The sequence below is a fragment of the Myotis myotis genome, unplaced genomic scaffold, assembly GCF_014108235.1.
Source record: "Myotis myotis isolate mMyoMyo1 unplaced genomic scaffold, mMyoMyo1.p scaffold_m19_p_7, whole genome shotgun sequence".
NCBI lineage: Eukaryota > Metazoa > Chordata > Mammalia > Chiroptera > Vespertilionidae > Myotis > Myotis myotis.
Window position 1 is genome coordinate 28,047,216 of NW_023416379.1, and position 72,089 is coordinate 28,119,304.

The window sequence follows — 72,089 nt, forward strand, 5'->3', positions numbered from 1 at the left end:
GTCTGCTACATCCTCCCAGGAGTGGAAGTCTCTTCACACTCAAGTTTTATTTTTTCCTCTTTGCCTTCATAAGAATTTTAGCAACACTTTAGGAGAGGTTAAGAATTACCACACAGTGGCCATTTAAAAATAGTGACAGAAAAATTATTATTACTTAGAATTATGCTTTCTTGTAACATTTTCCTCTGTTTTAAGACATTGCATATGATATCAACATACTAAGTCTCTGAGTATGCTGTGAACCTACTTTAACAAAAAAAAAAAAAAAAAAAAGGAAGCTGTCCTTCTCTGGAGCTAATGAAAACCCTATACATACTTTAAACATTATTTTCAAGACCATGAAAAACAATAGCTGTAATGCACAAAATAGATGCAATGTACAAAATGACACATATTTACACGTGTCAGCCTCATTTTGTTCCACTGGTCATTAATTTCTACGTAAATACTTTACTGTATTTATCACTGTAGTTTTATAGGCAATCTGAAATTATGTCCTTCAACTTAGTTCTTTATAGATTTTGATTCTGATTTGTAGGCTATTTGTATTTCCAAATATATTTAGAATGAACTTGTCAATTTCTATTAAAAAGTTGACTGTGATTTTGCAATTTGATAGTACTGAGTCTACAGATACTGGTAAATGAGCGTTGACATTACAATAAAAATGAGCCTTTCAATCCATGCAAATGGTATGATTCTTCATTTATTTAGTTTCAGTTTGTCCCAGGAGGATTTTTTTTGTAATTTTCAGAATACAGGTTTTTCACACATTTTGTCAAATTTATTCCTTTGCCTGTAAATCTTCCTCTTTAATCTTTAGGGTTTTATTTAGTTTTCGTTTGTTTCTTTGTTTTATTTTCAGTAGCTAGAAACTAGTAAAAATTCCTGCCTTGTTCCTGATATTCCTGAAAAAAATGTTTAGTCTTTAAGCATTGGGAATGTGTTTGCTGTGTTTTCTAGAAGCCATTTTTTAAGTTAAGGACATTTCCTTCCATTTCAGGTTTTCTGAACATTTTTATCATAAGTTGAATTCTGAAAGATATAATTGGACCTACAGCACAGCCCTTCTCTGTTACCCCTTTCAATATTTGCATTTCCCTTCTCCCATAGTGTAAGCACAGTTTCTCATGAGCATCAATATACTTACTCATATCCTTAATTTTAAAAGAGATACAAGAAAAATAGAAGTATTGCAATTCAATATTACTAATAACACACTTACTAAGCAAAGGTAAATTTTTCTTTGCAGTTCTTTATCCATTTGAGGGTGTATCGTCAAAGAAACATGTTCAAACTTTCCATGTTAACTATTTTTCTTCTATGCAGATATGCTATAAATTTTCTCTAATTTACTATTATAATTTACATTGTAAACACTTTGGTATGTGATGAAGTCACTATGAAGTCATTCTAATAATTCAAGATTTAGTGTCAAGGATACATGTTTGTCTTTTAACTTTCTGCCAAATTATTCACTATCAGTAATGAAGAAAATATGGGGCCTTAAAACTTTGCCATCTCTTCCTGTGGGTAAACACAAATCTCTGCTGTTACAAATTCAGAGTGTGTGCACGAGAACAATGGCTTCTATTCCTATACTTGAAAAAAAAAATGGAGTTTTCTATTTTCTAGTGAAAAAGGTAGGCAAGCTAGTCCCAGTTTAAACATTTACATTTGAATTTGCATCTCCAGACTTTGATTTCCATGACTGGGGTTAAAGTAGACTTATTGATATGGACATAATACAAAAGATCCATTTTTTGTGGCAAGAACATGATATTTATATACAGTATGTCATTTTAATGTTGTATATAGTTCTGTAAATAGCTGTGTTCTATGCAGTTTTCCAAATGCCAGAAAATATCACTGTGGTAGCCCTGGTTTCCAAATGCATAAACAAACTTGTACCCAGATGCAGAAACATTAAATGCCATTAACAAAGTTCTCTCTAATCTAAAAGGATAGTGGGAAATGCGTTTCTGAAGAGAATGGCTGGTTTTTAATCTGTAGTGGAAATAAATCTCTCACTAAAATTTGAGGATACATTATCATGATACTGTGTAGGGAGCAATGAAAGTAGATGAGTTGGCAATCAAATTTCATGCTTCAGGGCTTGAACTGTTTTTATAGGGGTTATAATGGGATCTTTTGAAATAAGTGAAGAAATTTTTCTTGCCTTAAAATGTGTAGAGTAATCTATGTAGATCATGGTCCAATCTGGAGTTTCAAACGTACAGTTAACAAAGCTATTCAAAAAGTGAATTCAACAAAGTTTAATCTGTCTCTTAGTTTCCCTCAAGTGACATAGAATAGTATGACATGAAACTTTTTGGACACAAAAGGAGTCCATGAAATTATTCAACTGGCATTCTTCCCCATCTCAGAGGGAATAGCATCTTACTCTTTTCTGTACTTGTAACCAAAAGAAACATCTTTATTCACACAATAAAGCTCACCTTCTGCTCTCCAGTTCATAAATCACAGCTCTATACAGAATCCATAGAAGGCATAGATGGCAAAAAAAAAAGAAGCCGGTAAAAAACTTGTGATATATACATATACCCTGAACTGGGGTGTTTCTGTCCCAGGAATAGCTAACTTTCTTTCCCTTTAGGAAAACATATACGTTTGTTTATAGTTTAGTGGTCCCTTTAAATTGCTTCTTGTGTGGAAATTAATGAAAATTTTTAAAATCTTCTATTTCTATTTGCTTTGATATCTCTACTATAATTTACTGTAATAGTGTTATATGCTCACTTTTATTTTCATGAAATCACCTGCAAAGATTACCATACTCTGATATCTTAACATCCAAAGTGCCCTCTTCCGTAAATAATATCAACATTTTATACTTAAGCAAGTAGGATCACTGAAGGGAAAAAATACTTTTTAGAAGGTATCTGTTAATTAGAAGAAATGTGTAAGAGGAATTTTATAAAGTGCTGTGTATTAAATAAATGTTCATTTTTATTTTATGGCCCCTGGTATATTAGGCATTCAATATATATTTCCTGGTAATAAAAAACATAATCAATTGTTAAGGTTCATGTTAGAAAAATTGAGAAGTAATAATCAGTAAGTTATTTACCCAAGGCCACATTAATGTAGTAATTCATGCTACTTACCAGTATATTGAAATTGGAATTGTTCACTGAAGCTTAACATACAATTCATCAAAATTAGAAAGTTACCTGGCCACAGTAAGAAACAGTTCAGATGATTGTTAAGTCACCCATAACTCATTTTGTATTTGTTCTGATTAATATATCCTAATGAGCCTAGAAGGCTATTCCGAGAATAAAACCTATTTCAAGAATTGCCTAGCGTTAATTTTATGGATTGTGAGTTCATAAGTCCTAGACCTTAGAAGTCATATCTTAGTTCTGATATATTTAAAAGAAATAAAACAAAAATAAAAATCATAAACATTATAAAAATTAATTCACATCTTGCTAAATTAAATAAACGTTGCCTGTGTTAAACTCATACTAGTTAAGAAAAGTGTTTTATAACACAAATTTAATGGTAATGGAGATAGCCATAAAATGTATACTATTTTTTGCTTTTTATCTTCACCATAGCATTGCATATATATAAAAATACACCTAAATCTGTATTTTTTTTTAAAAAAAAAGTTTTGTCCAAAAGGTATAAATCACTACTTTGAAAACATTATCATCTATAGTTCTTACTTTGAGATATCACATTTTATCAGGTATGTGGCTTTTTAAAGATACTAGCCCGCACATAACCAGCCATGATTTTAGTATCTACTATTGACATATACAAATGATAAGATAAAATTCCTTTGCCGAAACCGGTTTGGCTCAGTGGATAGAGCCTTGGCCTGCGGACTGAAAGGTCCCAGGTTCAATTCCGGTCAAGGGCATGTACCTGGGTTGCGGGCATATCCCCAGTGGGGGATGTGCAGGAGGCAGCTGATCGATGTTTCTCTCTCATCGATGTTTCTAACTCTCTATCTCTCTCCCTTCCTCTCTGTAAAAAATCAATAAAATATATTTTTTAAAAAAATTCCTATAACATTGTTTTAAAAAGGTTGCTAGTAATTTACTTTCCTTTTTCTCTTCTTTTTCTTCTTCTCTTCTTCCTTCATTTCTTTAAGCATTATAATACCAAGGTATTAAGAAAATTAATATTTCAAAGGAAATGACATTTAAATGGGTTTTCTAAAATAATAAATATTGATTACTTATTTTCTAGTGAATATAATATATCCTGCAGTGACATTAAAATAATTCAAAGAGAATACAAGAATAAAAATGTCTTAAATAATTTTATGTAGAGAATTTCATACATATATAGGTATGGAAAAAGTGTATATACACTTTGAATAATTATTAATTCCAATGTGTTAAATCTTTAAAAAAGAAACATCAATTAAGCTATCAGAAAAAAGTGTGTATACATTTTTTGTGATACCCTGTATATATTTCATATATATAATATGGATAATACTCTAATAAGACTTCCTTAACTTTAAATAAAAACAAAATGCATAATTAAAAGTTTTCATTTTAAAACAAATACAGTATTTTATTTCATATTTCATATAGAGCGTATATGATTAGGTTGAACCATTTGGGAATTGGCAGTATTCTATTTTTCAAAAATATATTTTTATTGAATTTACTGGAGTTACATTGATTAATTAAATTGGTTTCAACTGTTCAATTCTGTAATCAACAATCTGTATATTGTACTGTGCATTCTCTATCCATAGCCTCTCTTTCCTTCACCATTTATCCCCCTTTACCCTCTTCTGCCTGTCCCCAACCCCTTCCCTCTGTTGTCTACATCCATAAGGTTTTTGTTTTGTTTTTTGCTTAATCCCTTCACCTTTTGCAACCAGTGCCCAACCCCTCTCCAGACAGCTATCAGTCTGTTCTCTGTATCTATTAGTCTGATTGTATTTTGTTTGTTTACTTTGTTCATTAGATTCCATTAAATCATATGGTATTTGTCTTTCTCAGGCAGGCTTATTTCACTTAGCATAATACCCTCTCAGTCCACCCACACTGTTGTAAAAGGTAAGATTTCCTTCTTTTTTTAGGGCTGAGTAGGACTCCATTGGTAAATGTAGCTTTGTTTATCCACTCATCAACTGATGGACACTTGGGTTCTTTCCAAATCTTGGTTATTGTAAAAAGTTCTGCAATGAGCTATTATTTTTTTCAAATCAGTGTTTCAGGTTTCTTATAATAAATTCCCAGAAGTGGAATTGCTGGATCATAAGGCAGTTCCATTTTTTTATTTTTTGAGGTCATTCCATACTGTTTTGCATAGTGGGTGTAGCAATCTGCATTCTCACCAACAGTGCACGAGGGTTCCCTTTTCTCCACATCCTTGCCAATACTTGTATGTTGATTTATTGATGATAGCCATTCTGACAGGTGTGAGGTGATATCTCATTATGGTTTTAATTTGTATTCATCTGAATAGTGATGTTGAGTATCTTTTCGTATGTCCTCTTTGGAGAAGTGTCTATTCAGGCCCTTTGTCCATATTTAAATTGGATTGTGTTTTTTTGGTTTTGAGATCTTTATAAATTTTGAATATTAATCCCTTATAAGATGTATCATTGGCAAATATGAGCTCCCATTAAGTGAGCTGTCTTTTCACTTTTTGATGGTTTCCTTTACTATGCAAAAAATTTAGTTTGATGTAGTCCCATTTGTTTATTTTTTCTTTTGTTTCCTTTGCCTGAGGAGACATATCAGAAAAAATACCACCAAGAGAAATTTCAGATATTTTACTACCTATGTTTTAGTCTGAGTTTTTTATGGTTTTGTGGCTTACATTTAAATCTTTAATCCATTTTGAGTTTATTCTTGTTTATGGTATAAGGAGGTGGTCGAATGGCTGAAAATAAAATCCAACTCTACACTGTCCATTTCAGGTACATTTAATATGTAAAGGGGCAGAAAGATAAAATTAAGAGAACTAAAAATTATATCAAAAAGATGATAGTGCAGTGATGACAACATCAGATAAAGTCGGTATTAAGAAAAAGTTACAGGGAAAGGATGGCTGCTGTGTAGTTGTACAAATTTCAAGTTACACTGAACCAATAAAAATTCTAAATTTTTAAGTAAATATGCAACTGAGAACCTAAGCATAACATACAAAAAGCAAACTAATGATTAGAATAAAAGAAAATGAAACTATCATTCAAATGTTTGTGCAAACTTTTAAAAACATGCATATGAAATTTTAGATAAAATAAGTAATTGCATCAACATTTCTGGGCATAATTCAAAAATATTAATTGCATTTCTATACACTAGAAGCAGTTAGATTGTAAAAGTTAAAAATGATATTTAAATTATTAAAAATACTAAACAATTTTGAATAAACTTTCAAAAGATGTGCTTTTTTTCATTTTTCTTTATACATGTTTTATGTAATAATATATGGAAAAGTTCTAAACAAAAGTTATTAGAAGCTCTCTGTGCCTAAGTGGGGTTTGTCTGATGTAAATTCGCTGCAGTGTGATTTGGATGGGCCATTTCACTGTGGATCCCCCGATGTCACTGTCTACCGGCTGTAGCTCTTTCTTAAAAGATATATTTTTATTGATTTCAGAGAGAAAGGGAGAGGGAGAGAGAGATAGAAACATCAGTGATGAGAGAGAATCATTGATCTGCTGCCTTCTACACCCCTCCCCCCACCAGGGATGGAGACCGCAACCTGGACATGTGCCCTTGACCGGAATCGAACCCTGGACCCTTCAGTCTACAGGCCAACGCTCTATCCACTGAGCCAAACCAGTTAGGGCTACAGGCCTTAGCTCTTGATGTGTTTAGGTTTCCCAAAGAAGACTTTCCCCATTAGAGGTTATAACATTTTAAGCAAATTGCCAAAGTCCTGGGAACTCTATGGATTGAAATATCTGAGGATCTCATGATTCAATATGCAAAGTTCACTTAAAGATTTTGTTATCAGCACTGTGGCCTGGACTGGACTCTGCCTGGTGATTGGCTGTTTTACCCTCTCCTATAAAAAACAACCCTCTAATCTGCTTCTTGAATGTTCTGCTGAGGTGGTATGTGTATCTAACGATTAAGCTGCTTTGAACTGGACTTTCAGTTATTCAGTTTTCAGGCGCATGTTTACTTGCAATTCCACTGGTATCTAATACTGACAATTCCTGATATTTTTCTGGATTATAGAGATTAATGGGTTTTAAAGATTTTGGTATGTTCTAGACCAGGAGGAGTTTCCATATCTATTAGAAGATTTTGCTCTTGTCTAGATGAAACTTTATTTTTTTAAACTATTACCTTTCTTATTTTTAAAATTAAGATCACAAAATGAGTTAGCTATATATTCATTACATATCTTCCTCTTAAGCAATGCTTTCAATCAGCATTAAATATTAAAAGCAAGAAAAATGTTGATGGATTAATGAAATACTAATGCAAGTACATGTACGTGAAAATATATCAAAAATTGTCTTTTTGATTCACATTTCTTTAATCCTCAGTATTTTAATGTCAAGTAAAACTGTTTATAGGTTAGTGGCTCTCAAACTTTTTATTTGAATTTCTCCAATCTATGAAGCAAAGTGAACATATAGGGAATAATGAAATTTTAGCTGAAACTGAGTAGTACAGCACATTTTATTTTTATTTCATACTATATAAATATTTGTTGCCATCTAAAATTATATTTCCACATTTTTCTAATATAATTGGTTTTCCATAATACTATGTCATGTACTGGTATTTCTTTTAGTTTCTAATACTCCAGAACATAAAATTCAGTGAAAGTACTTGTTTCAGAGCTTGTAAAAATATATATGAGAAAATGAAACATTGACTGAATTAACTGAACTGCCCTTTTGAGGTTGTGTTTTTAGTCAATTTAGAAGAACTTTTAAGAATTTTGAAATGGTGGTTCTATTTCTTCTATAATGACAAGACATCTCTAATCATAGCACAGTTTATCATTAAAGATGGGGAAGAGAGAAGAGAGCAGAGAGGGTAAGAAGAGAGAGAGAAAAACATAAACTTTGGAAATTGCTCAAAAATATGAAAACTAAATGCCATTGATAGTATAAAGTTAGACCAACATAGACAAGCAATAAACTCACATTTTTAAGAAACTTTTTTGTTGAAAAACAATGGCCTAATTGTTTAATAATTATCATGGCCATGTGGGAGTGAAGGTCAGACAAGATTCTGACTGCCTGCATATCAGATTTCATTTGATGTTTGTCTGCCGAAGCTTTTTTCTAATCTCCAGGGAACCCTGAAACCTACATAGGAGACATTTGTTACCGTGACCACACTTCATTGAAATAGGAGAACCGAATTCCTGAAATTTCAATGGTCAATAATGTGTGAGCTTCAAACTGCAATATCTTATTTATAAAATTTTTAAAGATACTAAGATGAAAGGCAATGGATAATGAAAACATGAAATGGTACTTTTGCTCTTTGGATAAAGTAGTTAATAATTTCCAAACCTTTGACATTTTTCTTTTAGAGAAGACTGTTTTCTTTAGGCTCTTTGCTCCTTGCTGTTTCACCTTCCTTTTATAAACACACACACACACACACACACACACACACACACACACACACTCACACACGCACGCACACGCGCGTACATACATGCACACACATTCTGGTAATCGTTTGAATTGTCTCTCCATTTAAAAGACGATGTATTCTTAATTATACATAATTTCCATTAAAGTGCTAACTTACTGAACAATGAGAAAGTCCAGTCCCTGATCCTGGACATATTATCACAAGAAAACATAGGTGCAGAAATATGAGAGAACTGTTGAAATTGTCCACGTTTATTTTGAAGATATGACATTAATCAGTCATTTTTCTTCAAAATTATTTTGTTATAAATCTATTTCTTGGAAGGTATTGATACGGACAGTGATTTTAAACTGTGAATTTAGATAGAACTGAAAGGACCAACCAGGATCACTATTTCCCTTATAGAGCACTTGTCATTTGTTCTTTGATCGAATCTGCAAGGTCTAATATAAATACCTTCTGTTATTTACAACTTTCCTAAAACCTTTGCCAAAAAAGAATAACACCTTTCCTCATAGCGTTATAGCACAGTTTTCCAAGCAGTTACTGTGTTTCCATGAATCCTCAATGTAATTGCCAATTTTCAAAATACATAATATATACAATGTATTGACATATCCAAATATTTTAAACAATTTGGGTAAAGTAATAAATGATTCAAAATTCTTCAGAACAATAGAAATTGACATGAAATAAATGAAAGGCCAGTTGTTTTAGGTATTTTGCAGACCATTTATAAAATTAATATTATTTCCTCAGCAGAGTATCCCTCACATGAATAGCACTTTCCACAGTAACTCGAACATAATAAATTCTGATAAATATTATTTAGATGATGGAACATGAGACATTGGAAATTTAATTACTTAAACATTAGACTTTGAAAATATTTCCATAATCAGCCAGAAGGCAGAGGTTTAAACTGTTTCCAATATAACTTTCTAAAAGCTCTCTTAACATATATATTAAATATTTGCTCTAATAAGCGAATAATCAAAACTTTTTATTATTCAAACAATTGTATTTACATAAAATACAATATATTGTAATTTATATCACTCATGACTATTGTAACATCTTTTGACAATAAATGACTGAATAGAACTATTTTGGCATGCAGAATACCTTTACAAATGTCAATTTTTGACTCTAAAATAATCAATAAAAATAAGTCAAAGAAAATATATTGATGACACTAAAAATAAGGGGAATAAGTATAATTATAGAATTTAGATTGTCAGGGATTTTATGTAAGAAATATCTAAATGTATATTTCATATAAGCAAAAGATTGTTTTAATTAATTTGGTATAACGAGACACATTTGTATTTGGACACATTCCACAAGCTCTATGTTTTTCATGTTGAATCCTAGTTTTCCCAGAATCTCCTGGGAAAATGTTTTTTGTTTCACGATTGGGAAATGCTTCAGTGTGCTTTCATACTGAACTTACTCTTGGGGCTTAATTTAACTGAAGTGATAGATGCATAATCAACATTTTTTTGGACTTTATATTACAACTTGTTTTTCCTTTAATTGTGATTAATTTAATTCTAAGGGGATTGTTATTTGATATTTAATGTGATGTTCATATATTGAAGGTAATAAGGTCAAACACTGTCTTTTCAAGACTTTTCTGATCCACTAAATAATGAACATTCAAATGTATGCTCTTCCTTTGGCAGTCACAATGAAATCCCAAAGAAAGTTAAGTAATAAAAAACTGGCCAACTAATTTAAAAAGACAAAACAAAAACAACTAAGCTATTTTGAGTCAATTAACTGCTTCAGTTATCTATATGGTAAACATTTCCTGGTTTGATCACTGTTTCTAGGAAAAGAGATGCAAAACCAGAATGATTAAAATTAAAAACAATACAAAACAGAAAATACCAAGTGTTGACAAAGACATGGATAAATTTTAATACTTACACTCCACTAATGAAATTGCCCATTTTAAACTTTTTTTAGTATGTCAAAAATGGAACTGTACACATTTATTGAACATGTCCATATATAAGCTTTCCAAATATAAGCATATATAAGCTTCCCAAAGGACAAGTTTACTAGTAAGAATGTGTATAGCTACACTATCTTTAATATTTAATATGCCTAAACTGGAACACAACTATTGACATAAAATCAGTAAATAATTTATATGACATTCATTCAATGGAACACTATACAGCAGTGATAATGAATAATTTAAAATTACTACACTATAGTTACACAAAACCTAGATGACACAAATCATATAGTGAGTGAAAGACATAAGAACCCTAGAATTACATACTATGTGACTCCAATTATATAAAATTCAAAGCCAGACAAAGCTAATCTATTAAATTAGATGTTAGGCAGTGGCTACCATTAGGTTAGTGAATAATTACAGGAAAGGAGCAAGATAGGACCTAAGGGATGATTTTGTTTCTTGACTGGATGGTGATTCTCCAGGTGGGCTAAGTGCATGACAATTCATCAAACTATATATTTATAATTTGTGACTTTTAGTTTATACATGAATAAAAGCTATGCACAAAAAGAGAAATTTAAATAAGCCTGATTATAATGAAACATATGTATCACTCTAAAACAAGATAAGCATAGTGATTAAAAATGTGCTAAAATATATGCAGGGTTATGGGTATATTAAAGTATACCCATAAAATACCCTATATCCTAATAAAAACCTAGGTTATTTTATAAATGTTTTCTATAGAAAACAACATTTTGTAATTTAAATCAATCATGAAAGTTTTTTTCTAGCAGTAAATAACAGAAGCTTCCCATTATAATCAATTCACATACAGATTTAGTTGTATTGTTCCAATGTAAATTACACAGCCATGTGTTGCTTAACAAAAGGGATACATTCTGAGAAAAGCCTTATTAGGAGACATTGTCATTGTGTGAACATCACAGAGTGCATTTACAGAAACCTAGATGTTGTAGCCTACTATCTATACTGTATAGCCTAGTTCTTCCAGGATATAAACCTCTGCAGCTTGTTGCTGCATTGAATACTGCAGTAAATTCTAATGCAATGGCAAGCATTTGTGTATTTATATCTAAACTAGTGCCCCAGTGCATGGATTCGTGCACATTCAAAGGAAATTAATTAGAAGGTGGCTGGTGGGGCAGGTCTGGGTGAAACCAGCCGCACACACCCTGGAGCCAACCTCCCACGGTCCCTCCCCAGCCAGCCGTGCCTGGGGCAGCGCTGTGGCTCAAAGGGCATTTGCAGAGTGGGTGGGGTCCCTCTGGCAAGTGGGGCCCCTCAGCCTGGCCTGTGGGGATCGGGTCGAAACTGGCTTTCCGTCATCCCCTGAGGAGTCCCAGATTGCAAGAGGGCAGTTCTCAGGTAACACACCCTGGAATCGGGCTCCCTCCTCTCTGGTTCCAGGGTGCATCACCCGAGAACTGCCACTGCCAAGTCACAGTAGCCAGCAGCTCCTGCATTGAGCATCTGCCCCTGGGTAGTCATTTGCGCATCATAGCTACCAGTCAGTGGTCGGACGGTTGCTTAGCCTTTTATATGTATAGATGTATAGAAAACATCTAAACATAGAAAAGGTATAGTAATGATATGATATAAAACTTTTTTTTTTTTTTTACAATATGGGGCACTTACTGTGAATGGAGCTTGCAAAACTGGAAGTTCTGTGAGTCTGTGAGTGAGTGGTTCCTGAACGCGAAGGACTAAGACATCACTGCATACTACTGTAGATTTTATAAACACTATCCCACAAGCCCTCTTCTTGCTTCCTTCCAATAGGGTCAGACACAGAACATCAAAACTATCAATGCTGCTGCTGGGTGGCCAGAGGGATGTCTGACTGCCAGCTTAGGCCCAATCCCCCTGGGAGCGGGCCTAAGCCAGCAGGTGGTCATCCCCCGAGGGGTCCCAGACTACGAGAGGGCACAGGCCAGGTTGAGGGACCCCCCTAAGTGCACAAATTTTTGTGCACTGGGCCTCTAGTCTTATATAATAAAAGGCTAATATGCAAATAGACTGAATGGCAGAACGACCAGTTGCTGTGACACGCACTGACCACCGGGGGCAGATGCTCAACCCAAGACCTGCCCCCTGGTGATCAGAGCACTCCCACAGGGGGAGGGCTACTCAGCCAAGAGCCGGGTTCACAGCTGGTGAGCGTAGTTGCAGTGGCGGGAGCTTCTCCTGCCTCTGTGGCAGGCAGACATCCCCCAAGGGGTCCTGGACTGTGAGAGGGTGCAGGCCAGGCTGAGGGACCCCCCTCTCCCCCAGTACACGAATGCCATGTACTGGGCTTCTAGTGTTTATTTAACAGTGTCAGAGTTGACTCTGTAAAAGTTTTGGGGGGATTAACATTAGTTAATTTAAAGTTTCAGAATATTTTACAATATGGACAGAACTTGATTTGCAAATACTTATTTTATTAGAACATCAGCTGCCTGCTTATTTAAGAAACAAAAAGTGACCCAGCAGTGCCCATACTTGAATAGACCTAGATTATACTTCCCCAAAGAGGGATAAGGAATAGATACATTGATAATGTCTGTGCAAAACTAAAATCACTAAGAAATAGTTTGTATACAAAACAACAACAGCAACAAATCTTTGGGATAGAGATATTAGGAAACTGGAATTAATTCTAGTTTTTCCTATACAGCTTACAGGTCATAACCAGCTATTCGTTCATTAGTTCAACATATATTTATCAAATATCCATTACATGTTAGGGATTTTTCAGTCTGAGAATTTAAAGTAAATATTATTCATTTCCTTTTTCAGAGACTCATATACATGGGAATAAATAATTAAATGCAAAGCGATAAGAGTGAGAGGTAAGTAGAAAAATCCACAGGTTGCAAGTGAAAAAATAACAATCAGGTGAAGGTCAAAGCACTATTGGGATTCCTTAGAACTAGATCACTTGTCCCATTGTCTTCTGACACAAGGTAGGCATTTAAAGAACAGGCTACTTGAAATAATTTTAGGGAAGAACTTGGAAGAATGTCTATACTACATCCAATGATTGCTCATGCTGTTTCCAAGACTTACAGACTTAATGAGATTTGGTCCATACTTTAAAAAAATCAAATGGCCTAATTCTCATAAAGTTCACAAAAAAGCAAACTATAAACCCAACCTGTGTGTGTGTGTGTGTGTGTGTGTGTGTGTGTGTGTTTACTTTTTTAGTTACACTGCATCCTTTCAACAAATTTGATTAACAGAGTCATTTTCAACATTTGGCTCCAAATTCCAAACCAGGATACAATTTCTATCTGATTTATGAGATATACATCAGGAATCAGTCCACTGTGTTTATAAATTATAATTCACTGGCTATCTTTTCTGCTTCCAATCCCATCAAGAAGTACAGCATTTATCCCATATCTGACCAGTGTCTGTCAGCAAATGAAACTGTTAGTATAATTGGAATGAGAAGCTACAACACAGTGAATGTGCCTTTGAAACAAGATTTCAAGAGTCTTTCTTTTCCCATGTTCTTTATTCTTTGCCTTCTTCCTCTCTGCATTCTTCCAGTCCTTATTTCTTTCTTACAATATTGAGACATACACAGAACATCATTTCAAGAATGGAGAATTTAGTCATGTACCATGTTTGCTCGTAGCTTTAATGTGATGTTCTATGATTCCGTAGACAAACATAAGAACACTGCATTGCACACAAAGCTGTAGTCATATCATCTGTGGCTACAGATGGAAAACAGCCTGCACAAACAGGAGGTATTGCTCACCAGGTGGGTTTCCAGTTTCAATATGTTTGAACAAATCTTTGGGTAGCAAACACAAAGACATTAGCAACTGGGCAATGTTGAAGAGGTGTCAGGAGAAAGTACTCTCAGGTCCAATCCTAAACATGTTTCCTAAAATCCAAGAATTAATTGAAGAATCTTAATACATCAGAGCCACCTATCTATGTAATGAGCTTATTTTCTCAATTACTCCTGTGGCAGCATCACACTGTGAACTGCCCCTCCTCTCTTCTGGGTTTGGTATTACCTGTGAGATGACCAGGAATCCAAAGAAACTAAATACAATCTAAATTAGCTGAATGCTCTCAACCTCTGGAGAATTTTAGAGTCAGGAAAAAATTACTATTTATGCCTGTTCTTATATCTTCTTTGCCTTTAATTTTTTTTTTCAATTACAGTTCACATTCAATATTATTTTGTGTTGTTTCCGTTGTACAGCACAGTGGTTAGACAATCATATACTAGTACTTCACAAAGTGTCCCCCTCCCAATATTTTCAGTACCCACCCATCACCATTCATAGTTATTATGACATTACTGACTATATTCCCTATGCTGTACTTTACGTCCCCATGACTATTTTGCAACTAGCAATTTGTACTTCTCAATCCCTGCATCTCTTTCACTTAGACCCCCAACCCCTGGCACAATGAATGCCATCATCAGCAATTTGGGAAAGGAGAGATTTTCCTATGATTGTCCTCCTTTCTCCACCTTTTCTCACCTAAGTGATCACAGTGACCCCTAATGCTCCTTGAAAATGAAGTTCCTCGATTGTGGCCTGTTGCCTGGCACTTCACCCACACAACCTGATCCCTGTTTTTGAGGTGTGCCTGGCCTCCCAGCACCCATAAAACACAACAGTCAATGGAACACCCAGTTTCAACTTTTGCCTTCAGGACCACTTCCCTCCTCAGTGACTCATTCAGCAGGAAAGGGAAATCAGTGTTGGGGTGTGGAGTTTTCCCCTCAGATTAAAATGCTTCTGGCTGCTGGCAAAATTAGAAAAACAGCTTCAAGGTAAATTGGTTTTATTTTATTTCACGCTACCAGTAGGGGACATTTTTAACATCAACACCCAACAAGCATGCCCCTTTGGCTTCAGAAATCACCCACCCTCATAATTATATAATACATATTGCACTTTACCTCTGAAAACAATTTCTGATGATGACCCGGAAATCAAAATGAGGAAACAGCCAGAAAGCGTTTCCTTTCTTTTATGTTTTATGTCTGATGCCATCCCTGCGCCTTTCCATTTATCCTAGCAGAGGTTTGTCTCTCTGCCTTTAAAAGTTAAATCCACCTTCATCACACAATATAGAAAGAAGTGAAATTAAACTGCAGTGTGTTCCAGAGGACAAAATCTACTTTATTCATCTCTCAGCCCTACTTTAACTTACACTGACCTAATTACAGCCCACATCAGGAGAGGTGGAAGAGTGGAAGGAGCGCTTCTGCCACCTAGTGGTCACTTCCCTGCACTGTGCACTGAGACTTCCACGTTTTCGCTTTATTTTTCAAATGTCTGGCACACAAGTGCAAATGACCTTCTCTAGTCTCTGCGTGAACACTGAGGATATGCATCACACACAGTTCTGTTTCTTTAGAGATTCAACATGTAATGGTCTCTTCTCAAGAACTCTATTTAGAAAAGGTTGAATTAGTGGCTCTTAAGATGAACTATAGCTTGAAAACTATATTGAGACTGCATGACATTACATGAAAGTTAAATTGAAATAATAATGCAAATCTTAATAGTCATTAAACCAATCTTTTAAAAAATTATGCATTGAATTTAATATTTAGGCATATGATCACCCTCCCCACTAAATCAATTACCGTTCCTTGTAGAAACTGCACGATTTAGCTGGCTGAGTGATTTCTTCAGCTAGCTTATTTGTTTGCTTTTGGGAGTGGTATGCACATTTAAGAATGCTTCGTTCTCTTTTTCAGGCTTCATTAATGAGTTATTGATCAGTGACTTAAAAGAAAAACTGCGATGAAAAATGTAGTCAGCCTTAAATCACCAATGCTAATTAAAACCAGGGAAAAGGAGGAAAATGAAAGGCACTTACAATGCCCAAATCTCAAGATAGCTGATCTCCTCCAGTAGCCATGAACTCAGCCTGGCATTGTTGCCTGTATCACGGAGCAGGGAAACAGACCGGCACCAAAGTCCCTGTGGATAGAAAACAAAGGAATAGCCTTGAATGAGTGAGTGATCAATTCCAGAATCATTAGGGTAAATAATGGTCAGGGTCACAATTACACTCCTTTCAACAAAGGCGTCAAAGTGGAGTGAAAATTTTCAGTGTTAGAGTATATTAGGATGTTCTTTAACCTTGTGGTTCTAGGTTGCTTATCATATTCAATCGAAAGATAAAATTACTAAAGCATTTTCGCCATTATTCATAAGGACTGTTAAGTACTTCCTGCTTTGGTGACCTTATTTAGAGCTGTAGAACAAAAGAGTATATTATTAATGGCTTAACTAAGCCTGCTTTGTGTTATAAAAACTTAAGAGTGTTAAAATTAATATTTATTCAATAAATATTGATTCATAAAATATTTATTGGAGAGTGAATTGTGAGCAAGTCTCTGAAATAGACACAAGGTTTACACATTCCAAGCAAAAACCAGTATGTTCAGGCTCTCATGGAGGTTGCTTTGATTTTTCCCCTACTATCTGCAACCTGTAGACTAAAGAGATGATGTATAATGAAGTATTGCACAGTATGTAAAAATTAACCATGTCCTTTTCTTTCCATTCTGCTGCCTTCAGTCTGCTTTGTTTTTAGCCTAGATTATTTCAATGGCTTCCTGACAGCTGTATGGTCAGTTTCTCTTTGTGGCCCTTCAAAACTCTTATGTTGAAATCCTAAACGCCCATGTGATGGCATTGGGAGGTAAGTCTTTGGGTGGTGACTAGCTCATGAGGGTGGATCCCTCAGGAATTGGAGTAGGGCCCTGTGATAACAACCCTAAAGAGCTCCTTCACCGTCTTTTTGCCGTGAGAAGATACCATGCAATCTAAACAGGCTGCACCTCAGAAAAGGACCCTCAAGAACCAGACCATGCAGAGACCCTGATTTTGGACTTCCAGCATTTAGAATTGTGAGTAATAAATCTCTGTCATTTATAAGCCATCCAGTCTATGGTACTTTGTACCAGCAGCCTGCACAGACTAAAACAGCATCTTCACATTTTGACTTAATTAAGGGATTGAGACCTGTAGAGATAACTGTGGAAGTGCATTCCAGACATAGAGAACTGCCAGTGTGGAGCCTGAGATTGGACCTTGGTTAGCGTGGCTATAGGATGTAAGGAGGCCAGTGAGTAGAAAGAGAGGAGAAAGGAGATAAAGTAGCATAAGTTGAAGCAAAAGCATTAACATGTATCGTATCATGTAAGGTCTTGCTGGCTTTTATAAAAACACTGACTTTTACTCTTAGGGAATTAGAATGACCTTGGAAGATTTTGAGTGGGAGTGGGGTGTGTGTGACATTATCCTGATGAAACAAGATCATTGAGGTTACTGTGTTGAGAATCTACTTTTTATAGACAAAAAGTTAATTTTTTAATATTTAAAACTGAAAGGAAGGAGTTGCAATTAACAGTACAAGGGAAGCAAGATTTTCAGAAAAGATCAGGACATTAAGCTTGAGATATCTATTTGCAGTTGAGTTGGCAATTGTAGACCTGTGTCTATAATTCAGGATGTGATATCTGGAAAGGTATTTGGAATTATAAGAATACAAATGGCATTTCAAGCCATGGGATTGTAAGAGGTTGCCAGGAGAGAATACAGATAGCAAAGAGCAGAGTTTTAAAGATATTCTTAATTCTGGAGTATTCTGTCATTAATGAATCAAGAAAAGGGGAAACCTACAAAGGAGATTAAAAGATATGGCCTATGATATATATCCATGAAAACAAGAGAGTTTTGTTCTGAAAGTCCAGTGAGAAGTTCTTACAAGAGGAAAGAGCAATCGAAATGTCACTGCTGCTTATCAATCAAGTAAGGTGAACATTGAGACTGACCATTGGATTCATCAACACGGAGATCATTAATGACCTTGACAAGAGCATTACTGGTATAGGATGAGAAAGACAGCATGATTGGAGGGGATTCCAGAGAGAACAGCAGGAGAACAAATAAAGAAAGTAAATATATAGTATAATCAAATATGCCAATATAGATCACCCAATATTTTTTATGTTTATATTATTGCAAGCATTTAACAAATCAGTCATGATTATTATGGACCTCAACCCAAAGCATAATTAACTCTTGAGCCTCTTCAGATTTAAGCACACAATGAATTAACAGAATCTGAAGAGATGCAAAATTTTTCTTTATATACCTAAGAAAATACTCATACTGTTATTGCAATTGTTATTATGTGTCCTTTATATTATTTGTATTATTTATATTCTTCCATTGAAAATTTAGGTATAGCTTATAGATTTTTCACAAGTGACCTTTTGTACAGGAATCAACACTGAATGGTTCATATATACTAGTATGAAAGTGTCTCTTAACTTGCAAGGTACTTACTATTAAAATGAGAAACCCATAAAATACGCATATTCCTTTTAAAGGAAAGAACAGAGTTCAAAAAATAAATTAATATAAATGTCTTAATTTTTTTCATTGATAAATTGATAGAGATTTAATAAAATTTACTGTGTTAAAAGACAACATAACATAAAACAAATATATTTAGACCATGATTTATCATTTATATGGGTAGCTATCCTTAGGGAGTCTCTTGTCTTCAGTGTCTACAGTACTTAACAGAATAGAACACAATGCCTAATAAAGAGAGGAGAATACTATGAAAGCAAAATGAAAATGCAATTTTAGAAGCAATTCACAAAACACAAATAATAAAAGCACAAACATTTCTAGGTCTAAAGTATTGAGAGGGAAAAAAAGAAGACAAAGAAAGTCAATAAAATCACAGAGGGCCACCTTAATGAAAAAAAATGGAAAGCAGGCCTGTTAATACCTGGAACTATCCCCCAAAGCATGGTGCTATGGAAGATCTCTATGTAGTTCAAACAAGTTTGCCTAGAAACAGATTATTTCATGGTCCTATTGCAAAATATCATGTAGATTTGGGTCAGATACCATGACTTTGAGCCTAGCAAAGGGAAATGAACATTTCATGAGTTTCTTAATCCTCAAAAGCAAGGAGGTTTTCCAAGGAAGAAGGCAGAGCATTTGAGGATATGATATTCCTGGTCTTCGGCCTATAAATACACTAGATCCGCTTTATTTATTTATTTACTCTCTCTCTCTTTCTCTCTCTCTCTCTCTCTCTCTCTATATATATATATATATATATATATATTGATTTCAGAGTGGGAGAGGGAGAGAGAGAGAGAGAGAGAGAGAGAGAAACATCAGTGATGAGAGAGAATCATTTTATTGATCAGTTGCATCCTGCATTCCCCCACTGGAGACCAAGCCCAAAACCCAGGCATGTGCCCTGACCTCCCTGATCATAGTCTGACTCTCAACTACTGATCAACACTGGCCAGGCCTAGATCCAGTTTTAAATCCTCTTTTCATTTAGTCTTAAAGTATGTGAAGCCAGGATTTACTATATATATGTATGTGTGTGTGTGTGTGTGTGTGTATATGTGTATATATATATATATTCTCACCTTAATGTTTTTATGAATTATAAAGAGATTCTGTTAAAATCAACACTGTCTTAGCAGAATGGATTAAAACACAGACACACAAATATACACATATATACACTGAAAAAAGAAATAAAACAGAACATTCATTTAATATTAAAAATTCATTAGTATATCTGAGGGAATAAAATATATTCATAAGCTGTTTTAAATATTTAATGTATAAGATTTTACTACCAAGTAAATTCATTAAAAAGTAATCTTAAACCGATGTGTGTTTTTTCTCTTTAATAAATATGCCAGGTTTAATTATCCCAATCTAAAGAGTATTGAAGATGGTGAACATTAAATCCACTATAATGTTATTTTTATGTTGTATTACCTTCATTGCTATCAATTTAATTAAAGTATGCATTGGCAAGGACCAAAATGACTTAATTGTTTAAACAAAGCTTTTCTTAGTCATTGCCAAACCTAAAAATCAAGCACTCTCCAGTGAACCTTTATTTAATGGTTCCTATAAAACTATTCCATGGAAATAATTTAGGAAAACCATAATTTGTACATTTCAATTTTTATCCAATAAACAAAAAATTAAAATCAGCCATTTTAGAAAATACTGTTTTTAGATGGACAAAGAATCACATTCTAAATGAATATCCAAGGAAATCCTGCTTTCCACAATTCTATTTAAGTTTCATATATTAACAACAAACTTTTCTTAAACTACTATATTTTCATTCGTCTTTTTTTTTATTTGCTTTAAAAAATCCGAGAGGGGCTGGCAGATGTGGCTCAGTGGTTGAATGTCAACCCATGAACCAAGAGGTCCCTGGTTTGATTCCAGGCACATGCCCAAAAAGGCTTGATCTCCAATCCCCCATAGGGTGCATGGAGGAGGCAGGTAATCAATGTATCTCTCTCATTGATGCTTCTATCACTCTATCCCTCTCCTCCCTCTCTAAAATCAATAAAAAACGTTAAAAAAAATTTTAAAAATATGAGAGATGAGACCTGAACTCCTTGCAGGTGAGTTTCAGACATATATTTTTTTCACTTATGCATTCCTTGCTTATAGTTGATTCCCTAGAACTTAGTGAACAATAAATAAATATTTAATATACGTATGTTTGGATAAATTATCTGAAAAATGAATGAATGGAATATCACTCCCTCTGCCATTTTAAAGATAAAGACATTTAGACTTAGATATGTTAGTAATTGGTTATAAAAATTATTAGTGGAAACACTGAAGAGCCTGTTGCCAAGCTGAGGATTGTCCTCCGCGACATTCTTCTCAGTTGGTGCAAATCGTTTGTAAGCAAGAGGAGAGGTAGCACTGTGGGAAGTGATAATTGCCATAGAAGAACAACATAGTTTTAAGTAGGTTCCTAACATCCACTTAGATGTTGACTAAAATGAGCGTAGACAGGCAGATCATGAATGAAATTATTATGAGCTGGATTGGTATTGTAGATAGAAATACCAGGAGGAAAAATAGTAATTTAGATACCTCATAAGAGAAATCTATAAAACCCGGGCACTAAATGGATAAATAGATCAGAGCGCTGAGAAATCAAAGGAAGGTTTGTCGGGGAGATCCAAGAGTGATGTTTTCATTTTGATTAACAACAGGTGACACATTGAGGAAAATATGATGATTCCAAGTTTCAAAATACTATTTTGTGAATAGAACGAAGGTAACAAAATAAGTGTCTTACAGGAACTAATGAAGCACAAGATTTTTTTAAATGTTAAAATGGCAAGTTTGATAATTCAGCACTAATCTTTATCCACATTGGAGAAACCTTGAAGTACTCAAGTGAATGAATGACCTTCAAGGACGTCAAGTCCCTTATCTTTGAAACTGTACCTTGCTGTATCGTTGCAATGTTCTTGCACATATCTCTTTAGCTGATATGGTTTTCTTATTCAACTAGCAACTGAAATACCCCTCCTCTGATGGTTGCTGCTGAGTTAGTACTATTAAGTGCAAAGCACCACTTTGTACATCTTATATATATTAACTCATTGAATCCTGATAAAAGCCCTATGAACTAAGTACTATCCTAATTACATTTTACTTAGAGATAATGGAGACAAAGTATAAGAAATCTGTAATGATAGCTAAACAGTGGTCAGCTCAGTAAGTGAAGATAAATGAGATTTGAACAGCGCCGTTTGTGTCTTAATATATGCACCCAGTAATCAATCAATGCTGCCTAAGTACTTGTTAATCCTTATTGACAATATCTTTGAATGCAACCCACTCTGACATCATTGTATTCATTTATTTCCTAGTACATTTTCAGCTCTTTCCAGAGATTCTGTATCCATACAGACAAAATGCCAAAGGCCAGTACCTTCAGTGCAAGCAAGCTGGAATGAAATAAACCTGCACCAGCCAAGCAGGGAGATTGCAAGTTGTCTTAGGTTGTATTCATTTATATATCCACACCCCTTGTACGATGTGATTTTGCAGCTCTTCTCACATAGGAGGTGGATATAATTCCCTATACCATGACTTTATATTTAGTCTTGTGATATGTTTTGGCCAACTGGATATTCAAGTCTAGAAAAGCATATATGCAACACTTGTGTTTTCACCGTAAGAACATAATCTGGCTAGTTTGTTGGTTCAGAAAGCAGATCCAGCTGAGATGAGCCTACGCCCCCCTGCTTAGCCCCATACACACCCCAATAATCTGCAAACTCATGAGCTAAATAATGACTCTTGGCTCTTCTGGTCTGTACCAAATCTGACTGATGCAGAAATTGGTACCAGAAAAGGGGTACTGCCATTATAAACAACGAAATGATCTGGTGTTGCCTTTGCAACAGGCAGCAGGCTCCGAAGAGACAGAAGACAATGGGAAAATGTGAAGGGAACTGTTTTAGGAGGATGAGAAATTTGAGCCATGCATTCTGTAGTGATGAAATATTTGGTGAAACTCTCACAGGAGGTTACTTAGAAGATTAAAAATGTATCTAATGAATTCTTGGAATTGCACAGAGAGAATTCCAAGGAAAATAGAATGTTGACAACTTGGGTTTTACTCTTTAGCTGCAAAAACTAGAAAGTGAAAGTAAGAGATAACCTCAAAAATAAGTTAGTGAGCAGAGTGTTGGTAACCAGAACTTGCCAGGTTGAAAAATATAATTTTTTCTCCTCTACACCTGCATCCACAATGTATTCTCAAAATAAGATACAGACTGTATAGGTAAAGAGCCTCTCTTCAGTATTATAATGTTTGTGGAGGCCAATAAAACATATATAAATAGCCCTGTCAGGTATCCTATATAATAAAAGGCTAATATGTAAATCAACCGGACGGCAAAACGACTGGTTGCTATGACGCATACTGACCACCAGGGGGCAGACGCTCAACACAGGAGCTGCACCCTAGTGGTCAGTGTGCTCCCACAGGGGGAATGCCGCTCAGCCAGAAGCCAGGCTCACGGCTGGCGAGCACAGCAGTGGTGGCGGGAGCCTCTCCTGCCTCTGCGGCAGTGCTAAGGATGTCCGACTGACAGCTTAGGCCTGCTCCCTGAGAGGGCGCAGGCCAGGCTGAGGGACCACCCCACCCCCCAAGTGCATGAATTTTGTGCACTGGGCCTCTAGTTAAATATATTTTAAAACTAGATTATTTTATGGCTTTATTGAAGTAAAATAGATATACAAAAACTGTGTATTTTAATATATACAATTTGACAAATTTAGACACATGCATATATCCATGATACCATCACCACAAAAAAGGTAACAAACATAACTATCACTTCTAAAAGTTTCCTTGGGTCCTTTTGTTATTTTTTTTTGTAAAACACTTAACATGAGATCTACATTCTTATGAAATCTTAAGTGTACAATAATACCATATTGTTAACTGTATGTACTACAGTATGCAGCAGATTGCTAGAATCGATTCATCTTGTGTAACTATAACTTTATACCCATTGAATGGCTTCCCCATACCCCTCACCCCATCCTCACTCTAATCACCAACCTATTTTCTGCTTCTGTTAAGTTTGACTTTTAGATGTCGCATATGAAGAAAATCATACAGCATTTGTTCTCTGTGACTGACTTATTTCATTCTCCATAATGTCTTTCAGGTCCATCCATGTTGTAACAAATGGTAGAATTTCTTCATTTTATAAGGATGAATAGTATTCAATTGTATGTGTACACCACATTTTTTTATCCATGTGTCTGTTTATGGATTTTTGAGTCTTTTCTATATCTTAAGATTTAAAAATAATGGTGCAGTGAACATGGGCATGAAGATATCTTGTCAAGATTTTTATTTCAATTCTTGTAGATGCATATTTCAGATGTGGGATTGAATTATTTTAAATGTACAGTATTGGTGCAAGAATGAGTAGATTAATGGAATAAAACTGGACAATAATAAGATATACATTTGGATAATTTCAAGTGATAGGTGTTTGTTCTATGTGGTTGAGAATCAGCACATGCTCTGCCCCCAGGGGTTTGGGGAAAACTGGAAATTAAATATGGTCACAAATCTTTTGCAACTCTTGTTAATAGGAGGCAGAAAGTAACTCAACTCCCTTTGAATTTGATCTTAATGAGTTGTATAGTCACTGAGAAGAGATGGTGACCTGGAAGGTGACGAATGGAAGGTGGCTAGGCTCCCAGCTGACAAACAGCTTCTCCAGCTCTGAGAATCATCTTGAACATACAGCACAATGTGGCCTTCAGATAACTGCTTGGTGAGAAACTCCAGGCAAGTACCATGCTGCTGAGCTCAGTCAACCCACAGATGTGTGAGATATACAATAAAGAGGTTTAAGCTACTAATTTGGGGGTGCTTTGTTACAAAGCAATAAATACCTAGAAAGAAGCTTTGAAAACTAAAGAAATAAAATAAATTCAAGCCATGTAAGTGCTATGAAGGAAAGAAATTAATGAGTTTGGAACATACAGATGTATTGATTGATTTAATCTTCACAACAGTAAAATTTTACAGTTAATAAAAGCCAGAATCAGGAATTTAGTCTGAATACCCTTGGGCCAGAATGAAATTACTGAGTCGCTTATAAATAATTTTGGGATAACTGGAAACCAATACTACATATACCCTCAGATTATATATATATATATATATATGGACACGTACAGTGGTCAAATATAAAACATCCTCCATTAAGAAATGTAGATAAAAGAAATATGCAAGTTGCCAAAATATTTATAGAATAAATGTAAAAAATATCAGATTATTTAATATGCAAGAAGCAACTAAAAATCAATAAAAGAGGAGTAAACATCTTAATTTTAAGGTGTATAATGCAATAAATACATTTGTAAAAGAAATACAAATCACAAATAAATATATAAAAACATATTTAACCTCAGAAATATTATTAAAATGCCAATTTAAATTTATCAGTACATTTTACACATGTAGTCCTTAATAAATGAATGACTAAAATATTAGGTCATCTCTTGGTGTCAGAAATGAGAACCTAGTGCCTGCTACTAGGCACATATTATAGAGACAGTACTTTTTGAGCACTCTATGACATTACCACAAAACTGATTATGGCATTAATTAAGATCTTAAATATTTAAAATGAAATTAAAAATAAATGGAAAAAGAATATTAAATTATTAGCTGCTGTTATTCACAATAACATAATTTTTAAACACTATGAATAACAATAACAAATGATATCATATAAGTAACAACCTCTAAATGTTAGTTTCAGGATAATATATACTTGTCATGACCCATTCTTTTCTTAATCTTTATTGTTGAAAGTATTACATATGTCCCTTTCCCCCCCCTTTTAGTCTGCCCCACTCCACGTCTTCCCCACAATATTGTCTGTATCCCTGGGTTATGCATATATGCATAAAAGTTCTTTGGTTGATGACAAATGTTTTTGAAAGAGTTTTTGAACATTTTCAAATGATTTTGAAATATTGCCTCATGGAAAATTCAAATGTGAGAGAAATAGGGGAAATGGTAGAGCTGTATTTTTGCAACAGATCAAGAATAAGGGGCAACTATAGAAACTGAAATCAAGATAGAAATGGAGACAGAGATAAAGATGATACAGTTAAAGATACAGATGGGACTCCTATCGCTTCTCGGCCTTTTGGCTAAGATCAAGTGCAGATGGGACTCCTGATATAGTAAAATATTAAAGAACCTCCACTAAAATGTTAATGGACTCTAAGCTTAGGTGAAATTTTTTTTATAATCAGCTTTATTGAGTTACAATTTACATAAAATGAAATGTGCTCATTTTAAAGTGAACTTAGATGAATTTTGACAGAGCTATTCACCCATGTAACTACAAAAAGGCCCTCCTCAACCTTTATGCATTTTACTGAATGTATAGGGGAACACCACTGTTTTTTAAAAAAGCTGTATTGATGTGTAATTTACCCACCATAATATACAATTATTTATAGCATAATATAACTAGATTAAGGTCTTCATTATTAGGTTTATGTACTATAAAATATTGTTATCCATTTGTTGTCAATAAGTATTTTATGGGAAGAATTTTTAAAACCCTGTAAAATATTGTTCTTCATCAAACTCTGGCACACTATTTTGGTGCCATTGTTGTATGTTTGCTTTTCTGAATTATTACTATGATGGTTGCAAAATCTGTTGATTTTCTAAGTCCATTCTTTATTGTATATTTAATAGCTTCTATTCCACTCTTGGAAAGATCTATCATTCATTGGTATGAAAGGGAGAGAGGGAGGGAGAGAGAGAGAGAGAAAGAGAATATCTTACTTTCTACAAATATATTCAGTTTTCATTTGGACTTTAGCCCAGAGAAATATTTACACCATCTAATTTAAAAAATTTATAAACCATGCAAGAAAACTAATTCTAAGATGGCAAAAAGATTGAGTATAATAATGTGAAAGTGTTTTTTTTTCCTTTTAAATGGTCACGTAATCCTTCCAAAATAATCTTTCTATAAAATTACTTTCAAATTTTATCTCTTTATTCTTGAAAAAGAGAGCATTATACTTTGAAATAAAAAACTATTTTCTTCTTAAAGTTCTATATTTCTTTAAAATTCCAATAAAATTAAATGTGAAATTCACAGTTATATTTAGTTGAATCGGTTAAGTTTTATCTTTTTAATAATGAATGATGATGGGCTAAAAAAGCAATGGTCCATTGCAGAGTGTGAAACAGAGATAAATAAAAAATTAATTTCTGTAAAAATTTAATCCTAATGTGTAAGAGATCAGGTAATAAATTTCCTCATTTATGAAGTGGAGATGATAATAACAATGCCTATTTTATAGGACTTTTATGAAGATTAAATGAGGGAATTAAAGGAGAAAAAGCAATAAAGTGTGTAGAACAGTAGCTGATATATAATGAGTCATTTAAAAGCTATCTTTATTATTAGATGGTATTGCTATATCATTAACACTAAATATTCTTTATTAAAGGGAAATCAAACACTGGCAACAGGACACATGGATATTAGATATAGTGAAAATATCTTGAAATTTTAAATCCATCATCTTGTATCTGAATGCTACCTGTGTTACTTAATGGTGATGTTATTTGTTTGCTCTGAGAACTTTTATGAAAGTAACTATTCTGCACTGTCAGTGCCTTTAACCATAAAATGGCAATGATGGTTTTTATTATAATTCTTTTTAGTTTATATGAGGGCTCTTCTGAATTCACTTATTTAATAAAATTTGTGATATAAAATATCCCATAATCAAAATAATGTAGCACACACCATATACTTATGTAGATTTAGCAAATATTAACATCTCAACCCATCTGTTTAAAACTTTTTTCTTTTAAACACTTACTACCCAGGGCTGTGCTACACAGAGACAAGCACTACTCTAAAATTGGCATATATGTTTCCTATTGGCATTATCTGTGGCAATGTCCATTTTCCATAAAAAGTGTCATTTTTAATTTTTAAAGATTCATAAATGATATTATTTTACACATGGTTTACCAATGTTATCCAGACTTATAAAAACTAATAAATCCAGTTCACTTACTTTACTACTCATGAATTTAAGTGTAGCTGTTACTTCCAAACATGTGTAAGTGTTATGCTAGTTTTCTGCAATTTAAGATAAATTATTTGGCATTTTAGGATGTCTATTATAACCTATTAAGCAATCAACTTTTGGAAATTATACTTTAAATACAGGGTGTCCCCAAAAATGTATACAAACACTTTGAATAATTATAAAGGCAGTGTTTATTAAACTACATTTCATTTTTCAAAATTGAGCTATCAGCTGTTAAAGTATGTATATATTTTTTGGGACACCCTGTATATGTTGCAGGCTCCATCCAATTAGAATAAGCTATTCTCTTGTTACACAAAAATTTTTACAAAAGCACTAATGTGTGCAGCCTCTTGTATCAAATTAGGAGTTGTATTATAATCTCCCCAAGGGTTTCTGATTTTGTTTAATATTCTTTGTATTTGATCAGCTTTATTTAAAATATCTTAGTCTCTTTTATTAGTTACACAAAGTTCAAGAATTACATTTCTCATATATAATTTATTTAGTAGCAAGTAATTATCCCAATATCTAGTTACCATCAGTCTGTGGGCTACTACTAATACCCTGTTTGAGAAAACGGAGGATGTGCCTGGAAACAAGATGTTAACAGATTGAGAAATGCTCAGAAGAATGGCAGTTCTGCACTCATTTTATAATCAAAGGAGAAAACATAAAGAAGATTTCATGAAATCCACTGGTGGTAGATTTAGGAGGCAGGAGAAAGCAAAGAGGAACATTTCTGGATTTGGATAAAAGCAAGATAGAGAGATGGTGGGTACACTGTGGTTAACATTTACAGTTAAGGTGGTTACACAGGCAACAAGGCAACAGTGAGGCATTTCGGTGCTGGTGCTCCCATGAGGGTGGCTAAATCTCAGAGGGGTCTGGGAAAGAAGAATACTCTGGTATGTTAACCCAGATGCACAAGAACAATGGACAGGGCTCACTTAAGGCCAAGATTAGCGCTCACTAAGGAAGCTGTACGCCTGGGTATGACTACCCACCATGATCTGCCCAGTTAAGAATTTATGATCAGATCATTCTCTGTGGTTACTTTCAGTCACAGAACTTAACAGGCCTGTCAAGCAGGCCGCCGAGCTTCTCGGGTTTGCTACACAGCCCCCTTTGCCCATAATTGGAAAAAAAAAAAGAAAGAAAGAAAAGGTGTGGCACATACATATAATGGAATAGTATTCAGCATATAAAACGATGAAATATTGCCATTTTGTACAGGTATGGATCTTGATATTACGCCAAGTGCAATAAGTCAGATGGAAAAAGGACAAGAACCTCATGATTTCACTTATATGGGATATAAAACCAACAAACTAAGAAATGAAACTTTTTGTTTTAACATCGACTTAAGAGTTACAGGTTCTTGGATGATATAATACAAATTTGGATATCTGAACTGCACATCTTAGTGTGGTTTTAATTTAGAGTTTAATTGTTTCATTTTGGATCCCTACACCCCTCCCTAACATGCCTGGTCCCTAACACTCTCCTCTCAGCCTTAGGAAGACTATCTTTTCTTTTTCTTTTTTTAACTTCAGTGTTTTGAGTGGAGTTTCTTCAGTAATTAGGGAGGTTCCTTTATGTAGGGTTTTCACTTACAACTCTGAAGGGATAAGACTGCATGCATATTTCTTTAAAACATAGTCTCTTTCTGGTAAAGTAATTCTACCTAATTTTATTCCATTATTAAGGCTATTTTCTAGTTAAACCATGAGTTTTCCATTCTCCTTTTGAGTTCATGCTTCAATCCAGCATCCGGGGTTTCCTGATTTGCTCTTGAGCTCAACTCTGTTTTAAAAAAGATGATTCTATTTTACCCAGCATTTCTGTATATTTCAAGGATATTTTTCTAATCTTATCAGTCATCCATGTTGCTGTAAACCATTTCCATTTATTTTTTCACTTGTCAATTACTATTATGAGAAAAAAGCTACATAAGCAAGATCAGAAGAACTGAATTTGCCACAGTAAGAGGTTTTAATACTTTTGCAAAATGAAATAAGAAAAACATGTGTTAGAAATTGGTGCAGGGAGACCTTTTCAGTTTTGCAACTTCATAACTCTAAAAACTCACCTGACTTTGTTGGACATGTAAGAAGAAACAAACTGAAACATAGCAGCACAAAAGGTATCTTGCCTTCAAGTTTTTATAAAATTCTGCGGTGAAATTTTCATAGAAAGAGGTTTTAAAATTTTCTATGTTTTTTCTTTTGTTAATCCTCACCTGAGGATATCTTTTCCACTGATTTCTTTTAGAGAGAGTGGAAGGGAGGGAGGAGGAAGGGGGGGGTGGAGAGAAAGAGAGAGAGAGAGAGGGAGGGAGAGAGAGAGAGAGAGAGAGAGAGAGAGAGAGAGAGAGAGAGATTGCCTCCTGTGGGGCCGGGGATCACCCCAAAACTGAGATACATGCCCTTGACCAGGAATCAAACCCAAAGGCCTTAGGTCTGCGGGCCAACATTGTAACCACTGAGCCAAAATGGCCAGGGTGAGGCTTTAGAAATTTTCTGTTCTGATGTCTTAATTTAACAAATAAATAAATCCATAAACATGAACAATCCATGGTGTCAAGTTCTAGCTAGGAACCAATCCCCTTCTATACCAGTGTCCTTTCCAGTTTGTGGTTCCGAAAATTTCATTTCGAAAACTCAAAGTACTTAGAAATACTAACCATATTCCAATCCACCCGGGAAGCAACTTTCAATTTGGGTAATTTTATTGAAATTTAGATTTCATCATTTACTGCTAATGTTCATCCACACACAATAAGCAATTGGTAAGCAAAATAATAAGCATTATGTCATTTATAATTATATTTCTCATACAAAATTAAATGTTGTGTGTGTTCTTTCAAACTTTTATGTTTGCTTCAGGGAATTCCTTCCAAATCCTTATTCCTAATATATATGTGTTCATATGTGTGTGATAACCCATCAGCTACCTCGCAGATTTGGTTAAGAAAATGAAAACAAAAATAAGATTGAAAAACTATAGTCTATGAATCATAATTCTTTCTAAAGCTTAAAGAATAGTGCTGGAGGCAGAAAGCCATTAAAAGAACTGTAGTCATTGCAAATGTCAGATATGAAGACAGAGTGCTAATATATGGAAAAATAATCTAAGTAGAAGAAAAATTGTGATACATGATATAGTCATCCTTTGCTTAGTGTCAAGGATACGTTCTGAGAAATGCATCATTAGACAATTTTGTCATTGTGCAAAAATCATAGAGTGCACTTGCACACACCTAGTTGGTATAGCCTACCACACACCCAGGCTATATGGTATAGCCTATTGCCCCTAGGCTATACACCTATATACTGAACACTTGGGGGTAACTGTAACACAATGGCATTTATATATCTAAACATAGAAAAGGTATAGAGCACTTAACATGAATGGAATTTGCAGGACTGGAAGTTGCTCTGGGTGAGTCAGACTGTGAGTGGTGAGTTGAGCATGAAGACCTGACATTAGTGTACACTGGTGTAGACTATATAAAGACTGTACATGTAGGCTAGAGCAAATTTTAAAAAAACATATAAGTTTTTAAAACACCTAGCTTAAAACACAAAAATGCTACATAGCTATTCAAATAATTTTCTAATTATCCTTATTCTATAAGCTTTCCCCTATTTTTAAATTTTTTATTTTGTTTTATTACTTTGTACACGGTTTTGTTAAAAACTAAGACACAAAGACACACACATTAATCTAGGCCTACACAGGGTCAGGATCATTAGTGTCACTGCCTTCCACCTCTGCATTTTGTCCCACTGGACATCCTTCAGGAGCAATAGGATGCACATAGCTGTCACCTCCCCTGAGAACAGCACCTGCTTCTAGAACACCTAAGGGCCTACCTGAGCTCTCCTCAAGGAGGCATCACTCTTCTCAGAAACATGTCCATGGTGGTTTTCTTGATTTGTTTCAATTTTTCATCATAGATTTGCTTATCAGTAGACTAGTGACCCGGTGCATGGATTTGTGCACATTGAAAGGTAATTAATTAGAAGGTGCCTAGCAAGGCAGGATTGGGCGAGACTGGCCACACATGCCCTGGAGCCAACATCCTGCAGTCCCTCCCTGGCCTGCAGCACCTGGGGTGGTGCCACAGCTCAAAGGGCATCTGTGAAGTGAGCGGGGTCCCTCCAGCAGGTGGGATCCCTCGGCCTGGCCTGCAGGAATTGGGCTGAAACTGGCTCTCCAACATACCCCAAGGGGTCCTGGAGTGCGAGAGGGCACTCTGCAAAGTTGCTGTCGTACAGGGTGTGGAAGTATGCAGTAAACCAGATTCAGGGCCGACAGTGCCTCAGCAACAACATAACCCATGGCTGAAGATGGAATCATGTGGCCCCACAAGGAATTGGTCTCCCTCCTCTCTAGTTTCCGGGGTGCGTGACCTGAGAACCGCCACTGCCAAGTCACTGCAGCTTGACAGCCTGTGTTGAGTGTCTGGCCCCTGGTGGTCAGTGCACATCATACCTACCAGCTGGTCAGATGGTTGAATGGTTGAACAGTTGCTTAGCCTTTTATATATATAGATAGATAATATACCATGCACATTCCTCTGTATTAGTGAAAAAACTTTCAGCATTGGAGTCTGTGCTTTCAAGCTTTTTAAGGAGCTTGTAGAGGTCTTATAAAGCTTCAGCTGAACCCTTCACTGTGAGTTTTCTTATTTGTTTTTTCTTCTGCAATTTCCTTTTCTCTTGCATTTTACAGAACTTTAAAAAATATATAGAAAGAGTACACTCTAAAAATGATGAAAGTATAGTATATTAAACATATAAACCATAATTGTTCATCATTATCAAGTATTAAGTATCCTATATAATAAAAGGCTAATATGCAAATAGACAGAACAGTGGAACAACCAGACCAACCAAACAACCAGTTGCTATGATATGCGCTGACCACCAGGGGGCGTGGGCAGAACATGGTGGGCATTGGCTGCTGTGGGCTGGTGAAGTAGGTGAGTGGGGGCACCAGACCAAGGCAGGGCACTGGTCGCTGTCATCGGGGCGAGCCTCTGGTGGTTACTGAAACTTCTTTGCTCCCACAACACAGTCCTGCCCAGCGCTCACACCTGCTGCCAGCACCGGGCCCACTCGCACCCACTGCTGGCGCCAGCCCCAATCACTCCGTGCCATCAGCAGGTGTGAGTGGGGCCAGCGCCATAAGCACATGGAAGCAGTGCTGGCGGGAGCAGAGCTGCCAGCAGAGAGGGGATCGGGGGCCATGGTGGGAGGGGCCGGGCAGGGGCGCGGAGAATGCGTCCAGACCCGTCCCTGTGCCTACTGTGGCCTCGTGGCCCACAGGTCCTTTCAAGGTGCATGAATTCATGCACTGGGCCCCTAGTTGTATATAATTGCATGTGCTATAGTTTTATATAACTAGTACTGCAATACGGTTTTTTTCCTATCACCATAAACATGTGAGTTTATTAGTTTATTTCAACAGCTTTGATGATGTCACTATGTGACAGAAAATTTTCAGCTACATTATAATTTGTCATTGTTCAGTGTATGACTCTATAGGGACTGTAACAATTTTAATAGTTTATGAGGATCCTTAGCATTTAGTTCACTCTGTTTCTATTATCTCCAAATTACACTCTTATCATCACCCGCACCCTCTAAAAGTGGAGTAAGTTTGTTTTCCAGTGAAAATCATGGCTCTCATAAGAATTTTAAAAGAACAAGAGTATTACTTCTGAGAGGCAACAATTTTACCACATTGGTCTATTACACTTAAATAATAAATTGTAGGTATGTGCATGATTTGTGTGTATGTGTGTGTGTGTGTGTGTGTGTGTGTGTGTGTGTGTGTATAAGAGCAATTTAATGACTATAAAAGACATACTTGGAACAAGTGGGTAATTTTGATATGGACTGCAACATATTAGATAACAGTAAAGTATCAATGTACATTTCTTGAATACTATATAATAAAAGGCTAATATGCAAATAGACCAAACAGCCGAATGACCGGTCATTATGACACGCACTGACCATGAGTGGGCAGACGCTCAACCCAAGAGCTGCCTCCCTGGTGGTCAGTGCACTCCCACAGGGGGAGCACTGCACAGCCAGCATCTGGGCTCATGGCTGGTGAGCGCAGCAGTGGTGGCGGGTGCTTCTCCTGCCTCCGCGGCAGCGCTAAGGATGTCCAACTGCCCACTTAGGCCTGCTCCCCATGAGAGGGTGCAGGCAGGGCTGAGGGACCCCCACCCCCACCCCGAGTGCACAAATTTCATGCTCTGGGCCTCTAGTAATGTAATAATTATGGTTCCATAAGAATATATGTTCATACATTCTTAGAGGATACATGTTGAAGACTTAGAACTGATATGGTTTCTACAACTTACTTTAACATTTTTAAATATTTTTATTGATTTCAGAGAAGGAAGGAGAGGGGAGAGAGAGATAGAAACATCAATGATGAGAGAGAATCATTGATTGACTACCTCCTGAACACCGCCTACTGGGGATCAAGCCCACAACACAGGCATGTGCCCTGACCAGGAATTGAACCATGACCTCCTGGTTCATAGGTTGATGCTCAACCACTGAGCAATACCAGCCAGGTCTACAACTTACTTTTAAATGTGTGTGTATGTGTACACTTGTGTACTTGCGTGTGTGTTTATGAGCATGTGTGTGTGTGAAGAGAGAGGAAGAGAAGGGAAATGACAAATTGTTAAATGCTGGATACAGTTAAAGAGTATATAGATGATCTTTTTCATTTATTAAAAAAATTTCATAGGCATTTCAAAGTGGACATATCATGGGGTTTCCTAAATCTCAATAAATAATTTGATCTTTCACTCATTTATCAAATTCAGAAACACTTCTTTCCATACACATATTTATTCCCAATTACTACTGATTTTAGCTCTTGAATATTTTCAAATATAACTACCTCTTTCCAAACCTATGTCAGATTTTAAAAAACATCATCTTTGGAATCTTACATACTATAATCAATTTTCCCCATAAAAGATAGAATAATCTTACCAAAATATCAAATGTGATGATGCCATCACCCCTTCAATGCTTTCTGTGGCCTCCTGTTGCCCTCAGAATGAATCCCATAAGGCAAGTTTCAAGAGCCCTGCTGTTTACCTTATCTTTGAGCTTCAGCTAAATGTTGGCTCTTGGATGTTGCTCAAGCTCTTCATTATGACTGAAATTATTTTCCTGCCATCTTCATCTGCAAGTTCTTTTACTTCCTTCAGGTCCTGTCTGAGATGTCATTTCCTTCAAAAAATCTTTTATGAGCCCCAAGACTGTACTGCATGGCTCTACATTCCTTCCCAGGAGACCCAATACTTACTCATCATCCGAAGTTATAATTGCCAGCTATACTTTACAATATGACCTTTAGTGGATATTATATCTTTCTTAACATGGCATGTCAGCATCTGACATAGTGCCTAAATCATGGCACACCCTCAGTATATAATTGCCAAGTGACTATTGTGTGGGCTATATTGTGTAGGCAATTTGTAATTAAGTATATTATTATTTTAATCACAATGTTATAATAAAACCACATGAAACTGCTAGATGAACAGGGAAAAAAGTAATTTTTCATAAAATATAGTTTCGTCTATATGGATCTCAGGTATAACTCTGGTTGATTTAATGGTCATTGGAAGAAGGTCCCACTAGGTGAGAAATAATAGAACTAAAAATATGAAAATAACCGATAGGGACAGAATTGATAGAAAGTATACCTATGATTTCCCAGGCTAAGATGGAGGGAGAGTGAAATTTACTGAGATGGGCCCAGGGATAATACAAATGCTCTAATTCTTGGATGTGTAATCCTTACATGGGCGTATAAAATTTGTCAACACTCATCAAACTGTATACTTAAAAGTGGTACATTATACCTCAATTAAGTTGATTTTTAAATGCCTCAGTAATTTAAACAGTTTCTCAATAATATTTCCTGCAGAGAAAGTGTTTAACGATTTTATTAGAGAAAAATGCTATGAGATAATAATATCTAGAAATTCTAAATAGTAGTAATAATGCTGAACTCAGTTTTAAAAGCTTTCCATGGTAGTTTGTGTATAAATGGAAATTAATGAGTTCCACACTAATTTTATTCAGTGATTAAATCGCCAAACTACTGATCTTTTCCTTGTTTATTCACAGACCATCAGGTAATTAGAACTGTCTCTACTATATCATCTGCCAGCTGTGAGGAGAATGAGAACAATAGTTATTCAGTTCAGTGGGAACATTATCATTTGTATAGGAAAACAGGACCTTTGAAACTGTTAAAAACAGGACTAGATATATCTCTTCATTTCATCTTTCCTTATTGAATAAAAAGCCAGAACCAACTAAAGACTTAGATGGTTACATGCAAATGCAATTCATTAAATATAATATATTTATTAGAACCATCTAATATTATTATAGTACTGGGGCTAATTTTAAGGAATAAGGGGAAAAAAACTCAACTAGGTATAAGTTCTAATACCTAGATATCTTACAGAAATTCCTTTTTAACATACATTGATCTTTATCTAGATAATTCATATGGTGTGTAATAAATACCATGTCCAGGCAAACTGAGGCAAATTAAATAAAGCAAAGAGGGTTGTCTTAGTCCATTTGGGCTGCTGTAACAAAATATCACAGACTGGGTGGCTTATAAACAGAAATTCATTCCTCACCGTCTGGAGGCTAGAAGTCTGAGATCAGTGTGCTAGCATGGCAGGATTCCGGTGAAGCCATCTTCCTAGTTGCAGATGTGGGGGTTCAAAAACCATTATCCTTCCCTGCCAGGTAGCTAAGTTGGTTAGGGTGTCATCCCTGAATGCCAAGGTTTCAGGGGGGCAAATTCTCACCAGGCAACCCAGAAACAATGGGACACAGGGGAAGCTGGAGGGGGGGATAATTTATCTACCAAGCCCACACCTGGAGTATTCCTATCTATTTTTAAGGTGAATATGGTAAGACTCTTGGGACAAGGCTTTCCATTTAATCTCTAGGCAGGAAAGGGGGAGGGTCAAATGTTCTTTCTAAGTTCTTAATAACCAGATAAAATTCAGTATCACAAAAGGCACAGTCTTGGGGTGGTACAACTTTGTCCCTTTCATAGACTGTCGACTTCTCATGGTGTCCTCATAAGGCAGAAGAGGCTAGTCATCACTCTGAAACTTCTTTTATGAGGACTATTCTACCCTCATGATTTAAGCACTTCCTAAAGGCCTCATCTCCTCATCCCATCACTTCATTGGGTTAGGACAGCCGTGGGCAAACTACGGCCCGCAGGCCGGATCCGGCCAGTTTGAAATGAATAAAACTATTGAAAAAAAAGACCGTACCCTTTTATGTAATGATGTTTACTTTGAATTTATATTAGTTCACACAAACACTCCATCCATGCTTTTGTTCCGGCCCTCCGGTCCAGTTTAAGAACCCATTGTGGCCCTTGAGTCAAAAAGTTTGCCCACCCCTGGGTTAGGATATAAACTCTGGGAAGACACAAATATTCACACCAGAGCAAGAATCAACCACAGTTTGGCTCTCTTCTGCTAGAAATACTCTTATGTCCATTGCCTTAACTTCAACTCTTTTGAAAAAATAAACACACACACACACACACACACACATTGAAAAATATTAATAAAAATAAAACATAATATTAATAACAATGAGACTAACAATTATGGTATATATTGATAGAAATTGGGGTGGAATTGACTAAAAAATCCTTTCTTTTATTTAAGATATAACTTATATAAAATAGAATGCAAAGTCCTTAGGGTTCCAGCCAGTGAGTTTTAATACTCAATTAAATATATACTAGAGGCTCAGTGCACAAAATTTGTGCACTCGGGGGGGGGGGGGGTCCCTCAGCCCAACCTGTGCCCTCTCGCAGTCTGGGACCTCTCGGGGGATGTCCACCTGCTGGCTTAGGCCTGCTCCCTGGGGGATCGGGCCTAAGCTGGCAGTCAGACATCCCTCTGGCAGCCCGGCAACCCTCGTGGGATGTCCACTTGCCAGCGGGGAGCAGGCCTAAGCTGCAGTTGGACATCCTTAGTGCTGCTGAGGAGGCAGGAGAGGCTCCTGCCACCACCGCTGTGCTCCCAGCCGTCAGCCTGGCTTGTGGCTGAGCAGAGCTCCCCCTCTGAAAGCGCACTGACCACCAGGGGGCAGCTCCTGCATTGAGCGTCTGCCCCCTGGTGGTCAGTGTATGTCATAGTGACCAGTCATTCCCAGTCATTCTGCTGTTAGGGTCAATTTGCATGTTACCCTTTTATTATATAGGATAGAGGCCTGGTGCACTGGTGGGGGCCAGCTGGTTTGCACTGAAGGGTGTTCCGGATCAGGTTCGGGGTCCCGCTGGGGTGCCTGGTCAGCCTGGGTGAGGGGTTGATGGCTGTTTGCATGCTAGTCAAGCCCCCCAGTGGAGACCCTCACCCCATGGAGCAGGGGTTCTCAAACTTTTAAACAGGAGACCAGTTCACTGTCCCTCAGACCATTGGAGGGCCGGACTATAGTTAAAAAAAAAACTATTAACAAATTCCTATGCACACTGCACATATCTTATTTTGAAGTAAAAAAACAAAACTTCATAAAAAAGGCCTTCCTAACTTCAAATAAAAGGCCCCACTAACTGCAAAATAAAAAAAAAATAGACCTCCTAACTTCAAAAAAAAAAAATCCTAACTTGTTCTTACCTCGGTCCTCAGGCAGCAGCAGGCTCTGCACAGGCAAGCTCATGACTCGTCCGATCACACCTGAGACTGAGAGGAGGAGTCGAGAGACAGAGAGAAGGAGGGGTGTTGGAGAGTGCGGCGCACATTCCACACATGTGCACTGCGGGCCTGGGACGAGTCGGCTGCTAAGCAACAGGCCGCGGCAGCAAAAACACACGGCGGGCTGGATAAATGTTTTCGGCGGGCCGCGTGTGGCCCGCGGGCCGTAGTTTGAGGACCCCTGCCATGGAGTGTGGCCAGCCTGGGTGAGGGGCTGAGGGCTGTTTTCAGGCTAGCCACACCCCTTTAAAGGTCGGGGTCCCTACTGGGATTCCTGGACAGCCTGGGTGAGGGGCTGATGGCTGTTTGCAGGCTTTCCAAGCCCCCCAGTGGGGACCCTCACCCCATGGGGGTGTGGCCAGCCTGGGTGAGGGCCTGAGGCCATTTTCAGGCTGCCCACAGTGCCTTCAGGGTGCGGGGATCCCACTGGGGTGTCTGACCAGCCTGAGTGAGGGGCTGATGGCCGTTTTCAGGCCGGCCACGCCCCCCAGCGACCCAAGTTCCCAGCCTCTCCTTTTTTTCTTTTTTTTTGGCCAGAGGCCCTCCACGACCAGGGTTGAACACTTGCCTCATCACCATGGCAATGAAGCAAGCATTCTGCCAGGCCACTCACACTGCTCACTCTCAGTGGCTGTTCCCCCCGGGACTCGGGGACTCCGGCGGGGCTGAGAGGAATGGGTACCGCCATCTTGTGGCTATGGGCGCCACCATCTTTGTGACAGAGTGACGGTCCATTTGCATGGTACCCTTTTATTAGATAGGATCTTTATTGCTGAAAGCATTATGTATGTTCCCCTTTTCCCCCATGGATCTCTTCTAGCCCCCCACGTCTCCCCCAGGCCTTCACAACACTGTTGTCTGTATCCATACTTTATGCATATATGCATACAAGTTCTTTGGTTGATCTCTTCCCACCCACCACTGCCTTCCCTCTCAAATTCATCATGCTTCTATGTCTCTGGATCAATTTTGTTCATCAATTTATTTTGTTCATTAGATTTCACATATGAGTGAAATTATGTGATGATTGTCTTTCTCTGACTGGATTATTTTGCCTAGCAAATACTCTCCAGGTCCCTCAATACTGTCTCAAAGGGTAAGAGATCCTTCCTTTTTACTTCTGAATAGTATTCCATGGTGTAGATGTACCACAGTGGCTTGTTTATCCACTCATCTACTGATGGGCACTTGGGCTGTTTCCAGATCTTAGCTTTTATAAATTGTGCTGCTATGAACATAGGGGTGCATACATTCTTTCTGATTGGTGTTTCAGGTTTCTTAGGATATATTCCTAGATGTGGGATCACTGGGTCAAACACATATTTATAGATTTCATCAATACCTTATTATAAGTGACTTATAATTTTATACCATTATCACTATAGAACATATGTTTTATGTTTTTGGTTCTTTGAAATTGAGACTTTTTTCATGATCTAGTCTACTGACTATTATGGCAATTATTCATGTAATTAGAAAGAATATGCATTCTGCATATGGGGCAGCACTCTATAAATATCACTAGGCCAAGTTGGTGGATAGTGTTATTTTCAAGCATTTACATTATTCCTTAGTTTGTGCCTACTCATTTGTTAAAATATTGAGATAATAAAATGTACAGAAACATGATTCTGGATGTCATTTTCTGCCAAATTTTAATACACATATTTGGAATATCTTTAAACAGGTCATAATAAAATCTGAAAGGGAATGGAGTAAAGGTTTGGATTTGCAAAGGGGAATGGAGATAAGATGCATTCAAGAAAAAAAAGGACTACTGTATATATGAAACTTGCTTTTGTATAAACTTAATGGCAAACACATACACACATACACACAAAACACACACACACACACACACAGAATGAAGTCATATAATATAAAAAAAGAGGAAACAAATGGGAAAATCATAGATTTCTACCAAACTACTAAAACAACAGACAGAAACACAAGGGAAAAGAAACAACAAAGACACAGAACTTTCAGAAAACAATAGATAAAATGCTGTAGGAAATCCTCATACATCAATAATCACCCAAAATGCAAATGGAGTAAACTCACCAATAAAAAGGCACCAAGTAGCTTATTAGATTTAAAAATAAAAAACCCCAATTATATGCTGCTTCCAGGAAATACATCTCAGCTACAAAGATAAATATATTATCAAAGTGAAGGGTGGAAAATGATTCTCCAAGCAAATGGCATCCAGAGAAAAATGGATATAGCCATACTTATATTTAACAAAATAGATTTCAAGATAAAAAAGGTAACAAGAGACTCAAGTGGACATTTTATAATAATAAAGGTGAAAATACATTAAGAAAATGTAACAGTTACCAATATATATTTGCGGCTATATATTGCAACGAGGGAGTAGCAAAATATACAAAGCAACTACTAATAGAACTAAAGAAAGAACTGACAAAAATACTGTTATAGATCTAAATACCCCATTGACAGCCATGGATAGATCATCCAAACAGAAAATCAAAAAAGGAACATCAGCCTCAAATGATACATTAGACCAAATAGACATAACCAACATTACAGAGCCTTTTATCCCAGAAGACAAGATTATACACATAGAAAATTCCCAATGATAGACCATCAACAAATTTAACAAGCTTGAAATCACACCAAGTATATTATCTGACTACAACACTTTGAAATTAGAAATCAACTGCAAGAAGAAATTGGGAAAAACCACAAATACGAGTTTCAACAAATTTAAATACCTTGGTAATCACCATCACAATCAAGATATAGAATATATGTCACCCCTTAATGCCACCATCCTTGACTTCAAGCAACCCCTGATCTGCTTTCTGTTACTATAGATTGAATTTGTCTTTTTAAAAATTTCATATGATTTTTTGTTCTGACTTCTTTTCTTTAGTATATTTTTTAAAGTCAAATATGTTACTTTATGTAACTACTAAAATTACTTCATTTGTAAAATAATTCGTAACATTTCTTTGCATGACCATATAACAATTATGTACCCGTCTACTGTTGAAGAATTAGGTAGTTTCTAATCCTTGGTTATTATGAAGTGGCAATGAACATTCATGAAAAATTCTTTATGTGGAGTACATTTTCATTTCTCTTGAGTAAATTTTTAGTGGTGCAATTGTTAGGCTCTCTGGAAAGTTATAAAATTTATAAGGCTACACTCCAATTAAGTGGTGTCACTTTATCCAGCAATTTATGAGTATTCCAATAGTTCCAAATCTTTGCCAATATTGATTATTCTCAGTTTTATTTTTTAACCATTATAATGTGTGTTATTTAATTTGCACACCTAGTACTCTTAAACATTTTTTCTTGAGCATAGTGGCCACTCATATGTATATATTTTTATAAGGCGCCTCTATAAAAATTTGCCTATATTAATAATGCTGTTTGTTATTATTATTATTATATGCAAGAATATTTCAGATATATTTTTTACACTCTGGATACAAGGATATTTTCAGATTTTTTGTAACAATGATTTATCCTAATGTGTGGTCTAAATTTTAGTTTTATTCACAGTGAGTTCCAATGAGAAGTTTTTAATCTTGATAAAATATTTGTTTAATATTTAAGCTACTTTTTAAATTATCCTTTAGAAAGAATAGTTAAATAACCTCTTTACAAAATTCCATAGTACATAATTAAAGTTTCTAAAACAAATTTTGTTAAAATAGATCCCAAAATTAATCACCCATCTTAAGTTTAAAACTTGAGGAAATACCCACAATTATTTTTAATTTTATTAAACTACTAAATGCAGGCAAAAACACAGCCCTGCTAAAATCAGAGAGTTTGTACACTGAGTAAATATATGTTAACTTAAAATCTCCATTTCCTAAAGACATTAAAGCTTAAACAGTTACTGAATAAATATTCATTACAGTGAAATGCATTGCTATATTTTGAAGTTTTTAACGTTATCTGAGCAGTAGTAACTAAATAAAATGTAGATTTTTTTCAATTTTTCCTTTTTTGATAGGCCTAGCATGTTCATTATTTTCCAGTAAATGGAATAATCAGCTAATTAGCAGTACTTGTTTTGTGATGAATATTCAATTACCAGAATAGAAAAAAGATGCGTCATACCTTAGTAAATTAATTCCCTTTTGAAGAGTAAATTTGCATCCACCTGGGAGAAAACATAAACAGTCTTCTAGTAAAAACCTTGGGAGGTTTGCCAAAGTGGAGAAATTAAGGGGTGTTTAACCCTTCCACTCTCTGTCAGAATCATATTGTCCCTCACAGATATTTTCTTTATAATGTCATTGAAATCTTATCTGTCTAAAACTAGTATATTTTACAGTGGCAAGAACACTAATTTAGTATATTTCCTTTCATATTCAAAGGTTCTTGTATTACATATAAAGGAAAATTGTTAAAAATGTAAGACTCTTACACATACAAGAGTAGGTGATATTTAACATGAAATAAAAATAATTTAAAAAAATACTATAAAGCCTATTACTACCCAGGGCATTTTTAGTCAGTTGAACATTTTCCCCTTTTCTTTCAGCTGCAACTTGTGCTTTCCCGTCTTCTCTTGGCTAAGGAAAGCCAAGTTTGACCACTCCAAAGTATGCTTTTTGGGGTACTGATTTTAAGCTGGTTATTAAGGAACAAAAGACTCAGGGAAAACCTTTGACCTCCCCCCTAACTGCCTAAAAATAATTTAGATAGAGGACCTGCTTCAGGAAAAAAGATGTCATCAAAGATAACTATAGTTCAATATAAACTATTGTGTGATAAACACAACCTAGCAATGCCTATTTGTTCAAGTCCTTTTTGTGTCCCATTGTTAAAGTTGGCCCAGGACACATTTATTTACCAAATATTTGCTTTTCCACCTCCATGTAAATTGCTTTCCTGCCCTTTCAAGTCCCAAACCACTAAACCCTTACCTTCTTCTCCTTAGTTTGAGAATGATATTAAGCCTCAACTGTCTAGTCTGTCCTTGGGTCTCACATCTTAGGACACCCCTGTCTGTACATCTGCAATAAACTTTGGACATTTTCTCCTGTTAATCTGTCTCATGTCGATTTGATCATTAGCCTACCTGGAAGAACTTAACAGCCCCATAGTATTTATTTTTCCTCACATTGAATGACTTCTTCCACAAATTTGGAGGTCTAAAAATGGAGATGTTTGTCTCCTGGTTATTTACTGATATATGTGGAAAATACATTGTTTCAGGGAGTCCTATACCTTCTTATAGTTGTTAGTAAGAGAAAATATTAGTGGCCCAAGAAAGAATTAAGACCTTATCCAGGTTTTATAGACATTACCATTTTTCACAGTATTCTGTAGAAAGTACAATTCTGCCTCTATATCAACCAATCTTATAGCCCAATGTCAAAGGAAGAGTTGTTTGACTGTTTTGAAAAACAGGAGGGGTAACATATAAGCCAGGTAAATGTGTTAATGTAAAGAGGGTTGAATGATGAGCTGCTAAAGCACAGGCTGAGCCTCGGGAAGTATGATTTTGTTTCAGCTCACCTTCTAAAACTTTAATCTTAGGCAAATTACAGTATTTAGGGGCCTACTATTCAGTTGTAAAATGTGGGTATTCCATTCAGAGATTCTAAGGATATTTGCAGATCTAATGTTCTAGAATTATGTGTTCCCTGAATAGGAATTTGTAAGTTCCAATTTACATTCATCCTAGATAATAAAATGAAGTGTTAACATTTAAATTGTTATTCTGATTTTTCTGGTTTGTCTGATTCATAATAATCATAAAACAATATTGCATCTACTTAACATTACTGGCAACAGATTATTAAACCTTTATTTCTACAGTGAGTTCTATTGCAGTATAATTCATAAACAGAAATCTTTAAATGTATCCAATCCTCATAATGAATTTCATCAGGAAATTTGATCTCATGATACAAGTAAAAATCAGAAGTATTTAATTAGTGACTATTTTCATTAACTAATGATCCAATTTAGGATTGATTAAGGTAGAGTGCCACTATTATGTGAATTGAATACAACAACATTATTTAGAAATGACTGCTCATTCTCATTTTACTGAAATATAACTTTTTACGGTTGCTTTCCAATGTGCTTAAAATTATGTATATATTTTCTTGCCTATCACTTATTTCCTAATTGCTAGTGTTTTGATGATGGACTTACTGGAGGAGAATCATGGGTGCACATGTGAGAAAAGACACATAAAATGAAGTTTAAATTTATGAGATCTCTCTTTCTCTCTCTACCTGTGTGCAAGCAAGCACTAAGGAAAGGCCATGTGAGGACATAATGAGAAGATTGGAAGAGCACTCTTATCAGACAATCTACTATCATGTTGATTTTGGACTTCCCATATTCCAGAACTGAAAAAAAATAAGTCACTTTTTAAGCCACCATGTCTATTACACTTTGTTCTAGCTGCCCAAACTAAGAAAGGGGCCCTGTTTGTGTACATTCATTGTTTTTCTACTTACAAAGAACTGAGATTCTAAAGGAAGCTGCTAAGTCAAAATTCTACTATTCTAAATTAAGCATACATAATAATATTTGAAATACACCATTTTCGACTAGACCCATCCCTTTTCTCATAACACCACTGAGTGTTTTGTTACTAGCTTGGAAGAAGGTTTTATGAAATTAAATATAAATATAATACTTTAAATATTGAATAATTTATAGCCATGTTCTATAAAATCCCCTCTGGTTATCAGACCATTAATATTCAGTTGATATTCAATAACCAAAAACTATGACTCTTTTGTAGGGTTAAAAAAAAGAGGTCAGTAAAGTGTTTATTTGTTTAAGTCATATTCAGAGATGAAAAGTACTTATTTGACTAGGAAAAACAATTTTCCACCAATCCTATATAAATAAAAGTGTATCAAGCACTGAATACTATAAACAAGTCACAATAATTCCACACCATGATAGGTGTGACATATTCTTGAAAAAGTGGTGAAAGTTATTCTTATAATGTGGACCTGGCAGGCAGTTGTGAATTTGGATTTAAATTTTTGTAGAAAATGTGAAAATAGAAGAGCACATTTTCATTCCTAATTGAGTTTGTCACAATGCTCTAGATCAGGAATGCTCTACATTAAATCAGAAGTAGTTGCTTATAAGCAATCTGCAATGAGATAACATCGATTCATAAAAGAGGTGTTAAAATGCAAACCTATTACTGAAAGGAAAGAACAGATATATTCTCTATGACTTGTACAGTTTTATACTTGCTACCTTTTCTTTGGGGAAAAAAAAATGCTCATAAGGAAATACTCTCCCTTTCACTGCATTAATACCTGGATATTACCCAAAATATTATTTTATCACTTGCCTAAAGAATATAATAACACAGTGAAATGAAATGAAATTTTACTTTAGGATGAACAATAGTTGAAAAAAAAAACAGGAAAAATGGCAAGCAAACATTACAGTTTCTAACAATCAACACTAATCGAGATACCTAGACATAAAATGGAGAGCTATGAAATCAACTGTATTAGGAGATGGCAAATTGTCTGGTGGTCCTCAGGGTGGGGGAAGGCTGAAAAATTAGATATATTTGCTATTATAGGCAACAGCATAAATAGTTGTGAGACTCTACAGCCTGAAAAGCCTAAAATATTTACTTCCTCATTCTTTATTGAGACCACAGATCTGAATATCGTTTTCCTTATCCCAAAGATTTAAAACATGCATTCTTTTTTGCCGCCCTCCTCCTCTCTCATTCTGTATATGCCTCTCTCTCTCTCTCTCTCTCTCTCTCTCATTGTATCTCTTTGTCTCTCTCTCTTTTTATCAGTTTTCTCTCTTAAATACTGCCCACATTTATTCTTTTTTTGTAAATATTACTCCCAGAATCTCATTTTCTTATACAGATTACTTTAAATCACTGTTCTTTAGCCAGCCTTGCAGGTATTCCAGGCTAATCTTGTACTCTTTTTTCTATGCATACTCCTTCTTGCTCTAATCATTCTATCTGTCCCTCAAACCCCTAAAAGTTTGAATTACTTGTAATGGACCACATACCATCTACACTGTCTTCCACACAATCATCCCAAGCTTTTTTCACAATATTCCAAACTAATTCCCTCAGTTATTAGTCACTCTAGTCTCTGAATTTCTCCTGAGTACACATCCTACCCTAATCTTTGGGTATGGGTTTACATGGTTTCTCTTTCCTTATTTGCTTTCACTTTTTCTCTGAATGATAGAAAAGACCACCATTGCTTATGAACCAACCTAAGATCACTGTCTCCTTGGAATCTGCCTTAGCTTATGGCTCTTTTCTATGAGACCTATAGTCTCATTAGAGCCAACTAGAGGTTTTCAGGTTTGAAAGGGACTTCTGGAAGCAAGAAGTCCAAAATCAACCGGTTAGCAGGGCCATGCTTGTTTGAGTAGCTCTTGAATAGAATCCATCTTTGACTCTTCCTACCTTCTGGTAATTGCTAGAAATCTTTGGCAGTGTTGGGCTTGTAGATGCATCACTCCAGTTTCTGCCTCTATTTTCCCATGGTTGTCTCTCTCTCTCTCTCTTTCTCTCTGTCTCTCTCTATTTCTCTCTCTCTCTCTCTCTCTCTCTCTCTCTCTCTCTCTCTCTATATATATATATATATATATATATATATATATATATATCTCCAAATCTTTCTCTCCACATTAGAATACCAGTCATCTGATTTAAGGCCTATGCTAATCAAGTATGACTTTATATTAACTTGATTATACCTGCAAAGACCTTGTTTTCAAATAAGGTCAGACTCACAGATAAGGGTGGTTAGGATTCAACATACTTTTTGAGGGGACACAACTCAATCTACAATAGAGACATTCAAATGTATCTAGACCAGTGCTTCCCAACGTGGGGCACATGCCCCACGGGGGGGGCAATTTGATTTTTAAAGGGGGGCAATTCGAGAATGAGTTATTAACAGTGAATTTTTTGCATTTCTTATGGTTCTAGGGGTCTCATATATGGTATATAAATGTATATTGTGACATATCTTTGCATTTCAGTTCTCTATTATCTGTTTTGAAACTTTATTTTCTATTTTTCTATAACTTCAAATTATTATTTAACAACTTCTTAGTGATTTCTCCCTCAGTACCTCAACTGTCCTTTTGTTCTTTTATTTTTCTCTTTCATGGTTGTCATGTTCTTTGGAAATTTTATATATATATATATATATATATATATATATATATATATATATATATACACTAATAAAAGAGAAACATGGTAATTGGCATACAACCGCTACCCTTTTCATTGGCTAATCAGGGCAATATGCAAATTAACTGTCAGCCAAGATGGCGGCCAGCAGCCAGGCAGCTTGAAACTAACATGAGGCTTGCTTGCTTCAGTGACGGAGGACTCCAATGTTCCCTGCCTGCTGCTGCAGGCCTCTGAGCCTGCAGTTTCAAACATTGTAACAAATGCAGACGCTAAACAAAACTCCAGAAACCAGCTTTTAGCCGGCTGGGATCTCAGAGCTGGAGTTGATACAGAGTTTCGAGAACCAAAACAAACCAGATACCTGCTTTCAGGAGCGGAGGCCTAAGAGCTGGAGCCTCAGAGCTAAAGCTGGCCCAGAATAAAAAAAAAAAAGAAAAAAAGGAGCAGTTGGGAGCTTCAGTCCCAGCCTGAAAACAGCCCTCAGCCCCTCACCCAGACTGGCCAGGCAACCCCAGTGGGGACCCCCACCCTGAAGGGTGTGTGACCAGCTGCAAACAGCCATCATCCCTTCATCCAGGCTGGCCAGGCACCCCAGTGGGGACCCCCACCCTGATCCAGGACACCCTTCAGGGCAAACCAGCCAGCCCCCACCCATGCACCAGGCTGCTATTCTATATAGAAAAAGAGTAATATGCCTCCCAGCACTGGGATCAGAGGAACCACGAGGCCTCCCGGCACCAGGATCAGCGTGACAGGGGGCAGCGCCCAAACCTCCTGTCGCCCTGCGGCCTGTGTGTGACAGGGGGTGGGGCCACAACCTCCCTATCTGCCCTGCTCTGTTCGTGACAGGGGAAGGCGCCCCAACCCCCTGATTGGCCCTGCTCTGTGGGTGATAGAGGGTGGCGCCCCCCCCCCCCACTGGCCCTGCTCTCTGTGTGATGGGGTAGAGCCATAACCTCCCCATCGGCCCTGCCCTGAGTGTGACAGTGGAGACACCCCAACCCCCTGATCGGCCCTGCTCTGTGTGTGACAGGGGGCGGTGTGCCAACTCCCCTATCGGCCCTACTCTGTGAGTGACGGGGGGAGCTCCTCAATCCCCTGATGGGCCCTACTCTGTGCGTGACAGGGGGGAGCTCCCCAACCCCCTGATGGGCCCTGCTCTGTGCGTGACAGGGGGTGGCGCCACAACCTCCCCATCGACTCTGCCTTGAGTGTGACAGGGGGCAATGCCCCAACCCCCCAATCGGCCCTACCCTGAGCTTCACTGAGGGTGGCATCGCAACCTCCCAATCTGCCCTGCTCTGTGCATGACGGGGCAGCGCCCCAACTCCCAAATTGGCCCTGCTCTGAGCCCAACCAGGGGCTGCACCTAGGGATTGGGCCTGCCCTCTGCCACCTGGGAGCAGGCCTAAGCCAGTAGGTCGTTATCTCCCAAGGGGTCCCAGACTGCGAGAGGGCACAGGCCGGGCTGAGGGACCCCGCCCCCCCCCCCCCGAGTGCACAAATTTTTGTGCACCGGGCCTCTAGTATATATATATATATATATATATATATATATATATATATATATATATATATTTAATATATTTTATTGATTTTTTACAGAGAGGAAGGGGGAGGGAGAGAGAGAGAGAGAGAGAGAGAGAGAGCGAGCTAGAAACATCAATGAGAGAGAAACACCGATCAGCTGCCTCCTGCACATCTCCCACTGGGGATGTGCCCACAACCCAGGTACATTCCTTTGACCGGAATCGAACCCGGGACCCTTCAGTCCGCAGGCCGACCCTCTATCCACTGAGCCAAACCTGTTTTGGCTAGAAATTTGTTTAGACCAAGGTAATGGCCTTTTAGGCTTCTTCCATATGAATAGGAGTTCACTTTTTGAATAATAAGAATTATACGTCACAGGAGGGGCATCAGGATTTTAGAGATTCTTAGGTGGGGCAAGGCCAGAAAAAGGTTGGGAACCACTGATCTAGACTAATCACTCATTAATATGACATAGAGAAACCCTAAGTAACTCTGCTTAAATAATTTTTCTGACATTAGAAACTCACACTTCAGGAAGTTACCACTTTCATAAGTGGATAGCTCAGAATTACAGTAAACAAAATAATAGCTTTCTTGTAACATAATCCCATCGGTCTTATTTCCCTAGTTCTATTATTGACTCCATACAGAATTGAGAGTATTTCCTTCTCAATATTATAGACCATTAAATGCTTAAAGATAGTTTAGTTCTTCATGATACACAGTCCTGTGTTACTAGATTGCCTTTTTTAATATGTCATGAACAGAGTAAAAACTATGACATCTGTCTTTTAGGAAAATGGATTTAATTCCAATTGTCTGACTTTGAGAGAATGGCTCATAATTGCCTACTTTCATATAGGATTAGAGTTCATCATATCAAAATGTCTCTGATGTCAGACAGATGTAGTTACTAATCCCAAATTAGCCACTAAGCAATCATGTTATCATTAAAATAAAATAATTTTTCCAATTCTCAATATCCTACTTGGTAGAATTGGAATGTTACATTTGCCATAAAGAGTTAATTGAAGTAGTAATAGAATAATAGATAATTAGCACAGTGCTTGGTAGACCTAATAAATGATAACTTGTAATAACATAATTTTATTGGTCTGGTTACATAGAAATCTCATTTGACAGATCAGAACCTATATTATATTGAGCATGGCCTAGAGCAGTGGTTCTCAACCTTCCTAATGCCGCGACCCTTTAATACAGTTCCTCATGTTGTGGTGACCCCCAACCATAAAATTATTTTCGTTGCTACTTCACAACTGCAATTTTGCTACTGTTATGAATCAATGTAAATATCTGATATGCAGGATGTATTTTCATTGTTACAAATTGAACATAATTAAAGCATAGTGATTAATCACAAAAACAGTATGTAATTATATATGTGTTTTCCGATGGTCTTAGGTGACCCCTGTGAAAGGGTCATTCGACCCCCAAAGGGGTCGTGACCCACAGGTTGAGAACCACTGGCCTAGAGCCTTAATGTTAACTCATGCTTTTACAGCAACATCAAAGCTAGTATGGATTTGTACATTGTTTTACAGACTTACCTATTCTTATATTGCTGACTCTCAGAGTGTAAGAACAAAATAGTTCTAATCACATCCAGAATTTCCAAGGTGAAGTATGCTTAGAAACTTGGTAAATTTTCACATTGGTAAATATGGGTAATGCAATTCTTACCCTCACCATTAATAATCACTTTCATCTCTCAAAGAGCAATCTCTGAAAAACCTATAAAATTCTCTGGTTTCTCTAAAGCAGGGGTCCTCAAACTTTTTAAACAGGGGGCCAGTTCACTGTCCCTCAGGCCGTTGGAGGGCCAGACTATAGTTTAAAAAAAAAAACTATGAACAAATTCCTATGCACACTGCACATATCTTATTTTGAAGTAAAAAAACAAAACGGGAACAAATATAATATTTGTATTTGCATGTGGCTCGCCGGCCGTAGTTTGAGGACCCCTGCTCTAATGAAATGGCAACTCTTACCTGACCTTTAGTCTGTTTGCAGATCCCTCGTTATCCATTCTACATATACAGGCCATCAATCCCTGACAAATGAGTCAGAGACTTCTACTCACCACCTGATACCCATTTCCCATTTTTCCTTGAAAACAGCTGAAATACTATGTTTTGCAGCTAGCTGCTAGAATAATCCATCTGATTAGATTCTGGTCAATGAGTTACAAGTAGCAGTGCCTTCAGGGCACCCAATAAGAGAATTTAAAGAGACCTGACTTAACATGGGAAACAGCCTGAGAACATAGCCATCTTTTTTAGAGCTCTTAAAATATGAAGTGACCTTGATCATGAATGTCAAGATGATTTCATAGAATAATAGGAGGAAGGTGGGTCCCAGATATCCTTGATGACATCAATCTAGCCCTGGGCTTCCTTCATATGGGAGAAAATTGTACCTCTAGCTTTAAAAACCACTGCTGCTTTATGTTTTCTGCTATGTGCGTATCAACCTAATGCAGTTTTTATCCTCAATCTAACTGGGGATGGACTTCAAATAGGCATTTAGATTATTGAAAAAAGAGAAATTATTGGCCTTTGGGTCTTTTTATCAACTGTCCCTGTGTTATGAAGTGAATTGTGTTCCCCCAAAATTCATATATTGAAGTTCTGGCCTCCATTACCTCAGAATGTTACCTTATATGAGGATTTAGTCTTTACAGTGGTAATAAACTTAAAAACTAGGTCCTTAGGGTGGGCTCTAATCAAATATATCTAATCAAATATATCCAAATATATCTGGATATTTATATATCCTTATAAATAGGGGACATTTGGAGACAGATATGCAGAGAGATAATAAGAAAAGGAACAGGGAGAAGACAGTCATCTACAAGCCAAAGAGAAAGGCCGGGAACAAATTCTTCCTTTGTAGCCACAGGAAGGAACTAACTCTGCCAACACTGTGATCTCAGACTTCTAGCCTACAGATCTGTGAGAAAATAAATCTCTCATGTTTATGCCACCGACTATGTGGTATTTTGTTGTGGTAAACCCAGCCAATTAATACACAAGGTTTACTTAAAGTATTGCTACCAAATGGTAAGCCTGTAAACAGATTTATGATCATCTATATGAAAGCAAAGCTGTGATATTAAAAATATTTAGTGACCAGGAAGGCACGATCAGTACCAGTCAGATGATGCCAGCTATAACTGTGTTCACTAGTTGGATATAAGCCCTAAATGAAGTGAATGAGATAAAAGTCTTGTAAAGCAAATATTCTGTATCCAAATAGCAAATAATATATGTTGTTATATGAGTAAATGTGTTTATTCAAGGTTTATAAGTTGTCTATAAACTCATGGGAAGTTCATTCCAAATTTTGTAAATTATTGTGCTTGTTCATTACTTTCTGAATGATATTTTCATAGTAGTTAGGATGTAATAGTCAACATTTTGAGCACCAGTAGCTTAGAGAGAAACACTTATCTCTGACTATATTTAATACCATGCTGTAAGTTACACCAGCACTTAATAACAAACTTTATAATATGAGAATATACACTGAATGGCCAGATTATTATGACCACCTGACGTTTGTAGGCAAATTAGCTATAATTTCACACTGAAGTTGCTAAAGGGCCAGACCATTATAAATAGGGAAGCAGATTGTTTACCACAACAGTAGAAGTGATTTTTTTCTGAGAATATAGGTAAACAATGCGATTTAACTGCCTTTGAATGTGGGATACACACACACACACACACACACACACACACACACTAGAGGCCCGGTACATAAAATTCATGCACAGGTAGGGTCCCTAGGCCTGGTCGACAATCAGGGCCAATCAGGTTCCCTACCTCTTCGCCTCCTCCTTCCCTCGCCATCCGGCTGCCTGCTGCTGCCACCACGTGATTCCCCCCACCTTCCCATCCCCTCCTTCCCTCGCTCCCTCAGTGCCCCACCGCCGCTACTGGTTGCCCACCATATCCCCGACTCCCTGCCTCCTCCTTCCCTCGCTCCCTCAGTGCCCCACCGCCGCTACTGGTTGCCCACCATATCCTCAACTCCCTGCCTCCTCCTTTCCTCGCTTCCTCAGCACCTGCTGCCACCACTGGTCACCCGCCATGTTTCACATCACCCCCTGGTGGTCAGCACACGTCATAGTGAGCAATCGAACTCCCAGTTTCCAGGTCAAACTCCCGAGAGGACACTTTGCATAGTAGCCTTTTATATATATATTTATACACACACATATATATGTGCATATATATGTATATATATGCATGTGTGTGTGTGTGTGCATAATGAAATTTTAGGACATTTTCATATATGAAACAATGTTATTGCCTTTATAATCCTATATAATAAAGGAGAAACATGCAAATTAACTGTCCCTCCGCTACCCTCAAGCCATGCCCACAAGCCAATCTGGAGCAAGTATGCAAATTAACCCAACTAAGATGGTGGCGGCCACAGAGCTGGAGCAAGCAGGAGGCTTGGGTTGCGCCCCAGCAATGGAGAAAGCCAAGCTTCCTGCCTGCCCTGGCCAGCTCTGGGCACCACTACAATTATAGAAGATAAATAAATCCTAGAAAAAAAAGAAAAAGAAAAAGGAGAGGTTGGGAGCTTGGGTTGCTGGGTGGCATGGTCAGCCTGAAAATGGTCGTCAGCCCCTCACCCAGGCTGGCCATACCCCCATAGGGGGAGGGTCCCCGCTGGGGGCTTGGCCAGCCTGCAAACAGCCATTGGCCCCTCACCCAGGCTGGCCAGGCACTCCAGCAGGACACCCACCCTGATCTGGGACACCCTTTAGGGAAAACCAGCCATCCCCCACCCATGCACCAGGCCTCTATCCTAGATAATAAAAGGGTAATATGCAAATTGACCCTAACAGCAGAACGACTGGGAATGACTGGTCACTATGACACACACTAACCACCAGGGGACAGATGCTCAATGCAGGAACTGCCCCCTGGTGGTCAGTGTGCTTCCACAGGGGGAGCTCTGCTCAGCCACAAGCCAGATTGATGGCTGCAGCACAGTGGTGGTGGCGGGAGCCCCTCCTGCCTCCTCAGCAGCGCTAAGGATGTCCGACTGCAGCTTAGGCCTGCTCCCCCCTGGCAAGTGGACATTCCCCAAGGGCTCCGGGGCTGCCAGAGGGATGTCTGACTGCCAGCTTAGGCCCAATCCCTCAGGGAATGGGCCTAAGCCAGCCGGTGGACATCCCCCGAGGGGTCCCTGACTGAAAGAGGGCACAGGCCTGGCTGAGGGACCCCCACTCCGAGTGCACAAATTTTCGTGCACCAGGCCTCTAGTTTCAAAAATAATAAAATATAATTTTGGACTATCCTTCTGAGGCTTATCTCATTAGTTAGTAGTTGGTCATCTCCTCCCACTGTCTTTACATGATCTTCCTTCTGTGTTTTTCTGTGTCCTAATTTCCTTTTATAAGGGCATTAGTCATATGAGATTAGAGTCTACCCTCATGACCTCATTTTAACTAAAACACCCTTTGAAAGACCCCCATCTCCAAATAGTCACATTTTGAGGTACTGGAACTTAGGACCTCAACATATTTACTTTTCGGGGACACAATTCAGCCATAACACCTTGCATTCTTATTGAATTTATCATTTGGTTTTGTCCCCTTTTTAATAGGACTACTAGATTAATACCCAACCAGCCATGATGTTGTTATTGGTAACAGACTATAATTTATATTGTAAAAAATTAAATTACTATCCCAAATGTATTTAATACCTATTTTCAGCATAGGATTGAGAGAAAGAAAATAAACATGATGAGCCCAATCACCCTGGAGACACTTTCCAGACTGTGGTGCAAAAAGCAATAACTGAAACAGGGGATAGCAGTATTATTAGGTTGAGGAGAAAGCTTCAAATGGCTTAAAAACTGGTATAAGACTGTAAGATAAGAAGAGCTATATAGTTGAAGATTTCCATAAATGTGCACAGTATTCCTTTGAGTCTTTGCTGAATACTAAACTACACATGAACAGAGTGAAACTCTATGAAGCTGAGCAAAAACAACTACTAGATAGAAAACAATTAAAAAGGCACTAACTGTAAACCAAATAGTACTGGCTGGGAGATATTCAAATTCTCAGCAGGCATAGCAGAGACATTATTAAACATCCAGAGAATTCAGCAGCGACTTCAGAAATGTCACACTTTAGGATTAAGCTACTTCTTACAGTTAATCTAGATGTGCCCTAACAAAGCTTAAACTAACTGCCCACTAGAATAAATCCTTATATCCTTCAGAGGAAGACAACATCAATATAACTTTCATAATATCCAGTATTCAACTGAAAATCACTACTTACACAGAGAGGAGAAAATGTTACTCAGGACCAGGAGGACACTTAGTCAATACAAATAGAACCAGAAATGACAGAAATGAAATCAGTAGTCAGGAACTTTAAGAGAGCTATTATACATATGTTCAAGCATGAAAGACAAGCATAAACTCAATGTAGAGATATATTAAAACTAATTAAAAATCCAATAAAAATTCTAGAGCTGAAAAAAAATACAATACCTGAAATATGTCCACTAAACAAAGAGTTTAGTGCACATACTGTAATTATTTTAGGCTTTGTGGGCTATATAGTCTTTGTCACAACTACTCAACTCTGCCATTGCAGCACTAAAGCAACATCCATAGGCAATATGCACAAAAAGAAATGTGGCTGTGTTCTAATAAAACTATTAACAAAAATAGGTGGCTAACTGAATTTGGCTTGAGGGCCTTACTTGCCAGCTCTCACTCTAACCATTAAAATTTAACTCCCAGATTTTTTTTGATTAAAGAATTGGAGGTATGAAACAAGGCCAACATTCTTTGTCTGGGAGAATTTTTCTTTGTGTGATAGTAGCTGGGCACCATGTATCAAATCCCTGGCCCTTTTACAAAACTTGCACTATCCAGGCTTTGTTTACTCCTTTAAGAATATTTTACCTGAACCTCTTCTCCTAACAAGAATTCAGGAATTCATGGTATATCTGTTCCTCTGCTGTCAAAACTAGAAAAAAAAAATCAGATAACCCCAAAATAGAGCCTCATAAATTAATATCATGAACTGTTTGAATGAAATAAAATTCAAGGGAGAGAAGAACACTTCTAAGATAAATTATGTGAAAATAAAGAAAAACCAAAAGAGGCTATTTATTCAGAACTCGCCATAGGAAGAGTCAGCTACCATAACAGCATTTGGTAGGGATGCAAAGGCAGGCAGGAGGTGGAGAAGCTTTATGGGTTAAGAAAGGTTTAAGTATGCTTTCTTTGGAGGCTGTTGGTATGTGCAAGGTGGAGGCAGGCGGACTAGAAGTGGGGCTTCCCGTGGGATTGTTTGGGGGACCATATCTGGCTTACTCCAGATGACCCTCAGTTGGAAATGAGGACAAAAGTTAGGGAACACAGCAGACATGATCCAAGGTCTGACTCCTTTGGACGGCTGCTGTATAGATTTTGATTTGGCTTTCTGGACCGTTCGCAGCAAGTTGTGGCTCAGATATCTGCTCTCAAAAATGGTCTTGCTATTGTCCATTTATATATTCATCACTCAGATCAGCCATTTTTACTCCTGAGGGCATTTGCAGATCCTGGACACTAGTTGAATAATGGGGAAGCTTAGGGTAAGAGCTCTAGGGAAAAAGAAGCCAACATTTATTATTTGGCAGCTGTGCACAGATGAAGTAACACATTGTAACCTAAAGGGCTTCAACTGCTAGACTATGTTTTTCCCATGAGATAAGTGCTATCTGGGTATTCTATGGACAGTGTGAAAGGCTGAAGAGTTAATGTGAAAGTTTCTAAAGCCAGAATAAAATCTGTCAGTATTGCCCGATTTAGGAAACAAAGACCTGTTGGAGAGTGGGGTAGCCTTAAGCACAATGTTGTTTGTTCTTTGCCTTAGGCAACTGCCTGTTAATGAAGCTGTATAAGGCAGGTAGCCTAAGAACAGGGCAGGAAATCTCTGAAGACTTGTAAATTTTCAGAGCTGTGGAGAGAAAACTCTGTGGCTCACAATCCAATAATTTAGAAAACTTACAAGGCCACACCTCTATAAAGGTAAAACAAAAGAAGACTGAGCCTTCCCAAAGCTGCAATCCAGCCCTGATCAAGATAAATCTTACCATGAATGGAGAGAATGAATATTTCCCTTACTTTATTGTCTTACAGTAAAAAAAAAAAAAAAGGGAAACACTCTGGAAAATGTGTATACATGAAACCCTACTTTTTGACAAACTGCCCAGATTATATTATAAATATTCATAAACTTTCAAATTGCTAAATATACAAAATTAGTATATATAACTAGTACTCAAGATAACAGAGCTAATAGCAGCAAACCCAGAAATGCTCTAGTTCTTTAATATATTTTTAATATTATTACATGGAAATTTTATATAGTATATTATGATTATGTAACATATTTCAAAATCTATTTTAAGACCTTTGGATTTCTTTAAAGAAACAATATATTACATGGAAGAATATACAAACAAGTAAGTAAATCCAAAGTTAAAAAGTAAAATAGAGTGCATAGTTACAGAAGTAAAAATCGCTGGTGTTTTCCAATAACAGAGAAATAGGTTATTGGAACAAAACAGAGAGGCTACAGATTGACTCATGTATATGCATAAATTTAACATAGGATCAATTGGCAGCATAAATCAATGGTGAAACAAAATATCACCCATAGATACATAGTAGACAGGCTCAACATAGGAGAAAAATGAAAAATCATTCTTTAATCCTACAGACAAAAGAGTCCCAAAGAGATTAAAAGAAACATGCCAAGATAGAATTTCAAAGGCTATAGAAGTAAATGAGCAAGTCTATATTTGTGACAAAAGAGTAAGCGGGGTAGTTAAAAAGTACTTAACCAGAAAAAAATTTCAAAAGACAAACTTTAAAAAAAAAAATTAGTGTGATACATCAAAATTAAGGATTTGTCTTCAATGAAGGACACCAAAATCAAAGTTAACAGATACATGTAAGGTTGGGAAAACATTTTTGTTTGGTCTAAATCAGAAAGAGAATAATATTTAGAATATAAAAGGAACTTCTGCATACCATCAACAAAAATTCGGCAACCCCGACAGAAAAATGGAAAAGGATGTTAATCTACATGTTTTAAAGAATAAACTCAAAAGGCTAACAAGCATATGAGAAGGTTTTAAATTAATTAGGAAACAAAGAAATGCAAGTTTTTAAAAAATGGCTTATTATTTTTTAACTGGAAAAGAAAAGCTGGAGAATGCCGAATGTTGGCGGTAAAATGCAAATATAAAAACCCCAGTAGTGGAAGTTTAGACTGGTTCAGTCATTCTAAGAACAATCTGTCAAATCTTCACCAAATTTAGTATATGTTTATACTTTAGTAAATATTGTAAGTTCTTGGATATGTCTTAAAAATAATTTTATACATATATTTTTACAGCAATAAGCCTGAGTAGAATAGAAGCAAAAGTTTTCATATTCAAGAACCCCAAGTATTACAATCATACTAACTAAAAATAAATCCACATTTATACATATGAGTATAAACTTGTTAAGTAAAAGACAAAGAAAAAAGAGTTCAAATAGCCAGAAGAAAACAAAACACAAGTTTTCTTCAAGTGGATGGCAATGACACTGACGGCTGATTTCTACACATTAAACCTGCAATGAAGAGGATAATAAATATCTTTTTTAAAAAAAAATATATATATATATATGTATATAATTTCAGAGAGGAAGCGAGAGGGAGAGAGAGAAAAAAATCAATGATGGGAGAGAATCATTGATTGGCTGCTTCCTGCACAACCTCCATCAGGGATTGAACCTGCAACCAGGCATGTGTCCTAACCGGGAATCGAATCATGACTTCTGGTTCATAGGTCTATGCTCAACCATTGAGCCACACTGGCTGGGCAATAATAAATATCTTTAAAGTTATCTTTAAATTAAAAAAAAATACATTTTAAAAACATATATTAAAATAAAAAATTTTCCAATAGTGGACCACTGTCCCTAATGAAAACCTTCACTTAAGGAACAGTAAAATTATTTTATGTAAAAAGATGTAAAATTCAAAAAATAATGAATACCAAATAAAGTGATAAATGGTTAACAATATAAATTTAAATTAATAATAATAACGTTTTACCAAATAAAAAATTTAAAAATAAAGAACTAAACCAAATGACAACAACTTCATAAAATTTTGGAGGAGTTTGATTAAAGTTGAAGTAGTCTAAATTTATGATAGTAAATCAATATTTTTCTCAAACAATCATAGAACATTTAAAAGTAATACATACAGTAATTAAAATATTTATCTAAATATTAAAAGATTGGTTTTATGTAGAATCTCCTTTTTCTAGTTTTATTAGCTATTTACTTTATACTCACTCTTCAATTTTCTCTTCTCCAATTATTTACATATGGATTTTTTAAGCATGTAAATATTCTCTGAAGTGAAAGGCTATTTCAAATAGTGAACCACTGTCACTAACTTTACAGTTAGTATTGCCAGTCATTTTATAAAATAATTAGTTCTAATACATTGGTCACAACCTTATAAACCATCCTGTATAAATCAATATAATCTGACAGCTTCTTGGTTGTCATAGAAACTGATTATAGCAAGCATGTTTAATGCAACACATATTTTATGCATAAATGATTAACTTACTAAAGTTTAAAATTGAGCTTAATGAAAGCCATGTTTACCACAATTTTCATTATCACTCCACATTTTATTTAAAATAAATAGATAAAGGCCGTAACTTTAGAGCTAATATTTGGTAGTTCTCTCCTAAGGAAAGAATTTTGTTATTCCAGATGAAATAATGTATCGGTGAGACTTGTTCTAGCAATTGAATTGCTCTTGCTTCTGATGTGTCTAGGTGTTCCCTTCACTGCCTGTTATAATTTGGGGAATGAAAAAATGTGCACATCCAACATTTGGATGCACTGAACTACATCATCTTAAGGATTTAAAATGTAATTTATGAGGAATAAAAATAATACAATTGGAGTCTTAAAACAACTAAGCAGAGTTTTCTGTGCAAATATTCAAGATCCAGTCAAGGGAATATTTTGTTATTCAGAGGCTTCATCCACAACTGATGAAGACAAAATATGTCATTATTTTATGCAAAATGCATTTTATAAATTCCTTTTGTGTGTTTTAATAGGTACTACCAAAACATAAATATATTATAATGCACAGAGAGAAGCAGACCTATTTCAATACAGAATATTACTAAATCTAGCATATAATTTAGGTATTTACATTAAAGAATATCATTCAGGAAAAACGCTAAAAGGTGTATGAGTATGTTAAGAATATCCATGAAAGACTTATATATGCTAAGAGTATCCACAAAAGACATATGATATATACATATATATATATATATATATATATAGAGAGAGAGAGAGAGAGAGAGAGAGAATAGCAACGTAGTCATGTATCCATCACTCAGCTTCAATAAATTAAAATTCATAACCAATTTTGTTTTACCTTCATTCCTACTACTTCAACACACATCACATTTTTAAGGAGCTAAACTGAAATATAACTTCATTCTTCTTATATATTTCATATGCACATCTATAAATAAGCAATCTTTCAAAAAAAATAACCATAATTTTGTCAACTACCACTAAGAGTTAGTTCCTTATTATCATCAACTATCCAGTGAATTTCCCTTTCTGTTTTTCTTGGTTTTCCATCTTATTATCTATCCTATCTAATAAAGAGGGAATATGCTAATTGTCCCTCACACTGTGGCAAAGATGGTGGCGCCCACGGCCAATAAGGAGGGAATATGCTAATTGACTGCCCCACCCTCAAAGATGGCAGCTCCCACAGCCACAAGATGGTGCCACCCAGTCCTCTCAGTCCCCCAGCCTCACAGGGCCGGTCCAAGGTACAGGCAAGCCTTGGATCGCAGCTGCCCAGCCACCCAGGGCCACCCAAAGCTCAATTAACCAGGGCTGGCCTAGGCTTGTGCTGCCGGCAGTGGCAGCAGCAGAGCTGTGATGAGGGCATCGCCTTCCCCTGATCCCTGGGTCGCCTCCCACCCATGAGGGCTCCCGGACTGTGAGCAGGCCAGGTTGCCCCGCCCCCCCCCTCCAGTGCATGAATTTTTATACACTGGGCCTCTAGTGAATAAATAGTTAGATATAGAGATTCAGTTTTCAATTTTAGAAAGAATTCTACATAAATAGATGTTGTGTACTTGCATCAGAGGCCATAATGGATGGTTGACTTGAGTTTGACCTTTTAGAAGAAATAGATGATAATTATCTGTATACATTAATGACTTTGGGGTTGCAAAATAGTAAAATGGTAATTCTAATACCCTATTCATTTATTGGCTGAGATATAACATAAAATACAGTTTATATAGAAAGGAGGGAATAAATACTTGATTGTTTATTTTATTTAACAGGTTTAAGAATAAATGATTTTTCTAGCATCTTCCAAGAAAATCATAACATTATTTGTGTACATATACCAATATTTAATATTTAAACCATAGCCATAATTTCTCTTTTATGCTCAACTTGTATATTAGTAATAGCTTTATTATCTGTAGAGTCATTGGAGAACTTAAAGGAATCTATATATATAAAACACTAATATGCAAATAGACTGAATGGCGGAACAACTGAAAAACCGGTCGCTATGATGTGCACTGACCACCAAGGGGCATGCATGGAACATGGCAAATGTCGGCAGCAGATGGCACAGTGAGCAGTTGGCTGTGGTAGGATGGTGGAGCAGGTGAACTGGGGAATCAGACCAAGTTGGGGTGCCAGTCACTGTCATAGGAGCAAGCCTCTGGTGGTTACTGAAAATTCTTTGCTCCCCTCTGCCGGCGCTGGAGCAGCTGCTCACACCTACTGCCGGTGCCCGGTGCTGGCCCCGATGACTCAGTGTTGTCAGCAGGTACAGTACGAGCAGCAGTGGTGGGAGCGGGGCTGCCAGCTGACAGGGGACTGGGTGCTGTGGCAGGAGGGGCTGGGCGCAGGCATGGAGGATGGGCTGAGACCCACCCCTGTGCCCACCACACCCTTAGGCCCACAGTTCCTTTCAAGGTGCACAAATTTGTGCACTGGGCCCCTAGTACTATTTATAATACAGTTTAAGTGGCAGTATTTTTTGGTATCTCAATTATGAATGTGTAAGACCATGTGGTTTTTCCTATTCAAGATGCTATTACGTAAAGGTGTGTTTTATGAGCTTTAAAAATAATTTTAATATCATTTTAATTCTATTGCATCAACTAGTGTTCTTCACGATATCTTATTGATAAACACATAAGTAGCTATGTTGCAAAATATGAGGCACAGATGATATGGTGTGGGAAGGCTCATTGAATGCATGTTATAAAAAACAATGGTACCTGGTATTATATGTATGTATCTGATGTAAACGTCACAATTTCTTACATGGAAGAAATGTTCATATATAGCATTCATATAAAGGAATAAATTTTACATTTACTATTTGACATCATTAAATATATTGGCACATTTTAAAGAGCCAGGGATCTATATTTCACATTTTCCCTTGGCAAATTAATTTAAAAACTTCAAAATTCAAACTTATTTCAAAACTCTCATACTATTCTAACATTGATTTTTTAATAGTGACGGATAACAAATCACTTAAAGAAAAAATGGAAGATGATTAATCCAATTTGAACAACAGATTTGTGATTTAAGTATAATGAAATACTCAACTAGTTGCAATAATTTTCAATACTGTGTTTATTTCTGTTGTCATACAACTTTAAAACATTTTGAAGATAATTGCCATAACTGAAAAGTCATAAGCAAACATCAGATTAGAATATAACCTTTGTTGTTTTTAATAAAGAAGCTTGGTTATATGATTCCCGGAGTCATTAAAATATGTTAATTAAAAATTCCATAGCAATAATATTTTAAAATTATTGCTTAAGATTAAAATTTTTAACAAATAGTATAAATAAAAATAAGAAATTTTAAGATTTATAAACAGATCTTAAGAGATTACTCATAAATCTATTGTACATAAATAATGAGACTGTATTAACAAAAATATGTAATTACTCTACTTATATAATATATACATCATATATGCATATATGTGATAAAATTATATAAATTTTGCCCTCAATTGATTGTAAGATGGATTACACTTAATAATTCATTGTATCTGTTAAATCATTCTCCCAGCCTATTTACTCATAAGTGCAGGGACATCAATATTGAGACACCATGAACTAATCACTAAAGAACACATATTTGTCATATTTGTGTTCCACATTGTACTTAAACTGCTTAAGAAAAATTTTCTGGTTTTATAAGCTACAGTCTAAAATAATGAGATGTAGTGTAACTGGTTAGTTATTACAGTTTTTATTCAAAATTATTATTGCATTATGTGCCCACTGCCCAAAGTAAAATAATCTTTTGTTACTATAGATTTGGCCCCCTTTACCTTTTACTACCTCTCTGGTAACCACCATACACTTGTCTGTTCCTATGAGTTTCAGTTTTATATCCCACATATGAGTGAAATCATATGCTTCTTAACTTTTTCTGACTGATCTATTTAATTTCCATAATATTCTCAAGGTCCATCTATGTTGTCGCAAATGGATGCATTTCATCTTTCCTTATGGCTGAGTAGTATTCCATAGTATATACATACTCCATCTTCTTTGTCCAAAGGTATTGATTTTCTTGATGTTACCTCCATGAAGAATCCCAATATAAGAGAATCAATGCTCAATTATCTAGCATAAGTTAAAAAATCTATATAAATAAAAATGTAAATGTTCGTTTGTTCAAAATCTTAAATCTCCAAAAGTTCTTCACCGATTGCTTTGAAATTTTGACACAACGTTGCATTCGAATACGCGCGTGTTTTTATATACCTTTATACCTACTATTATATAGATGTCACACCTGTGACAGGTAAAAACATGCTCTTTTTGAAAAACAGCGCCATCTGTTGGACGTAAAAGCAACACACGCTATACTAAATATTTTACGATTCCATTTAATGTTTCTGTTTACAATTATAAATTGTAGATAAAATTAACTACAAATATGCGTGTCCAGCTGCAAAACGATCGATCAGCTGAGATATTCTCACATCAATTGCTGGAAATTGGGAACAGAAAGGCGCCGGTTAATCTGACCTCAGGATGAATTTCATTGCCTCATAACTTCTGCAATTTAGTGACGTCAAAAGAAGAATTGGTTGAAAAAGTATTTCCAAATATTCAAACCAATTATAAGAATCACGATTGGCTGAGTGAACGAGCTATTCTTGCGGCCAAGAACAAAGACGTCTATGAACTTAACAATATTATTCAGTCTAACATTCAAAGCGAGGGAGTCGCATAAAAGTCCATCGACACTGTTGTGGAAGCAGATGAAGCGGTTAATTATCCAACAGAATTTTTGAATTCACTCGATCTGCCAGGGATACCACCGCACGTACTGCAATTGAAAATCGGCGTGCCAACTGCCATGTTGCGAAATGTCAAACAGCCAAAGCTTTGACAGGCACGCGGCTTGCAGTAAAAAAATGAATGAGCAATGTCGTAGAAGCAACCATCTTGACAGGACCTTTCAGAGGTGAAGATGTCCTCATTCCTCGCATTCCTATGATTCCAACGGATATGCCATTTCACTTTAAGAGATTGCAATTCCCAATTCGATTGGCGTTTGCAATCACCATCAACAAAGCTCAGGGCCAATCTTTAGAATTGTGCGGTTTAGATCTAGACACGGATTGCTTCTCACATGGACAATTATATGTTGCGTGTTCTAGAGTTGGCAAACCAGACAACCTCTATATCTGCACAGACAATGGGACAACAAAAAATATTGTATACCCACAAGCACTGTGAAATTAAATATATTAGAAACGTGTGCTTTCTCTTTTCTTTCTTTTCCATTTAACCAGACTGAGCCACAGCAACATGTGGCCGGGTACAGCTAGTATATTAATAGAAATGTTGAAAAATTAAAAATATTTAATTCATAGTGTGTCCACAAGAACCATGCTAATTGCTGATTATATATAGATTGATTCTATAATTTATCATTTAATTCAGTTATTGTTTAAGAGTGGAGGGGGCACTATTACTCATTAGACTGAAACAATGTATATAAAACAAGTCTGTCCAGGGCAACAAGGACATCCTGGTTACAGTGAAATAATTAAAACAAATCTGCCCCTACTTTCTTAGAACTTGTTAAAGTATGACAGCTATTTTATACATAAATAATTAACAGTAAACTTGCAAAGTATTTGATAGCTGAGTAGGCATATTTACAATTAAAACATTTATCTGATTGCATATATTTCAACCTTGCTATTGCAATTTTTTTCCACCAGATGGTAGCCAATAAATGCAGGAGAGCGATTAACAAAGTTAAAAGAAAGAAAAGCAAATTGAAACCAAACTCAAATTGAAAATTTGATTACAGCTAGAGATATGACAATGCTTGGAAAAATTCATATATGAAATACGTAAAAACAAATATTGTGAAAATTATTTAGAGTTAACATGGCTTTCTAGGTCTCTGAGACTGTTAAATAATGTAGACAGGAAAATGCTAGGTTTGAGCACAGGAGTCAATGCTCATTTTTTCACAGATCACTCACAAACACACGAATACAGTTTTATTTTAAATATTCCACATGTCTGCTTATTTATAAGAAGCATTGTGATGTTCTAAAATATGATTTTTAGAATATGCATTTTCTGACAGTTCCTTTTTAAAAATTCATCTGTCCCTCTTATCCTTAAAAAATCAGATACGTGGGATTATTTCCTCTGTGTGGAGTTTTCTTCTCTAATCTTGGCTTGCACATGAAGTATTCATTATTTGCAAAAACCAATTATCATCCCTGTCTGGATACATTAAGATTTTTCCTACAATTCTTTTCCTCTCTATCACATTTAAGCAACAGTTTGCATGAATTATTCATAGTTCCCATATTGCAGGAAAGTTTTTTATTATTAAATTTGATCACAATAATAGTTATTACCCCAGTCATGGCAGTTTTATGAGTCTTCTTCAATGCCATTACATGGAAAGATTTCAATCAAGAAATATAAAAGATGCAAATCAATTTCCATAATAAAATTAAACTGTGCCATCTACTCCTTCATTCCAGCAATAGAGCTGATTGACAGCCTCTTCCTAAAAGCTGGAGCAGAAAACATTCACATACAGACATAGAGAATGGCAGATTATTTGCTTTTAAGAATTTCAGTGGCTTTTTTCTTCATTGTTGCTATTTGGTGTTTGCTAATCTGACCAGAACATAATATTTAAATCAGAGTCTATATACACATTTATTTGCAAACATACTATTTTCTTTTCTAAAAGTAGTTTATTTTCTCAGGTGGTTGTGCTAATGGAATAAATACAGCATTAAGTGATATTGTTTTCCTCCTAATGATAGTGTAACCTCATTTTGTATAACAAAATACTCTGTTATTGGGAAGAAAGAGTGACTGAGTTGTTTCTGGGTGTCAATTTTTTTTTTAATAAAAAATGATCAGACTTTTATGGTGAGAATTTTCCTGTAAAAGTATGTCATAATCTCTTATCACTTAGTGAGGAGAGGTGTTCCATTAGATTGAACTGTAAGATTGTAGACTTCTGCCGGGAGCCGGTCCATGCTTGCTGTTTCAAGGGACCTGGCATATATGGCATACTGTTCTTAATATGTTTGCTCACCTTCTTGGCACTATGTGTTTTAACCAAGGTCTCTGAGAAAGGTTGTTTCCCCAGATAGGGATTTTCCCCTGAAGTTAGGGAGGGAATAAAACCTCTTAACTAAGTGCCAGGCGGGTAATTAATCACTTTAACTATGAACAATCATGCTTAAGCTACATAATCTTTACTCCCTGGAATGGAGATAAGAAACACCCTACCCTTTGGAATAGAGATTGATAGGATTGGAATCAACTAGTATAAATACAGATGTAAGAAGACAGAACTAAGAAGACAGAACCTACACAGAACTAGAGACAGAAGAACTTCGCTGGAGAGAACATGGCAAAAGATCCTGGACTGAACCTGACTACAGAAATGGGCAAGAGAACCTGACTAGAACCTGGTGACTGAACCTGGCTGGAGAACCTGGACAGAACCTGGCTGGAGAACCTAGCGAGGGAACATGGCTACAGAACCTGGCTGGAGAACCTGGAGAACCTAGCAAGAGAACATGGACACAGAACCTGGCTGGAGATCCTGGCTAGAGATCCTGGCTAGGCTGCTGATCAACTGAACAGTGTCTCCATGTCATTCCTTCTTCGCCAACTCCATCCACACCTTTGGGGACCCCTGGACCTGCTGGGGTTGGACCCCAGCAGACTTCTACTGGGAAATTTTTACAATGAGAGACCATGATGTCTGAGAACAATTTTCATGAATATGTACAGTACATACCCTGATTTAAAAGATTGGGTCTGTAGACCTATGACCTCCTTCCCTTCCTCAAAACATAGGTAACTGGAGTAGAAACTATCCAATTCTACTCCTCCCAAAAATGTATCACCGGATCTGAGTACAAGATGAGATAGCAACCATGATTTTTTCAAAAAGGATTCTTCGCCATTCTTCAAGGCAATGGCACCAAACAGATCTCACAACTTAATTCTTCATTTTTTTTCTTTAACAAACATCCACAGTTAACAGTCAATATTGACTTAACATCTAAAATGTCTTCAGCTTAATATCTTTATTCTTTATATTTCTACTCTCACAAATACTTCTGTGATTTGGAATGAAATTAAAATATAATTTTAGGAAGAGAAACACATTTTTTTAATGAAGGAGAACAGATAAATTAATGTTCATTTGGCAGCAGTAGTAGCTCTTAGATGGTTTCATCATGCCAGCCCTACTTATATTTCACATAGTAGCTTAAATTTTACTATGTCATCAAGCCTTTAATAACTATCCCACCTGGTATAGGAGCCTGTTCTCTCTGCTTGTCTATATCATAGCACTTATCACCATGAACGTTTTTTGTTTAATTGTTTAGGTCTACACCATACTATAAATATTTTCTAGCCAGAAATATTGGATATATATATTCCATATCTAGTACAAAAACCAGTCAATGCTTATTGATTTGAATAGATAGATTGATAAATAAACCAGCTGCAGAGGTAAGCAGCTCCCATCATTGATACTGATATTCCATAAAGATATTTTCTAATCAATAAGCAATTGTTTCTCTGCTGCTGCATAATAGACCTTAATGTTTATTTTTGTATCCTATGGGGTGTTCATTTCATTCTCTAGTTCAATTAACATCAATAAGGAGTTAATCTCATTCATAAAGCCATAATATTGATTTGAATTCAATTATGTTTATAGAAAAGTATTATAATTTCAAAAACAAAGGCATACACAGCATATGTAGTTTACATATTGTATTGTTGGAATGTAAAATTTCTACACACTTAACTAGCTAAAAGTAATTTAAATAGTAAACTTAATTAACAAAATTTCCTGAAAATTTGTTGAATATGGATTACAAAATTAAATTTTATATTCCTAATGCATAAAATAAAAAATGAAAATAAATTATACCATTTGTATTACTCATAAAGTAGGTGACTGAATTGAGAGAAGATTATCTGAGCTGTAAGTAGATTTTCCATAAAAATGTCCTTATTAAAATAATGATGAAAATAATATATGTCACCACAAAACTGTATTAATTAAGAGAGTGTGGTGCTGGTACAAAGATAGACATATAGATTAATGAAAAGATTTGAAAATCAAGAAAAAACCCTTTATATTCATAGTTGATTAATTTTTGACAAAGCTGCCAAGACAATTTAATGGGGGGAAATAAACTCTTCAACAAATAGTGCTCAAACAATACAATAATCACATGCAAAATACTTTGTATCTTATATTCCACATCAGATACAAAATTAACTGAATATAAATCATAGATCTAAATCTAAGAACTAAAACTATAAAATTCTTAGAAAAAGAATCAAATTCTTAGAAAATTCTTAGAAAAGTCTCAAAGTCAGATTAAACAATGGTTTCGTACATAGGAAACCAAAAATCACAAGCAATGAAAAGGAAAGAAATGAGATAAATTGAACTTCTTCAAATTTAAAAAGTTTGTGAACACAATAAAGTAAAAAAACACCCCCAAAATTGAGAGAAAATATTTTCCAATCATATATATAAGGGGCTTGATTCCAGAATAAAGAACTCTTACACCTAAATGGCAACAGACATATTAATTCAAAATACACAATAGATTTGAGTAAACAGTTCTTCAAAGAAAACATAACAATGACCAATAAGTATGTAAAAAATGGTCAACATTATTAGACATTAGAAAAAATGTAAATCAAAATCACAATGAGATACCAAAGAAGAGCAATAGCAAGTACTGGTGAAGATATAAAGAAATTAGAACCCTCATATGTTGTTGGGAATGTAAAATGGTGCAGCTTGGCAATTCCTCAAAAACTTAAATATAAAATTACCATACGAGCAGAAAAACTACTGGTATAGAGTGGGACAAAAGTACATTTACTGTTGCATGAGAAATAATACAATAATCAATAAATGATAATGCAAGAATAAACTCTGTTCTGTATACTCACAGCTGTAAACCTACTTTTGTTCCACCTTATATATATAAAAAAAATGGAAAACATATGCCCATACAAAATATATAAATATCCATAGCAGCATTCTTCATAATAACAAAAATGTGAGGGACTCAAATGTATATCAACTAATGAATAGATAAATAAAATATATTCATACAATGAAACACTTTCTCATAAATAAGAGAAAAAGTACTTGTACATGCTATAGCATGGATGATATTATGTTAATTAAAAGATGCTAGTCAGAAATGACCATATATTGTGTTATTTTATTACACAAAAAGTCCAGAAAAACCAAGAGCAAGCTGAACAAAAAGCAAACAGCAAAATGTAATACTTTCAACAAAGACTTAATTTTTTTTAAAAAGCAAACAGCAAGCAATATGATAGATTTTCATTATGCTAAGTGAAATAAGCCAGTCAGTGAAAGATAAATACTGCATGATCTCACTCATTTGTGGAATATAAAGAATATTATAAACTGTTAAACAAAAATAGAGGCAAAGAAGCATCGAACAGACTGTCAAACTCAGCGGGAAGGTAGGGGAGGGTTGCGGGGGTAAGAGATCAACCGAAGGACTTGTATGCATGCATACAAAAGCACAACCAACAGACGCAAGACACTGAGGAAAGCGGGGTGAGGACTAGTGCCAGGTGGTAGGGAGTCCGGGGGGAGGGCAATGGGGAATAAAAAAAGAGACATATGTACTACTATTTGTAATACCTTAAGCAACAAAATAAAATTTTTTAAAAAAGGAAAACCAAAAAATAAAATAATAATAGTCACTTTAAATGTGAATGATGTAAAAATATCACTTAAATAACTGAGGTTGTCAGTATCTATCTATCTATCTATCTATCTATCTATCTATCTATCTATCCATCTATCTTTTCCCCTCAATCTAAGAGTTACCCGCTTTCTGTTCTACAAAGTGCCTTCCACAGCTTTCTCTCCCTGTAGAAAAAAGGGTGGAGCACTACTCAAATTACACCTATGTTCATTGCAGTATTTTTCACAATAGTCAAGATATGGAAGCAACCTAGGTATCCATTAATAGATATAAGTGGATAAAGAGGATACTGTGTATACATACAATGGAATATAATTACTCAGCCACAAAACAGGATGAAATATTGCCATTTATAATATGCATGTGCCAGGGTGTTATGCTAAATGAAAGAAGTGAGACATAAAAAGACAAATACCATATGATTTCACTTACATGTAAAATCTAAAGACCAACATAAAGTAAATGAATAAACAGAAACAAGCTCATGGATACAGACAACGAACTGATAGTTTCCAGACGGGAGATGAATGAAAAAGTGAAGGGGATTTAGAAGTATAAACTGCCAGTTATAAAATTAGTCACTGGGAAGTAAAGTACAACATAAGAGACCTTTCCAATAACATTGTTGTAACTATGTATGGTGCCAGATCAGTACGAGATTTATCATGCTGATCACGTCATAAGGTATATAAATGTCTAGTAACTATATTGTATACCTAAAACTAATGTATGTCGACTATAATTAAAATAAACTGTAAATAAATACTGTGAGAATTATTGAATATTCTGAATGTAAGTTTATTCTAAAACATCACTGAGTGGCTTTTCTATTTTAAAAATCATAAACAGCTAGCAATATTACTTTATACAGAAAATAAAATATTTACACGGCTTGTTAATGTCTCTTTTAATATCTGTTTTAAACCTTGGCAATGTAAATTATTTTTTGCTTTTTCAAAAAACAAATTTTTGCTTGGTTTTTAAATAAAATGTGGCATTTAAGAAATTTGACTGCATAGCAAAAAGAAGTTTCTGAATCTTCCCTTTACATAACATTCCCATATC